The sequence below is a fragment of the Zingiber officinale genome, chromosome 1A, assembly GCF_018446385.1.
Source record: "Zingiber officinale cultivar Zhangliang chromosome 1A, Zo_v1.1, whole genome shotgun sequence".
Taxonomy (NCBI): Eukaryota; Viridiplantae; Streptophyta; class Magnoliopsida; order Zingiberales; family Zingiberaceae; genus Zingiber; species Zingiber officinale.
Window position 1 is genome coordinate 187,196,521 of NC_055987.1, and position 72,089 is coordinate 187,268,609.

Below are 72,089 nucleotides of genomic sequence, written 5' to 3' on the forward strand. Positions count from 1 at the left end.
TCTTGAAGCTTCCCAAGCCACCTTCAAGGAGTACCAGGAGACTGAGCCGAACCGGTTCATCGTGCTGAGGCAAAACTACATTCGCTCAGACGAGTTCGCTGAGAAGGTTTGCAACCGGATGGCCGAGGCCTTTGAACTGGCCATCACTGCCACGTAGGATTACTTGAAAGCCAAGGGTCTCCTTCTAACTTCAGCGGAAATTCCCGCACGGGAACATGCGGCGCTTCTTGCATCCATTCCCAAGCATATCTTTAATTATTTTGAGTGAATGTGTTTTCAGGAGTGCTTCCGATCGGCGTGTCTTTCACGTGGCATCTGTAACCTTTAAACGCTAATTTTAAATGAATGTCTACTCTTGGTGCAGTATCTCTTATCTAGCGTTCTCTTTTACTATGCCGACCGGTTACTAGACTTTTTTCTCGCAGGGAATTTCTTAAATTCCTTGCTTTGCCGATCGATCACACGCCCATCCATCTTGCCTAGGATTTCTATGAGCTTTTCGCTATAAGTGCTTTTCTTTGTTTCGCCGATCGATCGCACTGTGGATATCTATGTGTTTGTGTTTTCCTTTACCGCGCTCGACGGTTTTCAAGCCGGAGGGTTTATAGTCGCCGGTCCGACTCTAGAATTTAACGTCGTCGCTCGACGGTCTTCAAGCCGGGGGGTTTATAGTCGCCGGTCCGACTCTAGAGTTTAACGTTGCCGCTCGACGGTCTTCAAGCCGGGGGGTTATAGTCGCCTGTCCGACTCTAGAGTTTAACGTCGCACTCGACGGTCTTCAAACCGGGGGGTTTATAGTCGCCGGTCCGACTCTAGAGTTTAATGTCGCCGTTCGACGGTCTTCAAGTCGGGGGGTTTATAGTCGCCGGTCCGACTCTAGAGTTTAACGTCGCCGCTCGACGGTCTTCAATAATGAGCTTATAGCTCGGATAATATACTCCCGGCCGAACGGCGTGGGGTCTTCGTCATCGAGCATTTGGCTTAGATAATATACTCCCGGCCGAACGGCGCGGGGTCTTCGTCATCGAGTATTTGGCTCAGATAATATACTCCCGGCCAAACGGCGCGGGGTCTTCGTCATCGAGCATTTGGCTCGGATAATATACTCCGGGCTGAATGGCGCGGGGTCTTCGCCATCGAGCATTTGGCTCGGATAATATACTCCCGGCCGAACGGCGCAGGGTCTTCGTCATCGAGCATTTGGCTCGGATAATATACTCCCGGCCGAACGGCGCGGGGTCTTTGTCATCGAGCATTTCCCTTTATACAACCATTTGATGGCGCACAATACTCATGCCTTTGTTTTGTTCTGATAGCTTTGATTCCTGCAACCAAATGATACATTCGCATGGAACATTCATGAAATACATTACATCGGCGCACCTTTCATCCGACCCGATAGGGCTGGAGGTGGTTTGCGCTCCATGGTCTCCCTAGCCGTCGTCTATCTTCATCCTCCAAGTAGTAGGCTCCCGATCGGAGCTTCTCGACAACTTTGAAGGGTCTTGCCCAAGGAGCCTCCAGCTTGCCTACGTCCCCGACCGACTTTACTTTCTTCCAGACTAAGTCGCCCACCTGGAATGCTCGAGGAATCACGCGGCGGTTGTAGTTCTGCTTCATTCTTTGTCTATAGGCCATCAGCCGAACGGACGCTTTGGCTCACTCCTCGACGATCAGGTCCAATTCTAGCTGCCTCCCTCGGAATTCGCCTCGTCGTAGTTCTGGATCCGGACGGACTCTACGCCGACTTCAACTGGGACGACCGCCTCGCCTCCATACACCAAGTGGAACGGGGTTACTCCCGTTCCCTCCTTAGGGGTCGTGCGGATGGCCCATAAGACTCCAGGCAGCTCATGGGTCGACCAGGCGAAGACGTCGCAGTTTTGCCGCAAGCATTTGATCAACCTCTCCTTCTGCTTCTCCTCCAGATCGGATGCAATGAAAGTGGTGGCCTCCAGTCGGAAAGGGTCAATCTGCACCTCCTCCTTTTCTTCATAAATTAAAGAAGGTGGCTTTTCAGTAATAGCATGTACTTCGACCTGCGACACTTTCCGAGTAGACTTGGCTTCGGCTCGGACCATCTCCACGTAGCATCTTCGAGCAGCCAGCTGGTCTCCCCGCACCTCCCCTACTTGGTCTTCCATCGGGAATTTGATTTTCTGGCAGAAGGTAGAGACGATCGCCCGGAACTCGTTGAGAGCCGGTCGTCCCAGGATGACGTTGTAGGCAGAAGGAGCATCAACCACGATGAAGGTGGCGGTCCTCGTCCTTCTGAGCGGCTCCTCGCCCAACGAGATAGCTAGTCGGACTTGGCCAACCAGCAAGAGTTCATTCCTCGTGAATCCGTATAGGGGGGTCGTCATTGGTAGTAGTTCAGCTCGATCAATTTGTAGTTGGTCGAAGGCCTTCTTGAAGATTATGTTGACCGAGCTGCCTGTGTCAATGAAAATGCGGTGAATAGTATAATTGGCTATTACCGCTCGAATGATCAGGGCGTCATCGTGTGAGACTTCAACTCCTTGGAGGTCCCTAGGCTCGAAGCTGATCTCGGGTCCGCTCGCCCTTTCCTGGCTGCAGCCGACCGCGTGGATCCTCAGCTGCCTCGCGTGTGCCTTTCTGGCTCTATTGGAATCTCCGCCGGTCGGGCCACCGACGATGATGTTGATCTCTCCCTGCGATGCGTTGCCCCTGTTTTCCTCCTCCCGAGCGGAAGGTCGAGGTCGTTCATTTGATGCTCGATGGTGGGCTCCGTGCTGCTGACGATGGTGTCGCTCGGGGGATCGCCTTTCTATCCTTTGCACGGGGCTCCGTTGCCGATGTTGCCGGTCTGGTGAAGGCGATCGGTGACGGTAACTCCTTAGTGCGGGATGAGCGATGGGGGGGAGGCTCAGACAGTCGCGGGTATTGTGAGTGACCGACTAATGGAGTGAACAAAACATTGAAGTCCATACCTTCCCCTTGGGCTTGGGCTGATCAGCCGCGACTTGCTGGACGGCGTGCGGTCGAGTGTGCTGATGAGGACGGGCGGCTTCGGCTCGAGGTCCTATGGGTGGCTGGTGACTGATGGGCTGCTTCCGCTCGGCTTGAGCTGGCTGGTCGCTCTGGGCTTCTTTTCTTCTCGCCGCCTGGGCCTCCTCCACATTGATGTATTCATTGGCTTTATGCAGCATGTGGTCGTAGTCCCAAGGCGGCTTCCGGACGAGCGATCGAAAGAAGTCACCGTCCACGAGCCCTTGCGTGAACGCGTTCACCATTGTGTCCGAGGTGATCGTTGGAATGTCCATGGCCACCTGGTTGAAGCGCTGAATGTACGCTCGAAGCGGCTCCCTCGTGCCTTGCTTGATGGCAAACAAGCTGACGCTTGTCTTCTGGTGGCGCCTACTGCTAGCAAAATGATGGAGGAACGCCATTCAGAATTCCTTGAAACTTGTGATGGAGTCGTCCGACAGTCTTCGAAACCACCGGTGCGCCGATCCCGAAAGCGTTGTGAGGAACACTCGGCATTTCACACCATCTGTGTACTGATGCAGAGTGGCAGTACTGTCGAATTTACCCAGGTGGTCGTCTGGGTCGGTTGTCCCGTTGTACTCCCCGATCGCAGGGGGCACATAATGTCTCGGCAGTGGATCGCGAAGAATGGCATCTGAGAACTGCCGGTTAGTCCGCTCGGGCGATACATCTGATCGGGGCGCCTTTCCTTTTCTGACGTCCCGGATGGGTGCCTCGTCCGATGAGGATCCCTTGTCTTGATTGGCTTGCGCCACCTCCGAGGGCGTCTAGAACAGAGCCCGATGAAAAGGTATTGGGGCGGGCGGCACCCCCATCTGAGTGTCGGCTAACCCCTTGTTTGCCCCCATATTGAGAGCTGCTCCTGCCGATCTTCGGGTGGCGCTCAGCCCCCCGAAGCTGATGTTACTTGCTGTACTGCCCGCTCGGCCTGAGCTTTCTACTGCTGCTCCACAATTTTCGCTGCTCGTGCTTGGACGAGTGCTTCGAGCTCTTCAGGAGAGTGCGTTATCAAAAGTTGACGTCTAGCTTCTTCCATCTCCTCGACTCGGATTCAGGTGCGTTCCCACAGACGGCGCCAATTTGATCCTGTCCGAGCGCTGAGTCAACTGACGCTGAGGACGTGGCACGCTCCGCTGTCTCCGACTGGTGGTGTAGCCCTCCGACGAACCTGCAAGTAAGCCGAGCCGGGAGAGGTTTCCCGGCGACGGCCCTCCGACGCTCAAGTCAGGCAACGAGAGAGGCAGAGTAACGAGGCTACAGTAGAGATATGCACATACCTTCGTCGACGTCTGGGGGTCCTTATATAGGGGCCCGGGGAAACGGGGACACGCTTCCCGATGCGTACACGCTTCCCCAAACTTACCTTAACGAGTCTGTGTCAGAAAAGTACCTCTGGCGCCATTCCGCAATCATCCGAGCATATCCCGAATGTGACGGTGGAAGCTTCCACCGTATGATCCTGTGTACGGCTTGGCCGCCAACTCTGTTGTTTGTCGGCGGCAGGTGTCTCGAGGATGATGTTATCCCCTGTCTCCTTTATCCTCTTGCGTCCCTTGTCTGTTCCAGGGCCGAGTGGGTAGGCTGCTCGGCAGGCATATTACTCTTGTCGCCGGTTATAGTCATCGATCCGACCGGGATACCTCCCGCCCGTATGCTCGGATGATATTGCGCTACCTCTGTTGCCTGGTGCTCGGCCGAACGGACATTCCGTTCGGCCTTGAAACCTTTTTGCCTTGAGCATCGAAAACCCGACCCTTAGTCGGGTTGTCTTTCATTCGATTCGGGGGATACACGGCCGGTCGGCATGCGATGCCCGACTCAGTGGGCCTGCTTCCTCCGGTCGGCCTATCTCCGTGTCGACTCTCCGGACCTTTGACATCCACGCCTCGTTGACCTTCCATCAATGAGGGTCCCCCATTTTTATCACCAGATCATATAATATCTATTTAGTGTATTAGGGAAAAATTACTAATAAAAAAAGCTAATAAAAAAAAGACCAACTGGACGAATATAATATATATTCTCGTTGGGATAATTATACGTTATTCATGGCAAATTGCTAATAAAAAAAAGACCAACCGGACGGCTCCATAGTCAATACCTCAGTCGCGTTTCAAAACGAATCTCCTCCACGCACCGACCTTCCCTTCATTCTCCACTCTACGAGCTCCTGTGACGATGGATCTGGGGGAGTCGATCGCTCGCCAAACCTCCTTCGCCATCCGCCTCTCGATGCACGTCGGCGCGGCCGTCGCCTCCGACTGCAACCTCGTCTCCTCCCCGCTTTCCGTCCATCTCGTCCTCGCCCTCGCTGCCGCCGGCTCCAAGGGCCGTACGCTCGACGAAATCCTCTCCTTACTCGGCCTCAGCTCTGGAAAACTAGCCGATCTCAACTCCCTCTCCTCGCAGATCGTCTCCCTCGTCCTTGCTGACGGGTCGCCGAGCGGTGGGCCGAGGGTTTCGTTCGCCAATGGAGTCTTCGTTGACTCCTCGGTGACGCTGAAGCCGTCCTTTAACGATATCGTCGCCAATACGTTTAAGGCGGAGGTCAAAGCAGTAGATTTCCGAACCAAGGTGACGTTTTCGATTCTTATTTACATCGTTTTATCACAGGAAAGTTTTTTTGAGAAGCTGGCATATATCATCAGTTCACGATATGTATTTCTTCTCCAAAATATTGGTCATTAGCTGGTTCTTAGAAATGGAATAGTGCTATGCATCATTTATTCACCCAACTCAATTCGGTACGGATTGGTTGCACTAGATTCCTAACTTGCAGATTCACACACACACACCTTCATTCTCTTCTTTCTATAGTGGATCACACACAAAACATTATTCACCTTTTGTTTAGGACTTAGCACAATCTACTTCTCTACCGTCTTACCTTGGTAGCTGTCATTGTAGCCTTATTCAAGATCAAGGCACCTCTCCACTTCACAGATTTGGGAGCCTGATGTATTAGGGATCACATATTTAGATCTGGTAAAAATTTATTTTTTTAATAAAATAATAAATAGCATACTTGTCCATAAAAAAATTTTCAACATTTTATACTTCTATCTTGTTTTGCCTAAAAACAAAGAGAAGATAACGTCTCACTTTAAAAAAAAAAAACTTTAATAATATAATTTTAAATCCAACAATATTATAATAATTTCAAATATTTTTATTTATAATTTTGATCCAAATTAACTTGAAATATCGGTCAACCCTTTAATTTGGTCAAACTTTTAATAAAATGTTAAATTGATAAATTTGATTAGTAATAATATTATTAAAATAAATAAATATAAATATATAAAATTTATTTAGGAATTTTTAAAATTTAATAAATTTTATAAAATATTTTTAGGTCAAATTTCATTAGACTTTATTAAATAATCTATTAATTAAGTTGAGAATTAATTTGATTTTTTAATATATATATTATATTAAAACATACTGTCTCAAGTTTCTCTTCCCTCTACGCACATCGCCGTCATCCAAATCGACTTGGATTTCAACCTGCTCGCAAGTAGTCGGCGAAAGCATCACCGGTCGCCTCAAATAATTTTTCTATTTGTTTTCCTCTTTTTCGGCGCACCGCAGGCTTCACCGGATGACACTCATTGTTTCCCATCATGAGCAACCGGAGAAAAAATCTTCACCTACAGCCCGCCACCATGAGTCACCGCTGGAGAAAAGATTGCAAGCGGCTGCTGTTTCGTTCCAGCTGTTCCTATCCATTCTTTTGCCGTTATAACTTCGGAGAACGACATTTTAGAGGACTCTCAGTTTCGCATGAAATGCATGCTGAGAGGTTGATGCAGGCCGTCGAGAGGTTGAATAAGGATAGGGTCTTTAAGATCAAAAAAATAATTAAAATCGAGGAGCGGGAAGAGAAAAGACTTATTTGTAAAAAATTAAAGCGATTTGAAGTCTACAGAAATCTCAAGGATGAGGAGAAAACTTTTTATTTTATTTTTAAAATTGTACCAAGTGTTTTGGAGAGCTCTTATTAGTTAAAATTTATATCCAAAGTTTTCTAAAAGAATCCATGAAAATCTATTGAAACTTTAGATACCAAAAGATTTTCATAGAGTATTAAAAGTCAAGTTTGAATACCATATGACTTTTTAAAACTTTATAAAAAACTAATTTGGATACCACTAGATTTCTATAAAGTTTATAAAAATTTAAATTTGAGAACAAAACAAAGAATGCAAATAGCATGTAAAAGGTAACAAAACGAATGAAAGAAAGAGGTAGCCGCAAACGGAGGCTAGCAAAATTGTATTGCAAAACTTAGGTTTACAAAGAGAAAGAAAATATAAATAGACAATAAAAAATAATAATAAAAGACTAATCTACCCTTATATAATAATAAATATTATATACTAACATCTCCCCTCAAACTCACGATGCATTAGAAAGCATTGAGAGTTTGTTAACCAAAAATTGAAACCGTGCAATGGAATGCGCCTTGGTGAGCAAGTCTGCAATTTGCATGGAAGATGAGACAAATGGCAAAGTGTTGGTGCCATTCTGATAGTGATGGCGAGTGAAATGACAATCAATTTCAATATGCTTGGTGCTCTCATGAAAGATAGAATTGCGAGTAATTTGAATGGCACTAGAGTTGTCACAATGCACAGGTGTATGGTTCAAGAGAAAAACGCCCATATCAGCAAGTAGCCAATGTAACCAAACAATTTCAATAGTAGTAAAAGCCATAGCATGATATTTTGCTTCGGTAGAAGAACTAGAGACAACATCTTTCTTTTTACTCTTCCAAGAGATAAGAGAATCTCCCAAGAAAACACAGTATCCTGTGGTAGACTTACGATATGTAGAATCATCACCCCAATCTGCATCTGAATAGGCCCGCAACTCTAGGGTAGAAGTAGAAGGATAAAGAAGACTCTGAAACTGGGTACCTCGAAGATATCGAAGGATGCGAAGCACAGCTCCCCAATGTACTGAAGTGGGAGAAGCAACAAACTGGCTGACAATATGTACAACATAAGCAATGTCATGTCTAGTAATGGTGAGATATACTAGACTGCCAACTAGAGTGCGATATAAAGATGGATCTGGCTAGGGAACACCGTCATTAGAAGAGTACCAAGCATTAACCTCAAGCGGAGTATCAACAGTGCGAGTGTCGGATAGATAAGCTTGCTCTAGAATGTCACCAATATATTTGGATTGTGAGAGAAGATAGCTACGAGGAGAATAAGCTACTTCAAGTCCCAAAAAATAACGCATAGGACCCAAATCTTTCATATCAAACTCACGAGCCAAATACAATTTCAACTCTTATATTCCACTTAAATCAACCCCTGTAATAATCATGTCATCAACCTAAAGAGAGAGTAATATGCGACCTGACAATGTACAACGAACAAATAGAGCAGAGTCATGCTGGCTAGGAAGAAATCTAAGAGAACCAAAACCAAGCTCGAGGAGCTTGTTTAAGGCCATAAAGAGCTTTCTTTAGTCTGCAAACTTCACCAGGGTTATGAGTGACACCTGGTGGAGGCACCATATAGACTTCTTCTTGAAGATTTCCATTTAAAAAAGTATTTTTAACATCCATCTGAAAAATAGACTATTGACGAACGGATGCAACTGCAATGAGAGTACGGATAGTAACAAGCTTGAAAACTGGGGCAAAGGTTTCCTCATAATCCATGTCATTCTGTTGGGAAAATCCTTTAGCAACTAAACGAGCTTTATACCGCTAAACTGACCCATCAGATTTAGTTTTGATTTTATACACCCATCGAGAACCAATCGCACGCTTCCCCAAAGGAAGAGGAACAAGATCCCAAGTACCTGTTTGATACAAAGAAAAAAGTTCTTCCGGCATAGCCTACTGCTGCCAAAGAGGATCAAGAACAACCTCTCTATAAGAGGAGGGCTTAGACAATTGGTGAATAGAAGCTAAAAAAAATAAGAAAAAGAACCAGAATAAGTAGAATATACAAAATCAGGTAATTGAGTAGACTTACGAGATCGTTGAGGGTAACGAGGAGGATCCGCTATCACAGGAGCATCATGAGAAGCAGTAGGAGCAGAGGGATCATCGGGGAGCTGAAGACCAGAATCTGTATGAGTGTCAATCCTGCAAGTAGCATCATTAGAAGAGGAGGTGCTAGGGTGGTATAATTGTGGGGAAACATGAGATGACATATCATCAGAGTCAGTGGAAAAAGGATCAATACAAGTGAGATCAGATTTTTGAAGATTAGGAGTCTCAAAGGGAATGGAATAGAATGGGACGTGTTCAAGAAAAATAACATGACGTGAGATATAGAGTTTTTGACTAACTGGATCATAACATCTATATCCCTTTTGACCCTCTCCGTAGCCAAGAAAAACACAAAGAGAGGATCGAGAACTAAGCTTAGTACGTTCAACATGAGGACGAAGGACAAAACATGTGGATCCAAAAACTCTTAAGATAGAATAATCAGGAACAGAACCATATAATTTTTCAAAATGAGACAAACCGGATGTAATAGATGATGGAATTCTATTGATAGAATGGACTGCAGTAAGAATAGCTTCGCCCCAGAACTCACTAGGAACATATGCAGATAATAGGAGAGAACGTGCAGTTTCGACAATGTCTATGTTTTCTTTCAGCAACACCGTTTTGTTCAGGAGTGTCAGTACAAGAACTTTGACGAAGTGTACCATCTAAGACAAGTAGTTTAGAAAAAATATTGGATGTATATTCACCACCCAAATCACATCGAAAGCATTTAATAACAGCATTATGTTGAGTTTTTACCATGGTACAAAACATTTGATAGATACCAAGGAAATTAGAACGATGTTTCATAAGATAAACCCAAGTGTAATGAGTACAATTATCAATAAAGGAAACATAGTAACGGGATCCACCAGGTGTACGAATAGGAGCTGGACCCCACACATCAGAATGAACTAACTCAAATGGTGCAACAGAAATAGAGACACTTCTATAGAAAGGTAGAGTAGAGAATTTTGTCAATTTGCAACCACAACAATCTGAAATATCATGAGTTTGCAATTTTCCTAAATCTCCTTTAGAAGCTAAGTATTTTAAACGAAAAAAAGAAACATGTCCAAGACGAGAATGCCACAAATAAAAATCAGAAGAAGTAGAGCTTAATCGAAAGGATGACAAATCAACACTAGAAGCTGCAACATCTGGAACTTTCAGCTCTTCTAATACATATAGTCCCCCCTGCCTACGATCTATCCCAATCAACTTTTAGGATCGCGGATCCTGCACATAACAAGAAGATGAAATAAAATAAACCAAGAAACCAGAATCACATAATTGATCAACCGAGACAAGATTCAAAGTAAGAGTAGGAATATGATATACATTAGACAGAGATAAGTTAGACGTACAAATAGAGCCAACACCAGCTAATGACATCGGAGAACCATCAGCAGTCATGACCGACACAGAAGGTGATGAATTTATAGATATAAAAGAATTGACATTAGGTGACATATGATGCTAGGCTCCAGAGTCAAGGATCCAAATAGAGGAATGTATACTTGAGGTACCACTAGAGAGCAAACCTATGTGAGAAGAGGCAGACATGGCATGTGGTTGAGATGCAAGGAACTTTTGAAACTGTTCGATAGGAACAACGATTCTGCCATTGGATGATTGAGTCACTCCAGAGTCTGTAAGAAGAACTGCTGCTACCATGTTGGGTGCTCCAAGTTAAAGGAATCGTTGTTGTGATTGACTATCGGATTTCTATGGAGATACAGAATTAATAGTCACGTTTTTTGGTCGTTAGGTAGACTTAAAGAACTCAAAATCCGATCTCCACCGTTCAAATGTAGCTCTAGATGTGATGAACATTTTCTCAAAGTTTCAAGGCGATCCAATGGTTGAAACTCAAGAAAATACAATTCTTCTACAACCGTCTCATAGAATTCTGAAAATAAAATTATTTCACGATTCACCAAAAGAAGAGATAAGGAATGGATTGGCTCTGATACCATGAGAACAAAACAAAGAATGTAAATAACATGTAAAAGGTAACAAAACAAATGAAAGAAAGAGGTAGCCGCAAACGGAGGCTAGCAAAATTGTATTGCAAAACTTAGGTTTACAAAGGGAAAGAAAATATAAATAGACAATAAAAAAATAATAATAAAAGACTAATCTACCCTCATATAATAATAAATATTATATACTAATAAGATTGAATACACCTAGATTTTTAAAATCTACAAAAGTCATTTAAAGTAATTAAAAATTCAACATTAAATACACTCCCTTAGTTTTGTGACCTTTTTATGGTAGGCGTCACTATGACTTATTTTGCACAAAAAAAAAAAATCTTTATTAAGCATTTTTTTACACACAAAAAGTTATTATGATGGATTCCGAGATCATCAATTGCTAAGAGTTAAAGAAGTCATTATTCTGAGCCACCGACGACCATTTTCCAGCATGAGCAGTAGGTGGACCAGTGGTTAATGTCGCTGTCAATGTCTTGGAACAGTGTATGAATGCGACCATAGACAAGAAATGATCTCTATGTATGGTTTTAAAAATTTCATGGGTTGACATATTTATTTCCTTTATGGGAAGTGTTATAGTATAATGTCCAATTACCACGGATTTAGATTTGTTTTGGAAGGCTATCATGACATGCAATACTTATCGTTATCTTTTTTTGAACATTTTGCCAATATACTAACATTCTTGACCTTTAATTATAAAGGCTGATGTGGTAGCAGATGAAATTAACGCCTGGGTTGAAAATGTTACTTCAAACTTGATCAAAGAGCTCCTTCCTCCCGGATCTGTCGACAGTGACACTAGATTGGTCCTGGGGAATGCACTCTACTTCAAAGGATCCTGGACTGAAAAGTTTGATGCATCTAAGACATTAAACTCTGAATTCTACCTGCTGAATGGAACATCTGTCGAAGTGGCTTTCATGACTAGTAGGAAAAAACAGTTTCTGGCCTCATACGATGGATTCAAGGTTCTCAGGCTTCCCTATAAGCAAGGTGAAGATAAAAGGTCATTCTCTATGTATATCTTTTTGCCAGACGCCAAAGATGGTCTATGGAGTTTGGAGGAGAAGTTAAACAGTGAATCTGAGCTCTTAACACGTTTTCTTCCTATGCGAAAGGTTGAAGTGAACAAATTCAAGCTGCCCAAATTCAAGATATCATTTGGTTTTGAAGCGTCTGCAGTGTTGAAAAGCTTGGGTCTGTTATCACCTTTCAGTGTAGATGCAGATTTGTCAGAAATGGTGGATTCGCCTATTGGACACAACCTCTATGTATCATCAATTTTCCACAAATCCTTCATTGAAGTCAATGAAGAAGGAACAGAAGCAGCTGCTGCTTCTGCTGCAGGATTGATGTTGTGTTCAATGCCATTACGCATGGATCCACTGGACTTTGAAGCTGATCACCCATTTATGTTTCTGATCAGAGAAGACATGACAGGAGTACTGCTGTTCACTGGGCATGTTCTTAATCCATCAATTGAGTAAGCTATAAATATGGTATCGATCTCCTTGGATCTTCCAAGATTTTGTTTCTGTTGAAATGTACTGAGTTTCATGCAAGAACGTTTGCTGGTTGATGCTACGAGTTCTCTGTCTTCTATGACAAGACAGGTGTTATAATATTTAAATAATGATACATTCTTATCTGTTTTGCCATTTTTTTACTGCAGCCAGTTTAAAATAATAAAATTATATATAAACTTTTATCATCTATGTAACCATGTTTTTTGTCACTCTGTATTATTTCAAACATCCAAGATAGATTTAATCTCTAGTGGGCTAGCACGTGATTAACAACGCATAATAATTATGCTATTAAGAATTAAATCTTAATTAAGTGATTAATACATTAAACTTGAAATAATTTATATTATTAGATATGGATTTAATGTGCTGGTTAATTCGTTTCATTAATAATAATGGACTGTAATGGATTATGATTTATTATGTGGATGGTTTTTAAAGGATGGATCAAATTTATAAGGGAACAAGCTCATTGATTTGAGCATCTTGAATATTTGATTCAATTGGGAAGGATCTTCCTCCTCTCTTTCCTATCGAAAAGGATTATGGATTATCACCCACTCTTATAGAAGATCATTTCACGTTTACATGAACTCTAACAACAAATAATATCAATGACTCTCACGATAGATTCATGTTAGCCCATTATTAACCTTTGTTTTAATTTTCAATATTGCCTTAAAGATAGATGATAACTAGATCTTGTAATTGATACATCCATTGTTTTCTATGTGTTGCTATTGCTTTCAATTGGTATTTTCTATGTATTGCTATTGCTTTAAATTGGTATCAGAACTTAGGATGAGCTTATTGTCATTCTTTAAGGTGTAAGAATTATTTTTGATGATTTGATATGTATACATCAATTTCACATTTGATTCCATTTGGATGAGTAAAATTGATGCATATTCGTCTAATATAGAATGGATAGGTTAGGATTCAACCCGTGAATAAAGTTTTTCGCATTGTTCGTGAAGAACGAGATTGGCAATGCGATTTTAGGATTTGTTTTGTAGCTTAAAATCATATTCAAAAAATCAAGTTTTCTAATATGAATCGATTGATGAAGGTCATTAATCAATTAATAAGCGCTCAATCGATTGATCAAGGTCACCAATCAATTGATAAGCGTAAATTTGGGCACAAAAGCTCCCAAGTCGATTTGGTAGATCAATTGGTGTTTGCCAATCGATTGTCGTAAGGACCAATCCATTGGAATGCCCAGGAACACTAATAGAAAGGGTTGGAATTGATTCGGCGATTGATTGGTGTTCACTAATCGATTGCCATGAGGACCAATCAATTGCTAAACCTGGGTTGTGTATCGAAACGTTTGAAATTGATTGGGCAGATTGATTGGTTAACACCAATCGATTGCCATGAGGATTCAATTGATTGGAGAACCCTGGGTCAAGGAATCATTTGGGTTGATCGCTTGGTTAGCATCAATCGATTACCATAAGTACCAATCGATTGTTATTCACTAGGTTATCCACATAAGCTTCCAATTCGATTGGTAGAATCAATTGGTAGTCACCAATCAATTGGGGTAAATAAACTCACGAACAAAAGCCTTCTGAGTCGATTGCCATTGGTGGGCAATTGATTGAGTAGTATATCAATTGATTGATAACTGATTACTTGTGTTTTCAACCATTTTTGTTCTGAATTCTTTTTCACAATTGCTACTTAGTCAAGCCAATACTGTCACAAGAGCGAGAACTATTGGGGATACTAGGGGTATTTGCGTAAATGATAAAGATGGTTGACTCAAAGGAAAGTCATTCTTTATGCTAGATTTATGTTTAAGAAGCTCACAAGTCTAGTTTGGCTTCTAAGTCATGCGCATCGTGTGTCCGCCCAAAAGAAGATGCACTGTGTAACCAATTAGAATTATTGTGAGTGAAACTCGAAAACATAAATTAACTAAGCTGATACATAATGTTAATCATGTGCATGGTGTGTCAGACCCAAAAGAAGGCTCGTGTGGAAGATAAAGAAAGTTATGAGTTGTTTGGAGAGTATCACTAGCAAATTATAATTTAGTCTAAAGACTTAATGTAATTTTGCACTAGTTATCCCAATTAATGTCTATAAAGTTACATTCATGTTTGTTGCATTTTGTTACTACACAACTATAAAGATACATACTTTGTATTGAAATTTTAACTTATGTTCTTTGTTTTTGTTTATGTAGTGTTCTCAAAGTCTACTAATTTAAACAATATTTCCGTGTGCATAAACTTTAGACAATGAAAAGAATATATACTAGTGATGTGGATATGGTTTAGGGCGGGGGAGGAATTAGGGGAAAAGGGAGGGGCAATTTGGGAAAAGGGGGGGCTTCGTGGAATTGCTTCCGTCGCCACTACTAGGAAGAAGGAGGGTCTTCTTCTTCCCTCCCATGCTCCTCGCCGTCGTTGGCCGCCACCTCTTCTCCTCTCCCTCCCCTCCTCACGATGCCATCACTGGACCGACTCGCCGCCGCTCCTCTCCCTCTTCCTCCTTCTCCTCGCGACACCGGCCACATCCTTCCTCTTCCTTCTCCTCGTTGACGCCTCCTTCTCCCTTCTCAGCCCCATCGCCGGAGCCGCCTTCTTCCTTCAATTCACAGCCAACAAAAGAAGGAAGGCCTTCTTATTTGAAGGGGTTGCTGCCTTTGGGTGGAGAAAGGGCTTTAGGAGGGTTCTTCCGCTGTCGGGAAAACCCACATGACACTGCATCGGCACCGTCTCAACCTCACTCACAGCGTCATCCTTGCTGCCTCCTACTTCTTCCCTCTCCCTTGGCACACCAGCGCCCACAATCGTCGGTCGCCGCCTTTTGGACCGCCGAATAGCCGAGCGCTGTCTCACTAGAGATCTCCTCCAGGACGCTACAGCGCTACCTCTCTTATTACCTCATCATAGGCCACCTCTGAACCGTCTGCATTGTTTGGTGTCTTCGATGTGGGTCGGGCCTCCGGGCCCTTGCCGCCAGTAGACTTTGATCTGATCGTGCTCCATCTTTGCTACGTTCCGGCCTTCAAGCCGAGGCTACATTCCGATCCTCGCATCTTTGTCTTATTTAAGTGTGTCCATTGTATCTCGGTCTGTGTGCCGATTTCATATCCCGACCTGCATGCCAAAGTCATATCTCGTCCTACGTGTCGAAGTCATATCCCGTTCTGTGTGCTAAAGTTATATCCCGGCATGCATGCCAAGGTCGCATCTAGTTTCATGCCATTGTGTCCTGCTCCGATTCGTCAGATCCATCTCTTCATGCGGCTCGAAGTCACCTGCTCTTCCGGGTCATGACCACTCGAGCAGCGTCCCATCCGAGGGCGCTCCCCTGGGCCAGCGTACGTTCTCCGTTCATATTCTATACGCATTTCATTATTTTATGTCTTAGTCGGTTACTTATATATTCATTGGATCTGCCTCGAGTCTCGGGGTACCAGGGACCGGGGAGACCCGGTCGTTGGCTGCAGGTCGCGTTGATCAGAGGACTTCTGAAGACTTGGTCAATATAGAAGTTATCTCAGCATATCCCCCCCTCCGGGACATCGCTACTCGGTCAACATTCCATCCACCTCACCCGGCGGTCCCTCTAACTCAGATTCCAGACATAATCAATTTGACGCCGTCTGTGGAGAAATCTTCTCCACCTGTTCTAGAACGTGATGATGGACGACGTTGGAAGGTTCTCTGCCAATATCAAAGTCTTGGAGGATTCTGACGAACGTATTATCTTCTACCCTCACTCCACGGGTATTCAGGAGTCGAGGAATTGAGTTGGAGCTTCAGCTGGCCGACAGGTTAGTTTTTCCATTACATTTTTTTCCCTGACTCCACGGGTATTCGGGAGTCAAGGGAATGAGACCAACCCTCAACCGGTTGGCATGTCTCCTCGATTAAGTATGCTATGAGCTCTGCTTTCTTTTTACGGTTATAGGATCTACTATACCTCCCTGATAAGAGTAAGATCCTAATTCCTTGATCAAAGACTAGGGCATTCAATTTTTGATCTAACACTAGGGGCCCAGCTCTCCGATCAGACATTAGGGGCACAACTCCCCGCTTATACACTAGGGACACAGCTTCCCAATCAGTGACTTCACGGGTATTTTGGAGTTGAGGGACCGAGATAAATCCTCAGTCGGTCGGCACCACTTCGTGATCAGGTATGATAAAGGCTCTCCTCCCTCATATTGTTACGGGCTCTGCCTCTATGAATTTTAGGGCTTCACCTCTCCCATTCGGGGTCGAGCTAGCGCCACTGGTCTCGGACCAGAATATCACCACTGGTCTCGGATCGGAGTATCGTTAACGATCTCTCGGTCGAGCTTCCAAACTAATTCTCAGTCGGGCTTTCAGATCAATTCCTGGTCAGATCTCTAGATCAAGTCCTGGTTAGACCTCCAGATCAAGTCCTGGTCAGACCTCCAGATCAATTCCTGGTCAAGTCTCCAGATCAAGTCCTGGTCAGACCTCCAGATCAAGTAATGGTCAGGCCTCCAGATCAATTCTTGGTCAAGTCTCCAGATCAAGTATTGGTCAGGCCTCCAAATCACCTCTCGGTCGGGATTCCAGACTCTCGACCCAGTGCGAGTTATAAGCTAGCGTGCTCTCGTGACCAACGACCTCCTAGTCAGGCTCCAAACTCTCGCCCCAGTGCAAGTTATAAGTGAGCATACTCTCACGCTTCCAAACTCTCACCCCAGTGTGAGTTATAAGCGAGCATGCTCTCGCGACCAACGACCTCTCGGTCGGGATCCAGACTCTCGCCTTAGTGCGAGTTATAAGCGAGCATGCTCTCGCGACCAACGACCTCCCGGCCGGGCTCCATACTCTCGCCCTAGTGCGGGTTATAAGTGAGTATGCTCTCACACTTCCAAACTCTCGCCCTAGTGCGAGTTATAAGCGAGCATGCTCTCGCGACCAACGACCTCTCGGTCGGGCTCTAGACTCTCACCTCAGTGCAAGTTATAAGTGAGCATGCTCTCACGCTTCCAGACTCTCGCTCCAGTGCGAGTTATAAGTGAGCATACTCTCACGCTTCCAGACTCTCGCCCCAGTGCGATTTATAAGCGAGCATGCTCTCGCGACCAATGACCTCTCGGTCGGGCTCCAGACTCTCGTCCTAGTGCGAGTTATAAGCGAGCATGCTCTCGCGACCAACGACCTCCCGGTCGGGCTCCAGAGTCTCGCCCAGTGCGAGTTATAAGTGAGCATGCTCTCACGCTTCCAGACTCATGCTTCCAGACTCTCGCCCCAGTGCGAGTTATAAGCGAGCATGCTCTCACGACCAACGACCTCCTGGTCGGGCTCCAGACTCTTACCCTAGTGCGAGTTATAAGTGAGCATGCTCTCACGCTTCCAGACTCTCGCCCCAATGTGAGTTATAAGTGAGTATGCTCTCGCGACCAACAACCTCCCGATTAGGTTCCAGACTCTCGCCCCAGTGTGAGTTATAAGTGAGCACGCTCTCACGCTTCCAAACTCCTGCTCTCATGCCTCCAGACTCTCGCCCAGTGCGAATTATAAGTGAGCATGCACTCACACCTCCAGACTCTCGCCCCAGCGCGAGTTATAAGTGAGCATGCTCTCACGCCCAACGACGTCTCGGTCGGGTCCCAAACTCTCGCCTCAACGCGAGTTATAAGTGAGCTTGCTCTCACGCCTAACGACCTCTCAGTCGGGTCCCAGACTCTCGCCTCAGCACGAGTTATAAGTGAGCCTGCTCTCACGCCCAACGACCTCTCGGTCGGGTCCCAGACTCTCGCATCAGCACGAGTTATAAGTGAGCTTGCTCTCACGCTTCCAGACTCTCGCCTCAGTACGAGTTATAAGTGAGCATGCTCTCACACCTCCAGACTCTCACCCCAGGGCAAGTTATAAGTGAGCTTGCTCTCACGCCCAACGACCTCTCGGTCGGGATTCCAGACTCTCGCCCCCGTGCGAATTATAAGTGAGCATGCTCTCATGCCTCCAGACTCTCGCCTCAGCACGAGTTATAAGTAAGCATGCTCTCACGCCCAATGACCTCTCGGTCGGTGCTCACCGCTCACTAGCAGCTCTGCCTAGCACTCATCATACTCGCTTTACTCGCCGCTCTACCCGACACTCATCGTTAGCTTTTTGCTCACCACTGTTGCTCAGCCCGACACTCATCACACTTCACTCGCCACTCTGCCAGGCACTCATCGTTCGCGACTCACTTGCCGCTTTGTCCGACACTCCCCATTTGCGCCTCAATCGCCGCTTTGCCCGGCACTCACCGTTCTTGCCTCACTTATCACTTTGCCAGGAACTTGTCCTTCGCATCTCACTCATCGCTTTGCCCTGCATTTGCTGATCGGTCAATACCCGCTTTCCTCGCTTGGCATTCGCATAATCGCCTGATCGTTCTGCTCCCGTTCACGCTCTATCCACAGGCTCTACTCATGTTCGCACCCGATCCATAGGCTCTGCTCTCGGTCACTTACAGTCATAGGGATTTGCGCCCGACTCGGCTCACAGAGCCTTTGCTCTCATTCGCGCTCGATCCACGAGCTTTGCTCCCATTCTCATTTGGTCTCATAGGCTCCATGTCTATTCAGCGCACAGGCTTCGCGCCACTTGACATTCTTTCGAACACCCGGTCGGCCTTCTCTTAGTTGACCAATCAGTCTCACTTGGCCATCTGCTCGATTGTTCGCTTTGTACCGATTGGCATTTTTTCGGTCATGCCCTCGAAACCCCTCACTTGTCGTCGTTCCACCAGCTCAGGTTTCTCCCTATTGCCCAGGCGTCATTGTTCAATTGCTCGGTCACGATTTATTATTTCTCGGTCGGCAATTTCTCGATCGCGCTCATAGCTTTGCTCGTTCATCATTCTCTCTATTGCCCGGTCATGATTTACAGTCGCTCAATCAGAACCTTTTTCCTCGATCGTGCTCACGACTTTGCTTTCCCATCATTCTCTCTATTGCCCGGTCGTGATTTAATGATGCTCGGACGATGTTTTCTCTATCGCGCGCTTGACACTGCTCACCCATCATATTTAAACCCGCTCGATAGTCGCCCTATCGCCCGGTCGACACTTGTTTTTTACTTCTCTCTTGGCATTTACATAATCACCCGCTCACTCTGCTCAGCATCGCCCGATCATCTTCTCGATATCACTCAGTTTCCCTCGGCATTCGGTCGATCGCTTACTTGGGATGCATTTTATATGTTTCTCAGCTCGACATTCCGTACGTCATTTACCTTGACACACTTTTATTCGATCGAGCACTCCTTAAGCATTCGCTCAGTCGCCTGCTCGGCTTTCCATCCCCTGTTCAGTTCGGCATCGCCACAGCTACTCGTTTGACATTATATGACAGGCCTGCGATATGACTCTACATTAAGTAGCGATTATGTTTTTTATTTGGCTGGGTCTAGTCAGTCGGACTTTAGCCTGCTTCGACTAAATTTGAAGGGGAGACTTGTGATGTGGATATGGTTTAGGGCAGGGGAGGAATTAGGGGAAAAGGGAGGGGTAATTTGGGAAAGTCACGAGGTAGGGCTTTAAGGGGACAAGAGCACTGTTCACCGCTGGGGTCTTCGTGGAATTGCTTCCGTCACCACTAACAGGAAGAAGGAGGCTCTTCTTCTTCCCTCCCATGCTCCTCGCCAACGTCGGCCACCACCTCTTCTCCTCTCCCTCTCCTCCTCGCGACGCCATCACTGGACCAACTCGTCGCCGCTCCTCTCCCTCTTCCTCCTCCTCGCGACACCGGCCATAGCCTTCCTCGTCCTTCTCCTCGTCGACACCTCCTTCTCCCCTCTCAGCCCCATCACTCGGAGTCGCCTTCTTCCTTCAATTCACAACCAACAGAAGAAGGAAGGTCTTCTTCTTTGAAGGGGCAGCTGCCTTTGGGAGGAGAAAGGGCTTTGGGAGGGTTCTTCCGCTGTCGGGAAAACCCACATGACACTGCATCGGTAATGTCTCGGCCTCACTCACAGCGTCATCCTTGTCGCCTCCTACTTCTTACCTCTCGCTTGGCACACCGGCGCCCACAGCCGTCATCCGACACCCTTCAAACCGTCGAATAGCCAAGCGCTATCTCACCAGAGGTCTCCTCCAGTACGCCGCAGCGTTGCCTCTCTTATTGCCTCGTCGTAGGCCACCTCCGGACCGTCCGCATTGTTGGGTGTCTTCGATGTGGGTTGGGCCTCCTGGCCCTCGCCACCAGTAGACTCTGATCTGATCATGCTCCGTCTTTGCTATGTTCCGGCCTTCGAGCCGAGGCTACATTCCGATCCTCGCATTGTTGTCTTATTTGAGTGTGTCCATTGTATCTCGGCATGCGTGATGATTCCATATCCCGGTCTACGTGTCGAAGTCATATCTCGGTTTACGTGCTAAAGTTATATCCCGGTCTACGTGCCGAGGCCGCATATGATTTCGTGCCATCGCATCCTGCTCCGCTTTGTCAGATCCATCTCTTCATGCGGCTTGAAGTCACTTGCTCTTCTGGGTCATGATCACTCGAGCAGCGTCCCATCCAAGGGCGCCACCCTGGGCCAGGGTACGTTCTCTATTCATATTCTATACGCATTTCATTATTTTATGTCTTAGTCGGTTACTTATATATTCGTTAGATCTGCCTCGAACCTCAGGGTACCAGGAACCGAGGGACCCGGTCGTTGGCTGCAGGTCGCGTTGACCAGAGGACTTCTGAAGACTTTGTGAACATAGAAGTCATCTCAGCATATCCCCTCCTCCGGGACATTGCGGCTCAGTCAACATTCCATCCACCTCACTCGGCGGTCCCTCTGACTCAGATTCTGGACAGGATCAAATAATATTATTGAGTTGTATTGATTTAGACTTTGCATTTAGGCATGATCGCCCTGCACCTTTATTTAGTGATTCCACTGCGAATCAGGTGATTTATAATAAGTGGGAGTGATCAAATCATATGAGTCTTATGACCATAAAGATATCTATTCCGAAATCAATTAGTGATTCAATACATTTATAATACATTTATTAGTGATCCAACACAATGGAAAAATATAAATACAAATTTAATACATTTATTAGTTGAAACTGATCCAATTAGAGAAATCAATATTTCTTTTCCAAATGATGAAAATTCTAGACATTTTTTTATGATTCATTACATTAAAAAATTGCCAAATGGCCTGGAGAAAAACATGATAGAAAATGGTTAATGTATTCAAAAGAATTAGATAAATAATTTATTTTTATTGTAAATTATTTAGTCAAAAATCAATTGTAATTCAATTAGCAAATGAAGGATGTCGAGATTAGAAAAATCTTAGTGTTAAATTTAAAAGTCACGAAACAAGCCGTGAACATATTATAAATATGAATATTTGGTTTGATATTGAAATGAGATTGCTTAAAAATAAAACCATTGATCAAAATTTACAAGAAAAAATAAATAAGGAAAAAGAACATTGGAAGAATATATTAATAAGAATTATTGATATAGTTAAAAACCTTGCAAAAAATAATTTGGCATTTCGTGGTACAAATGAGAAAATTCATCAAGATAATAATGAAAATTTTTTAGGTTTAATTGAAATGACTGCATAATTTGATTTTATAATACAAGAACACCTTAATCATATTCAAAATAGTAAAATTCATAATCATTATCTTGATCATCATATACAAAATGAGTTAATAAATATATTAGGAAAAGAAGACAACAATATTATAATTAAAAAATAAAAAGAAGCAAAATACTTTTTATACTTGATTGTACTCCCGATATAAGTCATCAAGAATAAATTTCTCTTATATTAAGATATGTAGATATTTTAACAAGTCCAATCAAAATAGAACAATATTTTATAGAATTTTTAAAAGTAGATGATACATCAAGGTCTTTTTGATATGCTTATTAATATAATAAAAAAATTAAACTGGATGTAAATGATATAAGAGGATAAGGATATGATAATGAGGCTCATATTAAAGGTAAACAACAAGGTGTACAAAAGATGTGATATGACTAATTCTTGTCCTAATGCTATAACATTTTTTGGTGTGATACAATATATTTACTCATTATTTTCTTCTTTACAAAAAGATCAAAAATTTTACAAGACCATATTTATAATTTAACTCTTAAACTATTATCACAAACACGTTGGGAAAGTTATCTTAAAAGTGTTAAAGCAATAAAATATCAAGCTCCACAGATAAGAGAAGCTTTATATAAACTTGCAGAAACTAGTGATGATCCTAAAACAAAAAGTAAAGCAATTTCTTTAGCAACATATGATTTTAAAAATTTTGAATTTTTATTAGGTATGATTATTTGATATGATATATTATTTACAATATAAAAATATGAACATTGCTATTGCATTAGATTAGTTAAAAGGTCTTGTTTCTTTTTTTTAATAATTATAGAGAAAATAAATTCATATAACCAAATTAAATGAATATATAACCAAATTTTTGTGAAAAACATGTAATTAGAAGAAATAAATGATTTGATGAAAATAAAAAAAATGAGGTGAAACTTTCACCTGAAGAATCTTTTAAAATTAATTACTTTACGTATATTATTGACCATGTTATTTTTCACTTCAAAATAGATTTGAATAATTTAAAATATATGAAGATGATTTTAATTTTTTATATGACATAGAAAAGTTTTTTATTATTGAGTGATGATGAGTTTTAAAAAATAAAATGGTTAAATCTTGAAAACTTTTTAACACGTGACATGTTATCTGATATTGATGGTTTAGATTTATTTTTAGAATTATAAGTTTTAATAGAGATAATAAATCCATAATTAAAAATCGTACTTGATGTATTGAACCTTATAAAAAAATTAAATTCTTTTCCTAATGCATGGATAGCTTATCGAATATTATTAACTATACCTGTTAGTATCGCTTCAACAGAAAAAAGTTTTTCAAAATTAAAATTAATAAAGTCTTATATACGTTCAACAATGTCTCAAGAAAGATTAAATAATCTAATAATTTTAACAATTGGGGAAAAAATTATTATCAAAATTTGAATATAAAAATTTAATTAATAATTTTACATCTTAAAAGCAAGAAAACTAAATTTTATATAAAAAAAATCTTTTTTAAATTAATATTTTATTTTAAAAAAAAATAAACCCGCCTTTGTTGGTCCCAAGTTTGAATGAAAAGGGGCACGGGAAAATTTTATTTTAAAAAACAATTATAAAGACATGATTTTTGGAAATTTTATTTTTAAAAAAATTATTAAAGTATTTTTTTTTTGCCTAGGGTCTTATGGAACCTTAAGACGACCTTGTGTCAAAACCTTAATTAAGGAATTAGCAGACCAATTCTCCACAAACGAAAAAGTCGAGACTACTACAATTCTTACAAAATTAATGTTCCTACGATACAATGGGAAGGGTAACATTAGGAAGTATATCATAGAGATGCCAACTTTAGTTACAAGACTTAAAAGACTAAAGTTAGAAATGTCTGAAAACATTCTTATGAACCTCATTATAATCTCTCTGCATACATAGTTCATTGTCTTAAGATAAGTTAAGACACTCAAAAGGAGATGTGAACATTGAATGCACTCATAGCTCAGTGTGTATAGGAAGAAAAGAGATTGAGACATGACACATCTCATAGTGCTCACTTTGTATTCTCATCTTCAGAAGAAAAAAAATTAGTAATGATAATAGTAAAGGTAAACAACTTGCAGTGACTGGAGTTTCAAGGCATAAGGTGCAAAAACAATAAGATTCAAATCCAATTTGTTTCTTTTATAAAATGAAAGGTCATCTGAAGAAGGATTGTCCAAGATACATCAATTGACGTGTTAAAAAAGGTATACTTCTCAACTTTGTCAGTTGATAAGTTAACCTATCTACTGTATCTAATAACACTTGATGAATAGATACTGGTGTAAACCTTACATAATTATAACTATATAGCGTTATCTCAAGAGTCGAATGTCAATTGATGCTAATGATTCATCTACACGAGAACTGATAAGAAGGTGAACGTAAAGGCGATAGGAACCTTTAGAGCTTTTTTTAAAAATTAATATATTTTTAAATTTAGAAAATACATTTGTAGAGTCGTCATTTAAATAGAACTTAATTTCTATTTCATATTGGGATAAATTCAAATACACTTGTTCATTTGAAAAGGAAAAATTTAGTATTTTTGAAAATTATATTTTGTGTGGTATTGATTCCTTGATCGATAAACTATACAAGTTAATCACTGAAATCCATAAGAATAATATTGTAATACATAGTATAGTATAGGAATGAAGCGTGGTTTAACGAGTGAAATTCATCCATATTAGTAGGGGTGAGCAAAAATTCGGAAAAACCAAATTAACCGAACCGAACCAACCGAATTTAGAAATTCGGTTCGGTTAATTAGGTTTTCGGTTTTTTTTTTTAAATTCGGTTCGGTTTTAGATTAATTCGGTTCGGTTTTGGTTTTGAATTTTGTAATTCGGTTAAACCGAATAAACCGAATAAGAATATTATTTTAATTAATTTTTATTTTAAAATATAATTAATTAAATAAAATCTTTATTTTTAAAGGTAAAACCGAATAGAGTTTTAAAATTCGGTTAATTCGGTCAATTCGGTCGAAAACCGAATTAATCGATATTTTATCGGTTCGGTCGGTTCGGTTTCATAGGGAAATTCGGTCGGTTCGGTTGGTTGAAAAGAAATTTGGTTTATTCGGTTTTCGATTTATTCGGTTCGATCGGTTCGGTTTTGACCGAATGCTCACCCCTACATATTAGGACGTAAATATTTATGACACATCTCTAAATAATATATATAAAGATTAATGTTATTAGAAATTCTTGATTCCTGATATTCATATTTTATAATATAAATTTAGTGTATTAGGGAACAATTACTAATAAAAGTAATAAAGTGTCCGGACGTAATAATGATATCTGAGAGCTAATATGTATAGATACGTATAAATCGTTTCCTAAGCCTTCTTAGAGCATTCACACCAGTTTTTCTATCCAAAATACATAATTTAGGGTAAAAAAGTTACTTTATTAAATTTATATATCTATTTTTCAATACATCATATATCAGCTTCTCTATTTCTTCTCCCTCCTCTATAATGTTTAGGGAATGGAATCCATTCCCTAAATTTAGAGAAGTACTATTCATATATGCATAATTTAGAAAATGGATATGATAGCTGATGTAAAAAATATTTAGCTACCCTATCCAAAATTTAAGGTAAAATTTTTTAATAGGTTATCTGATGTGAATTGTGGCAAAAGACTAAAACGCTCGCCCTCAGCGCCCCAGCCAATCCGTCTCTCGGTCAACACAGAGGAGGTAAATCACGGGCGGTTACTAGTCTTTGGAATAATGACTAGCACATAAGGGGAATATTTACTTCGACTTTAACGAGATTCGAACCCCAGATTTTATTGACGCAACACCTCATATGCTAATGATTAGACGTATTCGAGGAGACAAATAGTTATATGATGTGGATGCTCTTAAAAGCTAAGGATCAAATATATTTTATTAATTGTTTTAGATGACTATTGGGATAATTATACCTTATTCATGGCAAATTGTAATCCACGGAGCGTTTCTAGAAGAAGCTAATAAAAAAAGGACCAACTCGACGGCTCCATAGTCAATACCTCAATCACGTTTCAAAACGCGTCTTCTCCACGCACCGACCCTCCCTTCATTCTCCACTCTACGAGCTCCTGTGACGATGGATCTGGGGGAGTCGATCGCTCGCCAAACCTCCTTCGCCATCCGCCTCTCGATGCGCGTCGGCGCGGCCGTCGCCTCCGACTGCAACCTCGTCTCCTCCCCACTTTCCGTCCATCTCGTCCTCGCCCTCGTTGCCGCCGGCTCCAAGGGCCGTACGCTCGACGAAATCCTCTCCTTACTCGGCCTCAGCTCTGGAAAACTAACCGATCTCAACTCCCTCTCCTCGCAGATCGTCTCCCTCGTCCTTGCTGACGGGTCGCCGAGCGGTGGGCCGAGGGTTTCGTTCGCCAATGGAGTCTTCGTTGACTCCTCGGTGACGCTGAAGCCGTCCTTTAACGATATCGTCGCCAATACGTTTAAGGCGGAGGTCAAAGCAGTAGATTTCCGAACCAAGGTGACGTTTTCGATTCCTATTTACATCGTTTTATCACAGGAAAGTTTTTTTGAGAAGCTGGCATATATCATCAGTTCACGATATGTATTTCTTCTCCAAAATATTGGTCATTAGCTGGTTCTTAGAAATGGAATAGTGCTATGCATCATTTATTCACCCAACTCAATTCGGTACGGATTGGTTGCACTAGATTTCTAACTTGCAGATTCTGTTATCCAAATTGACCGGATCAAATTACCAAATCAAATCATATTAATATTTAGATTATTCTAATAATTCTGTTATAATTATTCTCAGAATTATTCTAATAATTCTGTTATAATTATTCTCAGAATTATTCTTAGAATAATTCTGTTATTTATTAATTAGTTATTTGACCAAGTACATTTGAACATTATATATTGTATTGATCTTAGAGCAAATATCAATGAACAATAGATTTTATTATTCTCGTTTTATTCCTTCCTCTCTCTCTATTCTTCTTCTTACATGGTATCAGAGCCATCTCTCTTTTTTATCTTCCCTCAACTTCTTGAGGCGGAGATCGTATAAACGGCGAATTTTTAAATTTTTCCCTCAAGCCTCTTATTTTCTCCTACGTGTTTTAATTTTCTTATTCTTCTCTATTTTTCAGAACAAACGAAAAATACTTATTTTCTTCCGCTGCCAACCCCTTTGCTTCTCTTTCCTCTTCCTTAATCTCTTTTTTTTTCCACTACCATCGGACAAGTTATTTTTTACTTTAGATGTCAAATACTCGACGACATCAAAGAGGACAAAAGCAAAGTCCAGACCGATGTCAAATTTGTCACATCGTTGGTCATACTGGAAATATATGCCCTAAAAGACTTGATTGGTCTAGGGTAAAATGTCAAATTTGTCTTGGAATTGGACATTTTGGTATTCAATGTCCTAGTCCATTTGATTCAAATTTCATTGGTGGTCCTACAGCCTCAAGACAACCATCTATTTCACAAGTATATCCTAAAGTTTTTTCGTCTGTGCCTACTTGTGGTAAAAACCCAGAGTTCTCATCTACTGATTGATATATTGACACTGGAGCAACTCATCATGTCACATCAGATTATAATATCCTTACAGACGTAATGTCATATTATGGCTCAGATACGGTGCAAGTAGGCGATGGTTCAGGTTTGCAAATTGCTAATCTTGGAAACACATATGTTCATTTATCTAATCGAACTTTTCACATGCGCAATGTCTTTCATGTTCCATCTATCACTAAAAATTTACTTTCTACACGCCAGTTTTGTCTTGATAACAATGTCATTTTTGAATTTCATCATAATCATTATCGTATAAAGGATAGAGGAACAAATGCTATTGTGTTTTATGAGAGAATCAAAAATGGCCTCTATTGTCTTCAGAGTTCTTCAATCAAAGCTTTTGTTGGTGAACGCACAAATAAACCAGCTTGGCATGCTCGACTTGGTCATCCTTCCCTTCATATTGTTCAGTCAATCATCAATAGGTATGGTTTACCTACTTCTATTACCTCCTCTCCATCTTATTCATGTAGGGCCTGCATGGAATCTAAAAGTCATAAGCTACCTTTCTCTTTATCTGATCATGTTTCTAATTTTCCACTTGAAATAATCCATTCTGATGTTTGGGGCCCTGCACCTATTTTGTCTAATCAAGGTTTCCAATATTATGTTACATTCATTGATCATTTTAGTAAATATACTTGGCTTTATCCTATGAGAAGGAAATCTGATTTATTTGATATATTTTGTAATTTTCAAATTCAAGTTGAACGATCTTTTAATCGTAAAATACTCTCTTTTCATTCTGATTGGGGAGGCGAATATCAAGCTCTCCATCGGCATTTTGTCTCTTGTGGAATTGTTCATCGAGTTTCTTGTCCTCACACTCCAGAACAAAATGGCTCTGCTGAGAGAAAACATAGACATATAATTGAAACTGCCTTAGCTCTTCTTCATCATGCATCAGTTCCGCGCAAATTTTGGGATGAAGCTGTTAGCATAGCAGTATATCTCATAAATCGACTTCCTACACCATTGCTCAATCATAAATGTCCTTTTGAAAAACTTTATAATCAAACCCATGATTACACTTTCCTTCAAATTTTTGGTTGCGCATGTTATCCATGGTTACGCCCCTATTCTAAACACAAACTTGACTCTCGTTCACTACAATGTGTTTTTCTTGGTTATAGCAATTTGCACCATGGTTATCGTTGCTTGCATATACCAACAGGACGAATTTATATTTCACGACATGTTACTTTTGATGAGTCTTTATTCCCTTTTTCGGTAGCTTCTTCAATCTCTCATCCAGATACAAGTGGCACCTTCTTAATGCCACCTAATATTATCAGAAGTGATGGAATTCTAGGTCTTGCTCCGGAGCTCTCTAATAACTCTCCTATACCATCAGAATCACCTCCGGTTGCTGCTCCAATCTTAGAAGTCTCGCCGATCGAAGATAATATGCTCTCTGGTTCCTCGGATAATGCAAGTCCGTCATCTACATCACCATGTCAGTCTACTTCCTCGTCGTCATCAACAAGTGATTCAGATGATAATGCTCCTCGTCGCATGCTTCCCATTAGTGATATTTATGAGCGTTGCCCACCAAATGCAACTCGATATCCCCTTCCACGAGCTCTAGTGGTTTCTTCCAAATCTATTGAACCAACCTGTTTTACACAAGCAAACAAGGATCCAAACTGGCGTAGTGCAATGGCTCAGAATTTGATGCACTTCTTCGCAATGGAACATGGACTCTAGTTCCGCACTCCTCAATGAATGTTGTGGGCTCTAAATGGGTATTCCGTCTTAAGCATCGAGCTGATGGTTCTCTTGAAAGATACAAAGCTCGACTTGTAGCTAAAGGATTTAGTCAACAGCCAGGTATTGACTTTAATGACACTTTCAGCCCAGTTATCAAAATTACATCTGTCAGACTATTATTATCAATAGCTGTTAGTTCTAAGTGGCTTGTACGACAATTGGATATTTCAAATGCATTTCTCCATGGTCATCTTGAGGAAACTATATTTATGGAGCAACCACCTGGTTTCATTCATCCACAAATTCCATCTCATGTTTGCCAACTCAAGAAATCCTTATATGGTCTTCGACAAGCTCCTCGTGCATGGTTTCATCGACTATCTAAATGGTTACAAGCTCAAGGATTTTCTGGATCAAAGACTGACTCGTCTCTATTTCACAAATATAATGATGAAAATATGATATTTTTTCTTATTTATGTGGATGACATTCTGATAACCGGCAATGATCACAAGGGTATCACGACTTTATTAAGTCTTCTCAATCAAGAATTTCCTACTAGAGATTTGGGTATTGCTCGTTTTTTTCTTGGTATTGAGCTTATTCCACATGAGGATGGCTATCTTCTCTCTCAGAGCAAATACATTACTGGACTTCTTCAAAAAGCCAAAATGGATGGAGCACGTCCGGTCTCTACACCAATTGCTATAAACAACTCTCCAACTTCATCCTCTCCTGCTCTATCTGATCCACAAATTTATCGAAGTATTGTTGGGACCTTACAATATGTCACTATCACACGCCCTGATATTACTTTTGCGGTAAATCGTACTTGTCAATTCATGCATGCTCCAACTGAACAAAATTGGGATAATGTAAAAAGAATACTTCGCTATCTCAAAGGTACTATTCTACATGGTCTTCTTTTATATCGCCAATCGCCTCGAGATTTACATGCATATAGTGATGCGGATTGGGCAAGTTCTCCTGAAGATAGACGCTCTACTAGTGGATATGCAATATTTCTTGGACGAAATCTTATCTCATGGAATTCGAAAAAGCAACCTACGGTATCTCGTTCAAGCACTGAGGCAGAATATAAAGCTATAGCAAATACAACGTCAGAAATTATTTGGCTTCAATCACTTCTCTCCGAACTTCATCTTGCATCAAATATTGCACCAAAAATTTGGTGCGATAATATTGGAGCAACATATCTCACAGCAAATCCAGTCTTTCATGCTCGTACAAAACATGTGGAAATTGATTTTCATTTTGTTCGTGAACGTGTGGCAACTCAGCAATTATCCATCTCTTATATTTCTGTTGAAGATCAAATCGCTGATATCTTTAATTTACCAAGCCACTATCCGGACAACGCTTCAACAAGTTAGCAAGCAAACTCAACGTCAGAGATCTCCCGTTGAGTTTGTTGGGTAAAAGAGATATAACAGAATTATCCAAATTGACCGGATCAAATTACCAAATCAAATCATATTAATATTTGGATTATTCTAATAATTCTGTTATAATTATTCTCAGAATTATTCTAATAATTCTGTTATAATTATTCTCAGAATTATTCTTAGAATAATTCTGTTATTTATTAATTAGTTATTTGACCAAGTACTTTTGAACATTATATATTGTATTGATCTTAGAGCAAATATCAATGAACAATAGATTTTATTATTCTCGTTTTATTCCTTCCTCTCTCTCTATTTTTCTTCTTACACATTCTCTTCTTTCTATAGTGGATCACACACAAAACATTATTCACCTTTTGTTTAGGACTTAGCACAATCTACTTCTCTACCGTCTTACCTTGGTAGCTGTCATTGTAGCCTTATTCAAGATCAAGGCACCTCTCCACTTCACAGATTTGGGAGCCTGATGTATTAGGGATCACATATTTAGATCTGGTAAAAATTTATTTTTTTAATAAAATAATAAATAACATACTTGTCCATAAAAAAAATTTTCAAGTTTTTATACTTCTATCTTGTTTTGGCTAAAAATAAAGAGAAGATAACGTCTCACTTTTAAAAAAAAAAAACTTTAATAATATAATTTTAAATCCAACAATATTATAATAATTTCAAATATTTTTATTTATAATTTTGATCCAAATTAACTTGAAATATTGGTCAACCCTTTAATTTGGTCAAACTTTTAATAAAATGTTAAATTGATAAATTTGATTAGTAATAATATTATTAAAATAAATAAATATAAATATATAAAATTTATTTAGGAATTTTTAAAATTTAATAAATTTTATAAAATATTTTTAGGTCAAATTTCATTAGACTTTATTAAATAATCTATTAATTAAGTTGAGAATTAATTTGATTTATTAATATATATATATTATATTAAAACATACTGTCTCAAGTTTCTCTTCCCTCTACGCAACTCTGCTGTACGGCTCGACCACCAACTCTGCTGTTTGTCGGCGGCAGGTGTCTCGAGGATGATGTTATCCCCTGTCTCCTTTATCCTCTTGCGTCCCTTGTCTGTTCCAGGGCCGAGTGGGTAGGCCGCTCGGCAGGCATATTACTCTTGTCGCCGGTTATAGTCATCGATCCGACCGGGATACCTCCCGGCCGTATGCTCGGATGATATTGCCCTACCTCTGTTGCCTGGTGCTCGGCCGAACGGACATTCCGTTCGGCCTTGAAACCTTTTTGCCTTGAGCATCGAAAACCCGACCCTTAGTCGGGTTGTCTTTCATTCGATTCGGGGGATACACGGCCGGTCGGCATGCGATGCCCGACTCAGTGGGCCTGCTTCCTCCGGTCGGCCTATCTCCGTGTCGACTCTCCGGACCTTTGACATCCACGCCTCGTTGACCTTCCATCAATGAGGGTCCCCCATTTTTATCACCAGATCATATAATATCTATTTAGTGTATTAGGGAAAAATTACTAATAAAAAAAGCTAATAAAAAAAAGACCAACTGGACGAATATAATATATATTCTCGTTGGGATAATTATACGTTATTCATGGCAAATTGCTAATAAAAAAAAGACCAACCGGACGGCTCCATAGTCAATACCTCAGTCGCGTTTCAAAACGAATCTCCTCCACGCACCGACCTTCCCTTCATTCTCCACTCTACGAGCTCCTGTGACGATGGATCTGGGGGAGTCGATCGCTCGCCAAACCTCCTTCGCCATCCGCCTCTCGATGCACGTCGGCGCGGCCGTCGCCTCCGACTGCAACCTCGTCTCCTCCCCGCTTTCCGTCCATCTCGTCCTCGCCCTCGCTGCCGCCGGCTCCAAGGGCCGTACGCTCGACGAAATCCTCTCCTTACTCGGCCTCAGCTCTGGAAAACTAGCCGATCTCAACTCCCTCTCCTCGCAGATCGTCTCCCTCGTCCTTGCTGACGGGTCGCCGAGCGGTGGGCCGAGGGTTTCGTTCGCCAATGGAGTCTTCGTTGACTCGTCGGTGACGCTGAAGCCGTCCTTTAACGATATCGTCGCCAATACGTTTAAGGCGGAGGTCAAAGCAGTAGATTTCCGAACCAAGGTGACGTTTTCGATTCTTATTTACATCGTTTTATCACAGGAAAGTTTTTTTGAGAAGCTGGCATATATCATCAGTTCACGATATGTATTTCTTCTCCAAAATATTGGTCATTAGCTGGTTCTTAGAAATGGAATAGTGCTATGCATCATTTATTCACCCAACTCAATTCGGTACGGATTGGTTGCACTAGATTCCTAACTTGCAGATTCACACACACACACCTTCATTCTCTTCTTTCTATAGTGGATCACACACAAAACATTATTCACCTTTTGTTTAGGACTTAGCACAATCTACTTCTCTACCGTCTTACCTTGGTAGCTGTCATTGTAGCCTTATTCAAGATCAAGGCACCTCTCCACTTCACAGATTTGGGAGCCTGATGTATTAGGGATCGCATATTTAGATCTGGTAGCATTTAAGACATTCTACAAAAGATACAAATGAAATGCTTCTAACTTAGTTTTGTGACCTTTTATTTTTTTGGTAGGTGTCACTATAACTTATTTTACACAAAAAATCTTTATTAAGCATTTTTTTATGCACAAAAAGTGATTATGATGAATTCCGAGATCATCAATTGCTAAGAGTTAAAGAAGTCATTATTCTGAGCCACCAACGACAATTTTCCAGCATGAGCAGTAGCTAACGGCGCTGTCAATGTATTGGTTTTAGAAAACTTCATGGTTTTACATATTTATTGCCTTTATGGGAAGTGTTATAGTATAATGTCCAATTAACACGGATTTAGATTTGTTTTGGAAGGCAATCATGACATTCAATACTTATCGTTATCTTTTTTTGAACATTTTGCCAATATACTAACATTCTTGACCTTTAATTATAAAGGCTGATGTGGTAGCAGATGAAATTAACGCCTGGGTTGAAAATGTTACTTCAAACTTGATCAAAGAGCTCCTTCCTCCCGGATCTGTCGACAGTGACACTAGATTGGTCCTGGGGAATGCACTCTACTTCAAAGGATCCTGGACTGAAAAGTTTGATACATCTAAGACATTAAACTCTGAATTCTACCTGCTGAATGGAACATCTGTCGAAGTGGCTTTCATGACTAGTAGGAAAAAACAGTTTCTGGCCTCATACGAAGGATTCAAGGTTCTCAGGCTTCCCTATAAGCAAGGTGAAGATAAAAGGTCATTCTCTATGTATATCTTTTTGCCAGACGCCAAAGATGGTCTATGGAGTTTGGAGGAGAAGTTAAACAGCGAATCTGAGCTCTTAACACGTTTTCTTCCGATGCAAAAGGTTGAAGTGAACAAATTCAAGCTGCCCAAATTCAAGATATCATTTGGTTTTGAAGCGTCTGCAGTGTTGAAAAGCTTGGGTCTTTTATCACCTTTTAGTGGAGATGCAGATTTGTCAGAAATGGTGGATTCGCCTATTGGACACAGCCTCTATGTATCATCAATTTTCCACAAATCCTTCATTGAAGTCAATGAAGAAGGAACAGAAGCAGCAGCTGCATCTGCTGCAGTTGTGCAGCTGAGGTCAATGCCATTACGCATGGACTTTGATGCTGATCACCCATTTATGTTTCTGATCAGAGAAGACATGACAGGAGTACTGCTGTTCACTGGGCATGTTCTTAATCCATCAATTGAGTAAGCTATAAATATGCTATCAATCTCCTTGGAACTTGCAAGATTTTGTTTCTGGTGAAATGTACTGAGTTTCATGCATGAACGTTTACTGGTTGATGTGTCTTCTATGACAAGACAGGTGTTATAATATTTAAATAATGATATAATCTTATTTGTTCTGCCATTTTTTTACTGCAGCCAGTTTAAAACCATAAAATTATATATGAACTTTTATCATCTATGTGACTATTTTTTTTGTCACTATTAATGCAAACATGTAAGGTAGATTTAATCTCTAGTGGTCTACCACGTGATTAACAACGCATAATAATTATGCCATTAAGGATTAAATTTTAATTAAGTGATTAATACATTAAACATGAAGCAATTTATATTATTAGATATGAATTTAATATGTAGATTAATTCGTTTCATTAATAATAATGGACTGTAATGAATTATGATTTATTATGTGGATGGTTCTTAAAGGATGGACAAAAATATACAAGGGAATAAGCATATTGATTTGAGCATCTTGAATATTTGATTCAATTGAGATGGATCTTCCTCCTCTCTTTTCTATCGAAAACGATTACGGATTGTCGCCCACTCTTATAGAAGATCATTTCATGTTTACATGAATTCTAACAACAAATAATATCAATGATTCTCGGGATGGATTCAGGTTAGCCCATTATTAGCCTTTGTTTTGATTTTCAATATTGCCTTAAAGGTAGATGATAACTAGATCTTGTAATTGATACATAGATTGTTTTCTATGTGTTCCTATTGCTTTCAATTGGTATTTTCTATGTATTGCTATTGCTTTCAATTGGTATTAGAGATGAGCTTATTGTCATTCTTTAAGGTGTAAGAATTATTTTTGACGATTTGACATATATACATCGATTTCGCATTTAATTCTATTTGGATGAGTGAAATTGATGCATATTCGTCGAATATTGAAGGGATAGATTAGGATTTAACCTGCGAATCAAGTTTTTTCACATTATTCGCGAAGAACATGATTAGCAATGCGATTTTAGGGTTTTTCTGGCTTAAAATCATTTTCAGAAAATCAAATTTTCTAATATCAATCGATTGATGAAGGTCACCAATCAATTGATAAGTGCAAATTTAGGCATAGAATACTCCCAAGTCGATTTGGTAGATCGATTGGTGTTTGCCAATCGATTGTCATAAGGACCAATCGATTGGAATGCCCAGAATCACAGATAAAAAGGGTTGGAATTGATTGGGCGATTGATTAGTGTTCACTAATTGATTGCCATGAGGACCAATCAATTGATAAACCTGGGTTGTGTATAGAAAGGTTTAAAACTGATTGAGCAAATCGATTGGTTAACACCAATCAATTTCCATTAGAATTATTCTATCGATTGGAGAACCCTGGGTCGAATACGGAAGTAAAGGAATCAATTGGGTTGATCAATTGGTTAACATCATCGATTACCAAAAGTACCAATCGATTGTTATTCTCTAGGTTGTCCATATAAGGTTTCCAAATCAATTGGTGGAATCGATTGGTATTCACCAATCAATTGGGGTAAATGAACTCGCGAACAAAAGCCTCCTGAGTTGGTCAGGGAACTCAAAGTTGTGTACCAATCGATTGCCATTGGTGGGCCATTGATTGAGTAGTGTGTCAATCGATTGATAACTGATTACTTGAATTTAACCATTTTTTTTTCTTGAATTCTTCTTCACACTTGATACTTAGTCGAGCTAATGTAAGTATCCTGTGGTAATTTTGATGTTATCAATCAAGTCAAGTTAGGTCATGTTGTGGTTTGATGTCTTGTGTCTAAGTGTGCAAAAACTTAAGAGCATATGAAGTTGAGCGAAAGACGCAGCTAGTGAGAAGGATGACATAGGAGAGAGTCGACGACCTCGGTGCATCCGAGGGACAAGCTGTTGCAGAAGAGTACGCTGATGGACGAGAAGGAGGCGCGCAACATTTCCGAGGGACTAGAAGCCGGAGCAGAAGGTTACTCGAGAAGGTCGGAAAATGGGTTCGAGTGAACCCTATTCTGGATGGTCGAAATCACCTAAACGAGCAAAGCCGAAGCGAAAGCCCCGGACTAAAAGTAAGCATTGAGTTGACTCTGGTCCGAGCGCTTGGACTCCAGGTGCCAAGACTTGGTCTAAGTGCCCGGAACCTCAGGGCAGGCAGGGCACCTTAGGCTTGCTCCCTGGTCGAGGGCTGGTTCAGCCCAGTCCGGGCACCCGTACTCGGTCCAGCACCCAGACCAAAAATCTTATCAAAGCGCCAGCTATTGAGATCTCTTGCGACGTGGATAAAGTTTTATCCACGCTCAGAGGCCCGGAACCCTTCTAGGAGCCCGAATCAGGGCGATAAATACAACTTTGATCTCAGTAGTTAAACACGACACTTGTAAACAATTTTCTTTCTGTTTAGCTTTGTAATCTAGTGCTTTAACTGTTGTAAGAGGCTTCTCCGCCAAAAGGAGATTTGATAGTGAGCTTTCAATGTCTTGGATTAGCAATCCCCTAATTACAAACCAAATAAATCCCTGTCTTTTTCTTTTTGTTAATATTGTTAATTTTTGTTATACAAGTGTTTATTTTAATCATGCTATAAGATCGAAAAAAAGTATTTCTTGTTTTTATCCTGCAGGGCAATTCACCCCCTCTTGCCTACTGCAAGGTACCAACATGTGATATCAGAGCCCAACCGTTTCAGAAGAACAAACCATCGGCTGAAGCACAAAAGACGATGGATAGACCGAGTATATACCAGCGTAAGTTGGAGGGGGTGTTTGTGATTTAGAAAATGAAGATGGAAATATTTTTCAAAACCGACTTTGAATTATTATTAATAATGAAATATGATTTTGTAGCATCGAAGTATCGGCAAGGGAAAGATAAAGAAAAATATCAATGGACGAAAAAGGAGCAAACCGACTTCGTAGCAAACAACAAGGTAGAATTCCATCCGCTGAGCGTTTTATTGCCACAAGAAGTCAACCGGATCGAAGCCTATGAGTCAACCGAGGAGCTCTGGGAGAAATTCCTGGAACTACATGAAGGAACCTCGGAGGTAAAACTCGCGAGACGGGATCTACTCCAGAACCAGATCAGCAACCTCCGATTAGAAGAAGGTGAAATCGTCACACACCTCCACTCAAGGATCAAAGAACTCATCATCGGACTCACGAATCTCGGAGAAAATATAACCAACCAAGATTCACTAAGGTACGTGCTTAACGCATTTCCTAGACCTTCTGAATGGTCAACCCTAGTAGATGCATATTTTATCTCTAAGGACTTAGAGGTAATAATTTAGAGGAATTGTTTTCGACATTTTAAATTCACGAATCTAGATATGCAGATCTAAAAACAAAGACGAAGCAGAACATTGCCCTAAAGGTAAAAATGGATGAACCAAAATCCGAAACTTCTCTCGATGATGGCAAAACGACATTCATGGTAAGGAAGTTCAAAAGTTTCTTTTAAAACTAATTAGTTTAATCAAGTGCAGGGTAAAGGAAGGAAAAGAAAGGAAAAGAAAGGTAAGATGCTCATGCTACCACTGCAATGAAGAAAGACACGTCCAAGACAACTGCCCAAAATTAAAGAACAATAAACCGATCCAGACAAAGCATAGAAACCTAAAGGCGACGTGGGATGAAACATCGTCAGAGTCGGAGATCGAAGCACACGCGGGACTTGCGCTGATGGCATGTCACTAAGAAGAAGAAGACGAAGCAAACTTATCTGTAATGAGCATCGAGAGCATCGATGAAGGGGGAGCAACGTCAGAATGAAGCAGGACTATAGGGGAGCATTAGATTAAGGGGTCAACGAGGTAAATCAGGTACGGTCTCTGCCTCTTAGACAAGTTGCACAAGTTTATAAAAATCATGTCCAAAACTTCCTGTCAATTAGAAAATGATAATAAAAAATTATTAAAATAAAATAATGAGTTAAAAGAAATCTTAGCAACATCTTGTCGATTGGAAGATTTCGACAAACTAAAAATAGAAAATAAAAATTTAAAAGAACATATATAAAATTTAAAAAATTTTGCATGTTCAAATGTTATTCTTTCAAATTTTAGAAATTTGCAATGACTCAATTGACATCTTAGATATCATAAGGGTCAAATCAAAAATTTATTATCAAAATATATTCTGAAAAATTTCTGATTAATCTAATAGATAGAAACCTATATTAGGTTCCAAAATTATGCTTAGATTAAATTTTTATGCATGCCTTATTTTTAAATTGAATTATAGTTTTTTTAAAATTGTCTATTGTTTTCAAATAAATTGCTTTGCATGATTTCTGTTAGAAATTAATTAGAATTATCTAAATAAATTGTTTTACATAATTTTTTTGTTAGAAATTAATTTCTTCTTTATTTTTTCTGAGAAAAAGAATTTCATCACTTATCTGTAGAAAAAATTTTAAAATTTTCTGTCTGTTAAATTATTTTTTATAAATTTTTTAATAAAAATTATATATTTTTTTAATTTAAAAATAATTTGTAGATTAATTTTTGTAAACTTTATTTTTCTATGAAAATTTATCATGTTCCCTATTCAAGAAAATATTTTCAAAATTTTTTTACCATTATTGAATTTTATATGAATTATTTATCCAAGTTCTACCTTTTAATATTAAAAAAAAATTTAAGTTATTTTTTGAAAATTTATTTATTTTTTTGCAAAATTACTTGCTATAATACATACTTAGAAAATTTTTCAGGTTTTTTCGAGCTTAAAAACAATTTTTAAGAAAAATTTTATGAAAAAATATCTTTTTGAAATAATTTATTACTGCTCAAATTATTTTCAGATTCTTTTCAAATTTTTATTACTGCTTTGGATATGTCTGATAAACTGTTATAAAAAAAAAATTCAATATTTTTTCTAATTAAAAATAATTTTAATAATTATTTCTCTAAAAATGCATTATTTGGTCAATTTTATTTAGCTATTCAATTTTGCCTTAGAGACCATTTTAGATTTATTTCTAAGTCATTTTAATATTATCCGTATTTTTAATGTGATCAAATGGGGAGAATAAGAGATTAAGTGTAGGGGGAGGGTACATTTTTTTTATCATATACTTATTATTTGTACTGTTATACTTGTTATTTTTACTATTATTTGTTTTTTGTTTATCCTAACTTGACTTGATTTACTCACATAAAAAATGAGAGATTGTACCCCCGTTATAGTTTTTGTTAAGATCGTTAGTGGCCGACTAGAAGAGGGGTTGAATAGCCCTGCAAAAATATAAAACAAAATACCCTTCTCGGCTTTAAAAGAACACTTGCATAAATAAAAGAAATAAACTGAAAGATAGAAGCACCGATGTTTTACTTGATTACAACCGAGAAGGTTGTTAATCCAAGGAAGTTGAAGCGCAATAAAGATCTCTTTCAGATGAAGAAGCCTCTTACAACATTCAAACATAGAAAATGAGAAACTAAACTAGAAAGGAAAGCACACAAGTGTTGTATATCAAAGTTGCTTGTTGTCATTGAGCTACTGGACCAAGGCTGTATTTATAGCCTTGGTCAGGGTGCCTGGAAGCATTCCAGGCGCCTAGAAGCATTCCAGTTGCCTAGAGTGGGATAGAAATCTATGCCCGACGTAACGGTCAACGTCCACATCGATGGCGATAAGGTTTGGGTTCCGAGCGCCTGGAAGGGTTCCGGGTGCCCGGACCCTCAAAGTCAACCCCGTTGACTTTTTTGGTCTGGGCCCTCTACGCCGGTGCTACTCACCTCGGTCCGAGTCTTTCGCTCTGGCCTCGCTTGCTTGGGTGATTTTGGCCAACCGAAATAAGGCTCACCCCGAACCCAATTTCGGTCTTCTCCTTGAGCAGGCTTCCGCTCTGGCTTCTCGTCCCTCGAATGTCGTGCATGTTCTTCTCATCCACCGATGTACTCTTCCACAGCCCTTCCGTCCCTCGGATGCACCGAGCCTGTCGGCTCCCTTCTTGTACCATCTTTCTCGCTAGTTGTGTCTTCCGTTCGACTTCCTGTGCTCCTAAGCTCCTGCACACTTAGACACAGGGATCAAAAACCAACAGAACCTAACTTAACTTGTTTGATCAGATCAAAACAACCTTGGGGTTCCAACAATTTTGATGTGATCAACCAAATCAAGTAAGGTCATGTTGTGGTTTGATGACTTGTGTTTATGTGTGTAGGAACTTAGGAGCATAGGAAGTCGAGCGATAGATGCAGTTAGCGAGAAGGATGGCACAAGAGAGAGTCGACGGACTTGGTGCGTCCAAGGGATGAGGCGCTGCGGAAGAGTACGCTGGCGGATGAGAAGGAGGCGCGAAGCGTTTCTGAGGGACGAAAAATCGGAGTGGAAGGTTGCTCGAGAATGCCGAAAAATGATTTGGGTGAGCCCTATTCTAGATGACCGAAATCATCCAAGTGAGAGGAGCCGAAGCAGAAGACCCAAACTAAAAGTCAACACGGAGTTGACTATGGTCCAAGCGCTCGGAAACCCGGGGCAGGTAGGGCACCCTAGGCTCGCGCTCTAGTCAAGGGCTGGTTCAGCCCGGTCCAAGCGCCCAAACCAGAAATCTTATCGAAATGCCAGCTGTTGCGATCCGTTGCGACGTGGATAAAGTTTTATACATGCCGAGGGGCCCAGGACCCTTCAAAGCTCTTAGATCAAGGCTATAAATACAGCCTTGATCTTAGTAGCTAAACACAACACTTGTAAACAATCTTCCTTTTGTTTAGCTTTGTAATCTAGTGTTTTAATTACCGTAAGAGGCTTCTCCGCCAGAAAGAGATTTGATAGTGAGGTTTCAACGTCTTGGATTAGTAATTCCCTGATTACAAACTAAGTAAACTTTGTATCTTTTTCTTTTTTGTTAATTAGCTTCTTAATTTTTTTATACAATTGTTTATTTTAATCAAGCTACAAGATTGAGAAAGGCATTTCTTGTTTTTATTATGCAAGGCAATTCACCCCCTCTTGTTGGCCGCAAGGGACTAACAGCTAATAATATCGCTGAGAACTATTAGGGATACTAGGGGTATTTGTGTAGATAATATATATCTATGCTAAAGATGGTTGACCCAAAGGAAAGTCATTTTTTATGCCAGATTTATATTTAAGGAAGCTCACAAGTCTAGTTTTGCTTCTAAGTCATGCGCATAGTGTGTTGGCCCAAGAGAAGATGCACCGTGTAACCGATTATAAGTGTTGTGAGTGATACTCGAAAACATAAATTAACTAAGTTAATACATAATGTTAATCATGCGCATGGTGTGTCAGACCCAAAGGAAGATGCGTTGTGTGGCAGATGAAAAAAGTTATGAGTTGTTTGGAGAGTACTGCTAGCAAATTATAATTTAGTCTAAAGACTTAATGTAATTTTGCACTAGGTATCCCAATTAATGCCCATAAAATTGCATTCATGTTTGTTGCATTTTGTTACTACACAACTATAACGGTACATACTTTGTTTAGAAAATTTAACTTAGGCTCTTTGCTTTTGTTTATATAGTGTTCTCAAAGTCTGCTAATCTAAACAATGTTCTTGTGGTATACACTTTAGACAATGGAAACAATATATAACAGTATTATTAAGCTGTATTGATTTAGACTTTACATTTAAGCATGATCGTCCTGCACCTTTATTTAGTGATTCCACTATAGATCAAAAGGTGATTTATGATAAGTGGAAGCGATCGAATCATATGAGTCTTCTGATCATGAAGATGTACATTCCAAAATTAGTTAGTGATTCAATAACTAAGAATGAAGATGCCAAAACCTTAATTAAGGAAAGCAGACCGATTCTCTTCAAATGAAAAGATCGAGACTACTACATTCTTACAAAATTAGTGTTCCTATGATACAATGGGAAAGGTAACATGAGGAAGTATATCATAAAGATGTCAAACTTAGTTACAAGACTTAAGACACTAAAGTTAGAAATGTCTAAAAGTATTCTTATGAATCTCATCATAATCTCTCTGCCTACATAGTTCATTGTCTTTAAGATAAGTCACAACATTCAAAAGGAGAAGTGAACATTGAATGCATTCATAGTTCAGTGTGTATAGGAAGAAGAGAGATTGAGGTATGACACATCTCATAGTACTAGCTCACTTTGTATTCTCATCTTAAGAAAAAAAATTGGAAATGATAATAGTAAGGGTAAACAACTTACGGTGACTAGTGCAGTGTTAGGACCTTCGGACGCGGCTAGAAAGGGGGGGTGTGAATAGTCGACCCTAAATTCACGTTTATTCCTACAATTTTAGTTAGTGCAGCGGAAATAAAAGATAGAAACGAAACGAGAGAATATCAAACCTCAAACGCGACGATATAACGAGGTTCAGAGATGATACTCCTACTCCTCGGCGTGTCCGTAAGGTGGACGAATCCTATCAATCCATCGGTGGATGAGACCCCAGAAAATCGGCTAATGAAAACTCCTTCTGGGTGGAGAAACCTCGCCATAATTTCTCTTGCAACAGCAAGATCAGAGTACAAGAAATACAGCAAGAAGCCAAGAACAATATGAATGTAAAAACACTAGTTTGCTTGTCTTCTCGTCGACTGTTGATGAAGCAGCAACTTAACGGATGCCAACCACAGCAGCAACTGTTCAGTTGGAGACCCAGCCGAGGGAAGCTCACACGAAGCTTCAGCAGTGGAGAGCTCAACAAAGCTCAGATCGTAGAAGCAAGAACAAGTCCAAAGAATAATCTACTGTAGAGGCCTTCAACCTCGATTTATAACCTGAACCTGCAAAGAAACCTGAACCTGCGAAGAAAGAAGACACAGAAATCTAGCCGTTGTGACTCAACGGCTAGGCCTGGACCGATCAGGCTCCACCCTGATCGGTCCAGGGCGGATCTGATCGATCAGGGGACCGATCAGGCCCTAGGCTGATCGGTCCCCAGACCGATCCCAATCTCTGTGCAACTCTCACAGCGATGTGGTTGCCGAGCCCTGATCGGTCTGTGGACCGATCAGGCCATAGGTGGATCGGTCCACAGACCGAAGCCCCAATTGATCCCCCTATTGTTCTCTTCTTACTGATCGGTCACCAGACCGATCAGATAACCCACAAAGAGCTACTGTGTGGTTACTGATCGGTCACGAGACCGATCAGATAACTAAGGTATCACTGGATCGGTCGACAGACCGATCCAGACAGCCAAAGTATCACTGGATCGGTCAACAGACCGATCCAATGCCTCTGTTGGTTTTAGAGCTTCCCAGCCCTAAACCCTAACATCTTCCTGGTCCAGAGAACGAGCTACCGAGCCCTCTCTGACCTAGTCCGGAGAACGAGCTACCGAGCCCTCTCCGACTTCCACGTCCGGTCCAGAGAACGAGCTACCGAGCCCTCTCTGACCTAGTCCAGAGAACGAGCTACCGAGCCCTCTCCAACTTCGTCCAGTCCAGAGACCGAGCTACCGAGCCCTCTCTGACCTAGTCCGGAGAACGAGCTACCGAGCCCTCTCCGACTCCATCCAGTCCAGAGAACGAGCTACCGAGCCCTCTCTGACCTAGTCCGGAGAACGAGCTACCGAGCCCTCTCCGACTTTATCCAGTCCAGAGAACGAGCTATCGAGCCCTCTCTGACCTAGTCCGGAGAACGAGCTACCGAGCCCTTTCCGACTCTATCCAGTCCAGAAAACGAGCTACCGAGCCCTCTCCGACCTCCCATGCCAAGCCTCCATACTTGGACTTTTCCCCGTGCCCAGCTCCCTGCTTGGACTTTTCCGTGCCAAGTCTCCATACTTGGACTTTTCCCGTGCCAAGCTCCCTGCTTGGACTTTTCCGTGCCAAGTCTCCATACTTGGACTTTTCCCGAATCAGGTCAACTCAAGTCGGGTCAACCAGGTCAACCTTGACCTAAGGTTGCACCCACAATCCCCCAAGTTCCTATTCTTGTCAAACATCAAAATATAACTTCTCTATTCTTGTCAAACATCAAAATATACCTCGAGTCGGGTCACCCAGGTCAACCTTGACCTAAGGTTGCACCAACAATCTCCCCCTTTTTGATGTTTGACAAAAACCATAATCAAGTTAGGTTAACCCGATAACCTAACTTAGGTTTTCCAATAGTTCTCCAATGTTCTTCCTTGAACATTCTATGAACATTCTCCCCAAACTCCAATGTTCTTCCTTGAACATTCTCTGGACATTCTCCTCCTTTTGGACACACATCAAAAAGGAGTGAATCAAGGTCAAGAGTTTCTTCCTAATGAAAGTCTCATACCTTTCATTGAAACCCTTAATTTCCCCCTTGATACTAAAGTCAACAATCAACTTAGTGATAATCCCATATCACTCATCCTCAGAAATCTTGACGAGTAAAAACTCCCCCTTGACCAATAGGTAAAACTCCCCCTAAAGGTCAACTCCTCCTTGACCATTGCACCAACAATGTCTTGGAGAGTTTCAACCCTTTAGAAATCTAAAACACCAACTTCCACAGCTGAAATTTCAGACAACAGTCGAAAATCAGCATTTTGGCACGCTCTGATCGGTCACCAGACCGATCAGGACTTCACTGGATCGGTCACCAGACCGATCCACACTGCCCTGGATCGGTCCAGTGACCGATCCAGACTTCCCTGGACCGATCAGGATCTTCTCCGATCGGTCCACAACTCTCTGATAAGGATTTCTGATTTTTCTCCCGAAATTCAGAAACCCCTAAAAAATTACAGAAAATTCCAAAAATTGTAAAATTTTGAGGATACATTCCTCATAACATATATTATCATGGAAAAATAGTTTTCTATGAAAATAACTCCCATTTTTTAATCTTGATATAAAGTTTGAAATACTTTGAAATAGCTCAAGGTTAATCCATCTTTGTATCAACTTGCTCAATGATGAATGCTATCACTAGAAAAGCTTCATCAAGGTTTTTCAAATCAATTTTGAAATGATCTTAAACCATTCAACTTAGGATCACAATCTTAGGACTAAATGTACATGCCTTGTACACAAGTTTTCCCTATGATCCTCAAATTCGAATTAGGCTCATCTAGGTACAAGAACTATGCACCTTGATCCTAACTCATAATCCTAATATCTCACACACATCTAAGGTGTATCAAACACATCCAAGTCAATTTTGATGTGAGATATGAGTTTAGGTCATCTTAAGCTAAGTTCTCATGCATTTTCTAAACAACAATTTGATCTCCATATCAAATTGTGTTTCTATCCTTAAATCACATTAATTGATCATAAATGCAAGAGATGATGACATGACATAAAATAATATCATAAGTGGAAGCATGTGCCAATGTCATGATGTCATGGCATAAAGTATGAAACTTAAATAAGGCATGACATATAACTAACCTAAGCATTATCATGACATTTCAAATGATAATAAATATGATGTTATGACATGGCATATGACAAACAATGTATGGCAAATAACATATAAAGGTATAGAAAATACCTAATTCTAGCCTTAGTTGCCATTTTTGATAATTTTGATCATTTTACCATAAATTCTATATTCCTAAGTGTAATAGACCTAAAATCATATACTAAAGATTTTTAGATCACTATGTGCCAATTAGATTGACCTTAAAAAACTCCTCAAATGTGGTTTGCACATCCTAATCACCTTAGGAATAATTTTTAATTTCATTTTCAAGGCTTGATTACACCTTGAAAATTCCTAAAATGTCACCTTTTGCCATGAGTAGGTTAAATACCTATCCAATTAAGGTTGGCACACTCTAAACCATCTAGCGTGAAGGAATCACACTCCTAGGAACCCAATACCTATTTGAGCTCATTGGGTTCACTAAATATTCACTAGGGATGACTTCCCTAGCAACCCTCCTAATGACCCTCCTAGGCTTTAAAGCCTTGGTCATTTGGGACTCATCAAGATCAACTCTAGGGGTGACTCCCCTTGTGACCTTGGTGATGGTCTTCTTAGCCCTAGGTCTTGTTCCATAATCGAATGGAACATTATGATAAGCGGGCTTGACCACTTGAGACTTAGGTTTGTGACCCAAACCTCTCATGTCCTTGGGCTTTGATTTTTGACCCTTAGACCCTAGAGTTGACTTCTCCAAATTCTTAAGAGCCTTTCTAAAGTGTCAAGGCTTGACCTCAAGACTTGATTTTCCTTCTTTAATACCTCAAGATTTAATTTTCCATTTTTCTTTGAGGTATTCCTAGGCATATGTCTAGTTGTTTTGGGATTCCTATCTAGGTTTTCCTTAACCTTAGATGAGTTAACTCTAGGGTTGGCATTTCTAGCATTGTCCTTATCTAGGCTAACATGTTTGGCACCTAAGCACATGTATCGGTTTCTATGGTTATCATGCTTATCATTATTGACAATTGCAATAAAACTACTAGCATGTGTCTTATTAGAATTGCAAGAATGTGCCTTAAAGGATACCTTAGGGTTTGCCTTAGCTCCCCCTATAGATGTGCTTGGTCTCTTGTCCTTGTGAGGTTGCCTCCCCCTTGGACATTGACTCCTATAATGTCCCCTTTGCTTGCATTGGAAGCACACCACGTGCTCCTTGCCCTTGCGTATCGGGACTCCGGCTTCCTTGACTTTTGGTGCCGGTGGAGTCTTCCTAATCCTCTTTGGACATTTACTTTTGTAATGCCCATATTCCCTACACTCAAAGCACATTATATGTAATTTACTTGAAATTAAGTTGCTTGAGTTACCTAGGGTTGAGGATGGATATAAGCTCTCTCCTTCATCCCTTCCGGAGGTAGAGGCTTCTTCTTCTTGCTCCAGTCTTGAAGAAGAACTCTCCTCCTCTTCTTCCTTAGATGTTGAGTAGCCCTCAACTTCTAATTCCATACCTCCATGATGTGAGCTACTTGGCTCACTTGACTTCTCTTCATGACTTGAATTGGAGCTTTCCTCATGGAACTTAGCCAAGTTGTTCCACAACTCCTTGGCATTGTTGTATCTACCTATCTTACACAAGATATCATTAGGTAATGAAAATTCAAAGATTTTCGTTACCTCGTCGTTGATTATGGATTGGTGGATTTGTTCCTTCGTCCACTTCTTCTTCTCGAGAGGTTCTCCTTCTTTATCCACCGGAGGAATAAAACCTACTTGTACACAATTCCAATTTACTAGGTTAGTCATAAGAAAATACTTCATTCTTACCTTCCAATACGCGAAGTCGCCGCGATCGTAGAAGGGTGGAATCATGACGTCTTCTCCAAGTTGATCCATTCTCTAGCTCGTGCTCCCCCGGGTGTTAATCCGACGAAGAGCGACCTCGCTCTGATACCACTTGTTAGGACCTTCGGACGCGGCTAGAGAGGGGGGGTGTGAATAGCCGACCCCAAATTCACGCTTCTTCCTACAATTTTAGTTAGCGCAGCGGAAATAAAAGATAGAAACGAAACGGGAAAATATCAAACATCAAACGCGACGATATAACGAGGTTCGGAGATGATACTCCTACTCCTCGGTGTGTCCGTAAGGTGGACGAATCATATCAATCCGTCGGTGGATGAGACCCCGGAAAATCGGCTAATGAAAACTCCTTCTGGGGTGGAGAAACCTCGCCACAATTTCTCTTGCAACAGCAAGATCAGAGTACAAGAAATACAGCAAGAAACCAAGAACAATATGAATGTAAAAACACTAGTTTGCTTGCCTTCTCGTCGACTGTTGATGAAGCAGCAACTTCACGGATGCCAACCACAGCAGCAACTGTTCAGTTGGAGACCCAGCCGAGGGAAGCTCACACGAAACTTCAGCAGTGGAGAGCTCAACAAAGCTCAGATCGCAGAAGCAAGAACAAGTCCAAAGAATAATCTACTGTAGAGGCCTTCAACCTCGATTTATAACCTGAACCTGCGAAGAAACCTGAACCTGCGAAGAAAGAAGACACAGAAATCTAGCCGTTGTGACTCAACGGCTAGGCCTGGACCGATCAGGCTCCACCTTGATCGGTCCAGGGCGGATCTGATCGGTCAGGGGACCGATCAGGCCCTAGGCTGATCGGTCCCCAGACCGATCCCAATCTCTGTGCAACTCTCACAGCGATGTGGTTGCCGAGCCCTGATCGGTCTGTGGACCGATCAGCCTATAGGTGGATCAGTCCACAGACCGATCCCCCTATTGATCCTCCTATTGTTCGGTGATTACTGATCGGTCACCAGACCGATCAGATAACCCACAGAGAGCTACCACATGACCGATCAGATAACTAAGGTATCACTGGATCGGTCGATAGACCGATCCAGACAGCCAAAGTATCACTGGATCGGTCAACAGACCGATCCAATGCCTCTGTTGGTTTTAGAGCTTCCCAGCCCTAAACCCTAACATCTTCCTGGTCCAGAGAACGAGCTACCGAGCCCTCTCTGACCTAGTCCGGAGAACGAGCTACCGAGCCCTCTCCGACTTCCACGTCCGGTCCAGAGAACGAGCTACCGAGCCCTCTCTGACCTAGTCCAGAGAACGAGCTACTGAGCCCTCTCCAACTTCGTCCGGTCCAGAGACCGAGTTACCGAGCCCTCTCTGACGTAGTCCGGAGAACGAGCTACCGAGCCCTCTATGACCTAGTCCGGAGAACGAGCTACCGAGCCCTCTCCGACTCTATGCAGTCCAGAGAACGAGCTATCGAGCCCTCTCTGACCTAGTCCGGAGAACGAGCTACCGAGCCCTTTCCGACTCTATCCAGTCCAGAGAACGAGCTACCGAGCCCTCTCCGACCTCCCATGCCAAGCCTCCATACTTGGACTTTTCCCCGTGCCAAGCTCCCTGCTTGGACTTTTCCGTGCCAAGTCTCCATACTTGGACTTTTCCCGAATCAGGTCAACTCAAGTCGGGTCAACCAGGTCAACCTTGACCTAAGGTTGCACCCACAATCCCCCAAGTTCCTATTCTTGTCAAACATCAAAATATAACTTCTCTATTCTTGTCAAACATCAAAATATACCTCGAGTCAGGTCAACTCGAGTCGGGTCACCCAGGTCAACCTTGACCTAAGGTTGCACCAACATGCAGGACATAAGGTGCAAAAGCAATAAAATTCAAACTCAATTTGTTTATTTTATAAAATGAAAGGTTATCTAAAGAAGGATTGCCCCAGATACCTTAATTGACGTGTTAAAAAAGGTATACTTCTCAACTTTGTTAGTTCAGAAGTCAACTTAACTATTGTATCTAATAACACTTGATGGATAGATGCTGGTACAACTATTCACATAAGTATAACTATACAAGTTATCTCAGAAGGCAAATGCTAATTGATGCTAATGATTCATCTACACGGGAACTGACAAGAAGGCGAACGTAAAGACGATAGGAGCTTTTAGAGTTTGTTTAAAAATTAATGTATTTTTAAATTTAAAAAATATATTGATAGTGCCATTATTTAAATGAAATTTAATTTCTATTTCATATTGGGATAAATTGAATATACTATTCATTTGGAAAGGAAAAATTTAGTATTTTTTTTAATTCTATTTTATATGATGCTAGTTCCTTGATCAATAAATTATACAGATTAGTCACTGGAACTCATACGAATGATTTGATCGTGAAATTTCATCCATAAATATTTACGATATGTTTTTGGGATTTCCCAATTCTCTTGCTATTCTATATTTTGAAATATACATTTATCCTCGCCCTCGTTGCAGCCGGCTCCAAGGGTCGAACACTCGATGAAATCCTTTCCTTATTCGGCCTCAGCTCTGGAAAACTAGCCGATCTCAACTCCCTCTCCTCGCAGATCGTCTCCCTTGTCCTTGCTGACGGGTCGCCGAGCGCTGGGCCGAGGATTTCGTTCGCCAATGGACAGTGTCAGCTTAAGTCATAGGCCTTTAAGGTCTATGCCTGGGACCCCAATAAAATTGGGGGCGCCCATTAGTATTAAATTTTCTTAAATATATTTAATAATTAAAATTTAATTTTGTCAAATGATAAAACCGTTACTTTTGAAATGTAACCCTTTGATTTCCACAAGTCAAAGTCAGTTATCAATTCCAATGGAAACTTTAATTAATGATATCTTAATTATAATTATTATATTCATATACAATTCTATTAAAGCTATCAACCTTCCACATCCGAATTTCATTTTCTTTTCTTCACATAATCACATTCTTCTCATATTCTCACTACCGATTCTCTCAAATTTCATTCTTTGAATTTTTTCTCCCTCGTCGCCGCATCAGTGATTCTCTCAACTCTCAATCTCAGAAGACGTCCTTCGTCTTCCTCGATCATCTGGTAATAATTTTTTCGATTTTTTCTTCTTTATCGAAATATTCTTTATTGTTTTGTATAAATAATAAATTATAGATAGAATGAATCCAAATATCGTTAGAAAAATAGATCATTAGCAATTGACCAATTGTATGAAATTTTTTTCTCCATATTTTATTTTTCGATGCAAGCAAATTACTAGCATTACTATTTACTAACCTGATTTATGCAATTAAAAAATAATAAAATATGATTCATAAATTTTTAATATTTTTTAACTGCAATAATTGATTTATTATATACTTGTTAGACTGTTAGTTGTTAAGTACAGTTTATTATATACTATTTAAATTGATTAATGCAAATTAAATTTAATATTTTTATTTTCTTATTATATTTGTGCAGGAAATAGTCGAAGTTTGAAATATCATTAAATTAAAACTACACTGCGGAAATCAGGTTTTATTGTTAATTTAATTTTATGTAATTTTATTTTGATAAAATAGTAGAGACTTATATTTTCTTTGTTATTATTATTTTAATATAAATATGTCTATAAAAAAATATGATTCTGGATATATGAAATGTATGAAAAAAAGAAAAATAAAAGAATTTATCCAATCTCAAAAAGGTGCACTTGATAGATTTATTATTAATAATCAAAATCAAAATTCAGAAAATAATACAATTGAAAATTTAAATGAAAAATTAATTGAATTTTCACCGGAGGATAATACTTTAGGACAAACAGAAATCTATCAATAACTTTCTAATGATCATAAATCGAATTCATCAAATATTAATATTAATGAAGAAAATAATTATAATTCAGGAGAAGAAAAAGATGACTTAATAGACCATGAAGATAATTTTTTAAATAATATTGATGAAACTATTATTCAAAATATATATGATCTAACACAATGGAAAAATATAAATACCAATTTAATAGATTTATTAGTTGAAAAAGGTCGAATTAGAGAAATCAATATTTCTTTTCCAAATGATGAAAATTCTAGACATTTTTCTATAATTCATTATATTCGAAAATTGCCAAATGGAGAAAAATATGATAGAAAATGGTTAATATATTCAAAAGAATTAGATAAAGTATTTTGTTTTTGTTGTAAATTATTTAGTCAAAATTCAATTACAATTCAATTAGCAAATGAAGGATGTCGAGATTGGAAAAATCTTAGTGTCAAACTTAAAAGTCATGAAACAAGCAGTGAACATATTATAAATATGAATATTTGGTTTGATATTGAAATGAGATTGGTTAAAAATAAAACAATTGATCAAAATTTAAAAGAAAAAATAAATAAGGAAAAAGAACATTGGAATAATGTATTTATAAGAATTATTGCTATAGTTAAAAATCTTGCAAAAAATAATTTGGCATTTCGTGGTACAAATGAGAAAATTTATCAAGATAACAAAGGAAATTTTTTAGGTTTAATTGAAATGATTGCAGAATTTGATCCTATAATGCAAGAACACCTTAAACGTATTCAAAATGGTAAAATTCATAATCATTATCTGGGGCATAATATACAAAATGAGTTAATAAATATATTAGGAAAAGAAGTAAACAATATTATAATTAAAAAAATAAAAGAAGTAAAATATTTTTCAGTTATACTTGATTGTACTCTCGATGTAAGTCATCAAGAACAAATGTCTCTTATATTAAGATGTGTAGATATTTCAACAAGTTCAATCAAAATAGAAGAATATTTTATAGAATTTTTAAAAGTAGATGATACATTAGGAAAAGGTCTTTTTGATACTCTTATTAATATAATAAAGAAAATTGAACTAGATGTAAATGACATAAGAGGACAAGGATATGATAATGGAGCTAATATGAAAGGTAAACAACAAGGCGTACAAAAGAGATTGTTAGATATAAATTCTAGAGCTTTTTATACACCATGTGGTTGTCATAGTCTTAATTTAGTACTATGTGATATGACTAATTCTTGTCCTAGTGCTATAACATTTTTTGGTGTGATACAACGTATTTACTCATTATTTTCTTCTTCTACAAAAAGATTGAAAATTTTACAAGACCATGTTTCTAATTTAACTCTTAAACCATTATCACAAACACGTTGGGAAAGTCATCTTGAAAGTGTTAAAGCAATAAAATATCAAGCTCCACAGATAAGAGAAGCTTTATATAAACTTGCAGAAACTAGTGATGATCCTAAAACAAAAAGTGAAGCAAATTCTTTAGCAACATATGAGTTTGAAAATTTTGAATTTTTATTAGGTATGGTTATTTGGTATGATATATTATTTGCAGTTAATACTGTCAGTAAATCTTTACAGTATAAAGATATAAATATTGCTATTGCATTAGATCAGTTAAAAGGTCTTTTTCTTTTTTTAATGATTATAGAAAAAATGGATTCATATCTACTGTGATTTCTGCAAAAGAGATTGCAAATGAAATGAATATAGAACTAAAATTTCGTGAAAAATGTGTAATTAGAAGAAATAAACGATTTGATGAGAATAAAATTAATGAGGTGAAACTTTCACAAATCTTTTAAAATTAATTATTTTAATTATATTATTGACCATGCTATTTCTTCACTTGAAAGTATATTTGAATAATTTAAAATATATGAAGATAATTTTAATTTTTTATATGACATAGAAAATTTAAAATTGCTTGATGATAATTTTTTAAAAATAAAATGTTTAAATATTGAAATTTTTTAACACATGACATGTTATCTGATATTGATGGTTTAGATTTATTTTTAGAATTAAAAGTTTTAAAAAAAAATAATAAATCGAGAATTAAAAACCGCACTTGAGGTATTGAACCTTATAAAAAAATTAAATTCTTTTCCTAAGGCATGGATAGCTTATAGAATATTATTAACTATACCGATTAGTGTAGCTTCGGCAGAAAGAAGTTTTTCAAAATTAAAATTAATAAAATCTTATTTACGTTCAACAATGTCTCAAGAAAGATTAAATAATCTAGCAATTTTATCAATTGAAAAAAATTTATTATCAAAATTTGAATATAAAATTTTAATTAATAATTTTGCATCTTAAAAAGCTAGAAAACTAAATTTTATATAAAAAATTACTTTTAAATTAATACTTATTTTTTAAAAAAAAAATTAAATCCGCCAGTCCCAAGTCCGAATGAAAAAGAGTGAGGGGAAAATTTTTTTTCAAAAAAAAAATTATTAAAGACCTAATTTTTTTGGCCTAGGGCCTCATGAAACCTTAAGACGGCCCTGCCAATGGAGTTTTCGTTGATTCCTCGGTGACGCTGAAGCCATCCTTTAACGATATCGTCACCAATATGTTTAAGGAGGAGGTCAAAGCCGTAGATTTTCGAACAAAGGTGACGTTTTCTATTCCTATTTACATCGTTTTATCACAGGAAAGTTTTTTGAGAAGGGCATATATCATCAGTTCATAATATGTATTTCTTTTCCAAAATATCGATCATTAGGTGGTTCTTAGAAATGGAATAGTGCTATTTATCATTTATTATTCACCCAACTCAATTCGGTACGGTTTGGTTGCGCTAGATTCATAACTTGCAGATTCATGAGTCCCACTTTCATTCTCTTCTTTTTATAGTGGATCTTATCATTCTGATACTTGTGCCAATGAGTTGAGGCTGGTCCCAGTCCCATATATTTGTCATATTTCAAGACCTAACTTGTACTATGTTGAATTCTGAAAAAAATGGTGATAGCTTTATGTATTTCAATATTTGCATATATTGTCCTCTAAAGAGAATTGTTAATTTGTTTATGAATAAAATTTGATGTTTCTGATGCAGAAGCATAAAATTTGATGTTAATAGTATAACACTGTGAATGGTCTTTTATGATCTTATTAGCTTCCTATGTGTCATAGCAAGTTAACTCAAAATATTAAAAGAATAAGGTGTTTGATCTTGTTCTATTCTCATGTTTCACTGTTTTTCTTTTTCGAAAGGTTTAAATCCTTATTCAGAGAAAAATTATATAAAATAGTATTGGTGAAGAATAAAGATTTGGTTCGGCTGCCTTGATTAACCTTCTTTCAACATGGATGCTCATGCTTATGAGCTTACCCCCCACAAAACATTATTCATCTTCTTTTGTTTAGAACTTAGCACAATGTACTTCTCTGCAGTCTTACCTAGGTAGCTGTCATTGTAGCCTTATTCAAGATCAAGGCACCTCTCCACTTCACAGGTTTGGGAGCCTGATGTGTTAGGGATCACATATTTAGATCTGGTAGCATTTAAGACATTCTACAAAAGATACAAATGAAATGCTTCTAACTTAGTTTTGTGACCTTTTATTTTTTTGGTAGGTGTCACTATAACTTATTTTACAAAAAAAAAATCTTTATTAATCATTTTTTTATGCACAAAAAGTTATTATGATGAATTTCGAGATCATCAATTGCTAAGAGTTAAAGAAGTCATTATTCTGAGCCACCAACGACAATTTTCCAGAATGAGCAGTGGCTAATGGCGCTGTCAATGTCTTGGAACAGTTGAATGGGACCGTAGAAAAGAAATGATCTCAATGTATTGGTTTTAGAAAACATTATGGTTTTACATATGGGAAGTGTTATATAGTATAATGTCCAATTACCACGGATTTAGATTTGTTTTGGAAGGCTATCATGATATTCAATACTTATCGTTGTCTTTTTTTGAACATTTTGCCAATATACTAACATTCTTGACCTTTAATTATAAAGGCTGATGTGGTAGCAGATGAAATTAATGCCTGGGTTGAAAATGTTACTTCAAACTTGATCAAAGAGCTCCTTCCTCCCGGATCTGTCGACAGTGACACTAGATTGGTCCTGGGGAATGCACTCTACTTCAAAGGATCCTGGACTGAAAAGTTTGATGCATCTAAGACATTAAACTCTGAATTTTACCTGCTGAATGGAACATCTGTCGAAGTGGCTTTCATGACTAGTAGGAAAAAACAGTTTCTGGCCTCATACGATGGATTCAAGGTTCTTAGGCTTCCCTATAAGCAAGGTGAAGATAAAAGGTCATTCTCTATGTATATCTTTTTGCCAGACGCCAAAGATGGTCTATGGAGTTTGGAGGAGAAGTTAAACAGCGAATCTGAGCTCTTAACACGTTTTCTTCCTATGCAAAAGGTTGAAGTGAACTCTAATACTTAAGCCTGGAGGTTTAGAGTTCGAATCCTGGGGGAGGTAAAAATCCACTGCCAGAGGTAGAAAGTCCTAGTGAGTAACGGCACGGCCAAAGGGTCGTCGGTCGATGACATGAGAGGTCGCCAAATGGGCCGACGACATAAGGGCCGCCAGTTGGGCCGCCACAAGGGCCGCCCAAGAGGCCAAAGGGCTAGGTCGTTACAATAAAAAGGCGCCTTTTATTGTAATGACCCGACCCATTTGGCGGCCCATTTGGCGACCCTCGGGTCGTCGACCGTCGATCGTCGGCCGTGTCGTTACTCACTAGGACTTTCCACCCCTGGCCAGTGGATTTTTTACCTCCCACAGGATTCGAACTCTAGACCTCCAGGCTTAAGTACTAGAGTTTATGAATCCTGGTAACCAAGTGAGATGATCTCACTTGGTTACCAGGATTTATAAACTCTAATACTTAAGCCTGGAGGTTTAGAGTTCGAATCCAGGCGGAGGCAAAAAATCCACTGGCCAGGGGTGGAAAGTCCTAGTGAGTAATGACATGGCCAAAGGTCGTCGGTCGACGACATGAGAGGTCGCCAAATGGGCCGACGACATAAGGGCCGCCAGTTGGGCCGCCACAAGAGTCGCCCAACAGGCCAAAGGGCCGGGTCGTTACAGATACATACTTTGTTTAGAAATTTTAACTTATGTTCTTTGTTTTTGTTTATGTAGTGTTCTAAAAGTTTACTAATTTAAACAATATTCCCGTATTAATTGGCATAAACTTTAGACAATGAAAAGAATATATAATAGTATTATTAAGTTGTATTGATTTAGACTTTCCATTTAGGCATGATCGCCCTGCACCTTTATTTAGTGATTCCACTGCGGATCAAAAGGTGATTTATAATAAGTGGGAGAGATCAAATCGTATGAGTATTATGATCATGAAGATGTCCATTCCGGAATCAGTTAGTGATTCAATAACTAAGAATGAAGATATCAAAACAGACCCGGTTTAAGTAGGGTTGTAAATGAATCAAGCGTTCGTGAACAAGTTTGGTGTTTGGCTTGGTAAGAGCTTGTTTATGTTCAATATACATAAGATTAATTATACAAACAAATTTGAACAGCTCGTTAAGCTAAATAAACAAGCTTAAACACATATGTGTTCATCTCGTTAACATTCGTGAACAATGTTCTTGAACAATGTTCATGAACAATATTCACGAACCATATTCATTAATAAAACTCTTTTCAACATGCTAAATAAATAATAAAATAAAATAAATAAATAAATTTAAATTATCAACCTCAATAACCAATCAACAACTAAAAGTTTCAAATAATCAAACAAGCTTGAATTGAGAACTTGATAACATCTAAACGAACCAAGCTTAAACCAAGCTCAAGCCAAACTCGAACCAAGCTCAAGCCAAGCTTCAATTGAGAGCTTGATAACATCTAAACGAACTAAGCTCAAGTCAAGTTTCAAACAAGCTTAAGCTCATAAAAAATAAACCAAGCCAAACTTGAACACTCATTTCAAAAGCTTGATTCATTTTAAGCTCGGCTCGACTCGGCTTGTTTACAACCCTAGGTTTAAGGCATAGGCCATTAAAGGCCTATGCCTAGGCCATTAAGGCCTATGCCTAGGCCAGGCCCAATAAAATTAGGGCCTATTAGTATTAAAAAAATTGTAAATAAATTTAATAATTAAAATTTAAATCCGGACAACTACCACTATTGGATTGTAAGTAAAACTCCACTTTTCCGCGGTCAACAGTCAACCAAAATAGTACTTTAATTAATTATATTTTAATTATAATGATTATATTTTCTTACAATCCTATATAAAATTATCACCAAGGAATTTTATTTTATTTCCTAACATTCTTCTTCTCATATTCTTACTCGTTCTCTTAAATTTCATCTTCTATACCTTATCGGTGATTCTCTCAGTCTTAGAAGACGTCCTTTACCTTCCTCGATCGCTCGGTAATATTTTTTTTCTTTCTCAAAATATTTATTATTGTTCTGTATAAATAATAAATTATGGATGAAATGGACATAAATATCGTTGAAAAAATAGGTTATTAGCAATTGTATGAATTTCTTCCCCATTTTTTTCTTTTTTAGATGCAAGCAAATTACTACCAACACAAACTTGATTTATTCACTTAAAAAAAATCATAAAATATGATTTATAGATTTTTAATGCTCTTTAAGTACACTTATTTAATTTATTATATACTTGTTAAGTATAGTTTATTATAAACTACTTAATTAATCTATTCAAATAAAATTTAATATTTAATATTTTCTTATTATATTTTTACAGGTAATAAATAGTCAAAGTTTGAAATATTATCAAATTAAAATTACATGGTGTAAATCAGGATTTATTGTCGATTTAATTCAAAGTATTTTTTTTATAAAATAGTAGGGACTTATATTTTTTTTTTTATTATTTTAATATAAATATGCCTTTGAAAAAAAATATGATTCTAGATATATAAACCACACAAAGAAATAGAAGAATTTATTCAAAAAGGAGCATTTGATAGATTTATTATTAATAATCAAAATCAAAACTTAGAAAATAATACAATCGAAAATTTGAATGAAAAATTAATTAAATTTTCATAAGAAGATAATACTTTAGGAGAAAAATAAATCTATCAAAAAATGATTAACCAGGTTGGGTAACGTTGAGCCTAGGGTGACCAGTCCAACCCCACGAAAGTTTCTCACCGGCCACCAGGGTAAATCGGAAAGCGATCATAGCGGGTAGCCCAGGAGCCCAGCATCATTTAGTTGCTTGCCCCATTTGGAGGAAAAATAAATCTATCAGGAACTTGCTAATGATCACAAATTGAATTAATCAAATATTAATATTAACGAAGAAAATAATTATAATTTAGAAGAAGAAAAACATGACTTAATAGATCATGAGGATAATTTTTTTAATAAAATTGATGAAATTGTTATTCAAAATATATATGATCTAGCACAATGAAAAAATATAAATACAAATTTAATATATTTATTAGTTGAAAATGGTCCAATTAGAGAAATCAATATTTCTTTTCCAAATGATGAAAATTCTAGACATTTTTCTATGATTCATTACATTCAAAATTTACCAAAGGGAAAAAAAACATGATAGAAAATGATTAATATATTCAAAAGAATTAGATAAAGTATTTATTTTTGTTGTAAAGTATTTAGTCAAAAAATCAATTGTAATTCAATTAGCAAATGAAAGATGTCGAGATTGAAAAAATCTTAGTGTCAAACTTAAAAGTAAATAAGCTGTGAACATATTATAAATATGAATATTTGGTTTGATATTGAAATGAGATTGTTTAAAAATAAAATCATTGATCAAAATTTACAAGAAAAAATAAATAAGGAAAAAGAACATTGAAAGAATATATTAATAAGAATTATTACTATAGTTAAAAACCTTGCAAAAAATAATTTCGCATTTTGTGGTACAAATGAGAAAATTTATCAAGATAATAATGAAAAATTTTTAGGTTTAATTGAAATAATTGCATAATTTGATTCTATAATATAAGAACACCTTAAACGTATTCAAAATGGTAAAATTCATAACATTATCTTGGTCATAATATACAAAATGAGTTAATAAATATATTAGGAAAAGAAGTAAACAATATTATAATTAAAAAATAAAAGAAGTAAAATACTTTTCAGTTATACTGATTGTACTCCCGATATAAGTCATCAAGAATAAATGTCTCTTATATTAAAATATGTAGATATTTCAACAAGTCCAATCAAAATAGAAGAATATTTTATAGAATTTTTAAAAGTAGATGATACAACATGAAAAAGATCTTTTTGATACGCTTATTAATATAATAATAAAAAATTAAACTAGATGTAAATGACATAAGATGACAAGGATATAATAATGGGGCTAATATGAAAGGTAAACAACAAGACGTACAAAAGAAGTGATATGACTAATTCTTGTCCTAGTGTTATAACATTTTTTGGGGTGATACAAGGTATTTACTCATTATTTTCTTCTTTACAAAAAGATCAAAAATTTTACAAGACCATATTTATAATTTAACTCTTAAATCATTATCACAAACACGTTGGGAAAGTCATCTTAAAAGCGTTAAAGCAATAAAATATCAAGCTCCACAGATAAGAAAAGCTTTATATAAACTTACAGAAACTAGTGATGATCCTAAAATAAAAAGTAAAGTAATTTCTTTAGCAACATATGATTTTGAAAATTTTGAATTTTTATTAGGTATGATTATTTGGTATGATATATTATTTACGGTTAATACTGTTAGTAAATTTTTACAATATAAAGATATTGTTGGATCGAAAGCGCTAGGGGGGGCGGTGAATCTCGTGGCTTTCACTTTCGTTTCGGAAGAATCAAAGTAAAATGTAGCGGAAATAATAAACAAACAAACTCCAAGATTTACTTGGTTCGGAGCTTGGGGCGACTCCTACTCTAAGGCTCATACTTGTTGAGCGTTTACTTTGAGCAATCACTATAAGCACGGGAATATTACAGTTTGGAATACAATTAAAGTAGTAATAAAGTATATACCGACAATAGAAAATAATAAGTTCGAAGCTCCTGGTCGTCGGGGTCTTGCTATAGCTTTTCTGGATCGTCTTTTAAGCAGCATAGAGAAGACAAATTATGATTTCATTGTTGTTCCAAGCTGTTGCTCGAAGAAGTGGAGGGCGTCCTCATCCGCACCGAATTCGCAGTGTGGATGAGCTCTGACCACTTCGCAGCTTATCCCTCTGAGGGCGCCTCCAGCCGCATAGAGGGCACCCTCCACCTGCGTCCAGGGCACCCTCTGCTTAGCGTCTAGGGTGCCCTCAAGTTTCATGAGAGCGCCCTCTGCCTTGCTGCACGGAGGTCATTAACCAGTGACCTGAGGCGCCTCCAAGCTCCATGGAGGGCGCCTCAGGATTGTTCATCCGAGGCTTTTGCTGCTTTTTCACCCCTGCAAGATGGGTTAGCTCAAAATACAAAACATATCCTGTAAGACAGAGTTTAGCACAACAAAATAAGTTAAACATAATAATTTGACAGTCACTGGACTGTCCGATTCTGACTTCGAATTTCTAACCAGAAACCCTAGATCGAACCGACGCCTACTGTTCTCTCACTAGAGAATGCCTCCTTACCTACTCCACTCAGGAGAGTTTACCTGTTGCCAGTTGATCTTTCAAACCAACTGAACTTTTGCTTAGCGCCCGAGGCTCCAGGACTTTCCGCTGGACATCTGCTCCATGACTCGCCCAGTCTTTCACCTGGTTTGCGACACCAGGACTTTCCACCTAGAGTCCTCGACTCTAAGACTTTTTGCCCAAGCTCTCGACCCGCTAAGACTTCCCGTCTAGGGTTACCACTATTAGAGTGTATACTAAAAGTCTAGCTTTTGTATAAACATTTATTTAGAAATAAAGAATCACAGTGGTCAAATACCTACATTTATTTGTTAAGTGTAGTTGTTCAATTAATTTATATTGTAGATAACATGGTGTGTGGTGTCACACACAAAAGATCATGTTATCAGTTCTTTATAAATTATAAACAGTTGCTCACGACTAAGATGGAAAGGAACAAACCATTGGAATAATCGTAGTGTAATTATATATTAGTTTATCTTGACTAATAAATTATACTAGTACACTCTAAGTGTATTGAGTAGGACCATTTTAGGTAAGTTCTTTTTATACTGACTTGATAAAAGAACTAGACCTTAGTTATTATGGAAGTGTGTGCTCTTAATCCTAATATAATAACAAACACATATATTTAGTATTTGTTTCTTTGACTTATCAATGGGTGAGATTTAGCTTGATAAATCAATAAGCCCGATAAGTTGGAAAATGATATTACTTATAGTGTGTGTTGTTGATTATAGAAGGAAACTGTGTCCTAGTAATTTAGGTTGAGAATAACCCCAAGAGGAGCTCATAAGGATTGTCATGTTAAACCCTACAGGTGGACTTAGTCCGACATGACGATGAGGTTGAGTGGTACTACTAATGGACTAAAATATTAATTAAGTGAGTTATCAGCAACTCATTTAATTAGTGGTCATTTGACATCTTAAACACAGGGAGACTAACACACTCATAATAAGAAGGAGCCCAAAATGTAATTTGGGATTGGTGCAGTAGTTCAATAATAATTCTTTAGTGGTATGAATTATTATTGATGAAATTAAATTGTGTTGGGGCGAACACGGGAAACTTAATTTCATCGGAAGACCAAAACCAATTCCTCCTCTCGGTCCCTATCGTAGCCTCTTATATATAGAGATTTATACCCACCACATACCCACTTCTTACCCACCTTTATACCCATCCTATTGGGGTCGGCCAAGAAAATAGGATGAGTTGAGTTGGTGTGGTCGGCCCTAGCTTGAACCCAAGCTTGGTGTGGCTGGCCACATCATATTAAAAAAGGATTTTTATTAAAATTATTTCTTATGTGGATATCATGATTTTAAAATAGAGTTTGAAATTTAAATATTTCCTTTTATAGCTTTCTACAAAAGATTAAGAAAAGATTTGAAATCTTTCCTTATTTGTAGATTGAAAGGTAGATTTTAATTTTGAGAAAACTTTCCTTTTTTAACCATGTTCATGATTTAAAAGAGAGTTTAAAAATCAAATATTTCTTTTATAAGTTTCTACAAAAGATTTAGAAAAGATTTGATATCTTTCCTTATTTGTAGATTGAAAGGAGACTTTAATTTTTAGAGATAACTTTCCTTTTTGGAAATCATCCACATATTTAAAAGAAAAATTTTAATTTATAAAAATTCCTTTTTACAAACCACCATGAAGGGAAAAATTATTGTGAATTTTTTTTAAATTTTCGGAAATAAATTAGGAAGTTTTAATTTTTGTGTTAATTAAAACTCTCCTGAGTTTATAGTGGCCGGTCATGATATATGAGAAAAGGAATTTAATTTTAATTAATTAAATTTTCTTTTTCATGGCAAAAGAATTAAAGAAGTTTTTATTTAAAATTCCTTATTTGTCAAGACCAAGGATTATAAAAGAGAGGGTAGAAGTGCCTTCATAGCTAACGACTCTATTCTTTTTCTCTCCCTCTCTTCCTTGGTGTGGCCGGCCATAGAAGTTTTCTCTTCTTCCTTTTCTTTCTTCTTCATTGGCCGAACCTCATCATCTCATGGATCTTGAAGGTGGCCGGATTCTAGCTTGGAGAAGAAGGAGAGAAAGGAAGCATCCCTTGGAGCTTGGTGGTGGCCGAACCTCATCCTTTCATAGAGCTATTGTGGTGGCCGAATCTTTCTTGGAGAAAAAGGTGGCTTAGGTGGATTCTCATCTTGGTAGATCATTGTCCACACAACATCCGAGATAAGAAGAGGAATACGGTAGAAGATCAAGAGGTTATTTTTCTTACAAAGAAAGGTATAACTAGTAATTATTTTCCGCATCATACTAGTTTTCTTTGTATAGTTATTTTTGGAAATACTAAACACAAGAGGCATATGATTCTAGATTTTTCAGATTTGTTTCGAATTTGTGTTTTCTTTGTTTTCAAATTTGTGATTCGATTGTTCTTTTTGTTTAACCTAGAGTTATTTAAGGAAATTAAATATTAGCTTTCCTTAAAAGGCTTTGTCTAGGCGGTGGTGGTTGCTCTCATATCCAAGAAGGTCATGTGCCTCGCCATACAGTCCTGAAAGCCTATTTTAGAAATTAATATTTAATGGAATTAATAACATAGTCGGATTTGAATCAATAGTGTTAAGTTCCGCTTGCGATTCAAATCTAAACCATTAAGAACAGATAAGTTATATTTGGAATCAATGATGTTAAGTTCCGTCTGCGATTCCTAATTTAACTTCTAAAGAACACAATAGGTTATTTAAGGAAAGGTTTGACACTTGTACAAAATTTTTGTACAGTGGAGCCGGTACGATTTTCCTCGGACTAACCAACAACCACCCCTTAGGACCTAAGGTTACCTCCCCCTAGGGTTTCCCTTTGCCTAACCGCAGCTAAGATTTTTCCTCACCTAGGGTTACCACCCCCTAGGGTTTTCCACCTATCTAACCACAGTTAGGACTTTTGCCTAAGTACACTTAGGACTTTCCTACAATCTCATCAAACTTGTTAGATAACAAGACAACCTAACTTTGAACCCTTTGACATAATCAAAATACAGGTTCGACTGTCGGATGCTTTCCGCACCAACAATCTCCCCCTTTTTTATTATGACATTACGGTTCAAAGTTAAGTAAAACATAACAATAATATAAGGAATTTTAAGCATAAGTAGAAATGCAATAAAAATAATTTCTCAAAAAAAATTCCTTATACTCCCCCTTAACTTTTCCTTATACTCCCCCTTACTTAACTTTGACTTTTCTCTCCCTCTTTAACATAAATCAAAAAGAAAATATATAGGGAGAATATTGTTTAATAACTAAAAAAAATTGTGTTTAACCTTAAGCTCCCCCTAAAGGGTAGCTTCCCTAAACATTGTCAAGGACTAGCTTTTTGAAAAAGAATTTTGATAAAACACATAGTTAAGGATTTAGCTTTAAAAAAACTTAGTTGAAAGTCTTTTGTTGAAAAAAAACAGTTTGAATTTAGCTTTAAAATGATTATGTTGAGAAAATACCTTGCTTAGAAAATACTTTAACTAAGTTTAATTTTTAGTTTTGAAAATTACTTAGTTAAATCTTAGTTAAAAACTTAGCTGAAAGGGAGTTTAATAAACATTTAGGTTTGAAAAAGATTTTCTTGCAAAAATATTTAGCTTTTTCAATGAAAACTTAGATAAACTTAAGTTTTGAAATTGTCATTAATTTTTTTTTAAAAAAAATAATGCTAAACTTTGAAATGTTTTGTAAGTACTTAGCTTTCAAAATAAGGATATTTTTATTTTATTTTTTTAAAAAAAAACTTAGTTAGAAGTATTCAAAAAAAAAAAAACTTTGATAAAAGCGTAACTTTACAACTATTTTGATAAATATTTTAGAAAATACTTTTAGAATTATTTTGTACCTTTTTGAAAAGTTTAATTTTGAAAAACAATGTTTTAACAAAAAAAATTAAAGTGTTAAATTTCTTGCACTCTCCCTTAAGTAATATTAAAATAAATCCTTAGGGTCCTAGAGTTCAAGCGTGTAAATTAAAGAAAACATAATAGTTATTTTATATTTTCCTAATTTTTCATCTCACCCATTCTAGGTTATCAAGCATGTTCAACTTATGAGTGAGTGTGAGATGGAGTGAACTTTATTTTAATTTTATCAATAATTTTTTTAAAAAAAAAAGATTTAGAATATAAGTTTAAAATTTTCAATGACTTTGAACTTCAAAATTTTAAAATATGAGTAAACATTAAATTTGTGAAGGTTTTGAAAATATATTAAAAATTAAGTTTGAAACAATAATCTTAATTATGAGTTGAAAAATTGGTTATCATGAAAATTAATTAAGATTTTTGAAAGTCTAAGAATTTAAAATTTTAATTATAATAAACAAATAATTAAGATTTTTGAATCTTTACTATGATTTTGAAAATTAAATTACTTGAAAATAATTAAAATTTTGAAATTCATTATGATAATTATAATGATTTGAAAGTAATTATCATTTTGAAAAATAATTTGTAAATTTTAAGTAAGATTTTGAAATTAATTATGATTTTTAAAATTAATTATAAAATTAAGTAAGATTTTGAAATTAATTATGATTTTTTATAATTAATTATAGAATTAAATAAAAATTTTGAAATTAATTAAAATTAATTATAAGATTTTTTAAAATAATTATGATTTTAAAATTAATTTTAATATCGAAATCAAGATTAAAATTAATTTTTTGAAATTAATTAAGTTCACTTAATTGAATTGATTAACTATTTTAATCCTAGGTCCATCTCATCCTTTTTCTAAATTATCAATCAGGAACCTTAATAATTTTGTGAGATGGTTAACTTTAATCTTCAATTTAAATTCCATCTAAGGATTGATTTATATTTGAGTTAGACTTAAGTTTTAAAATAAGTTAATTAAATATTTATTTCGAAGATCGGCTTCCAGGTTATGGCGAGACACTAAGCCTTCTTGGGTATGGGATCATCCACCACTTCTAGATAAAGCCTTTGAAAGAAATTGAATATTTAATTTCCTTATTTTAGCTCCTAGGTCTAACTAGTCAAGTGTAAATCACGCATAGGTCCTTAACTATCCTAGTCTAAGCATGTATAATAAAAAACAGTAAAAGCAATCATCATACAATTCTATTTTATAATAATAATGGTATTTTTATTGGCTCCCCCTGGATCATAGCCTCGATAACGTCTATCAAGGTAGTGGATTTGATCCTTGGGGACTCAATATAGTCCATGTCCAACTTGATTAACCAAGTTTGACTTGGTGACCCATGCTTGGACTATGTTTCTATTTAATCTATTTATAATTGACAAATACGATTTAAATTTATGTTTATGTTTAAATCCAAGTCCGGATCTATTGTAAATGACTCTTTATTTTCCAATAATCAGATTAAGATTCTTAGAACCCAACGTGAACTGTTCCAACATGTCCTTAAATTCTTTAACTTGAGTTTTCAAATTGGAATTTTCTTCCTCAAGTTGTTGGACTTAAGTTGAACTTCCAATTTGAACTGGCTCAGTCAAAGGACTCGAGTTAGTCGCTTCCTTAAGGGTTGTTACCTCCTTTTGGAGTGACTTGACCCGGACGTTAGATTTAGCCAATTTCTTTAATAAGTAAGAAACTAAATTTTCTAAATTATCTACATTAGTGCTAGAAATTAGAGAGCTTACAGTGGGGTTAGGCCCTTTGGAAACGGATACGGATCCGTGGTTTCGCTCGGACTCGGTTTCTGATTCGCTCTCGGTTTCTGAATCGGACTCGATTTCGGCAACATGTGCTTGTACTGGTAGAGTGAGGAAGCTTGCTTGTTCTTCTTCATCGGATTCGGATTCGTCTGATGACTCGGACCATGTTGCCTTCAACACCTTCTTTCTTTGTTGCCAATACGTTTAAGGCGGAGGTTAAAGCAGTAGATTTCCGAACCAAGGTGACGTTTTCGATTCCTATTTACATCGTTTTATCACAGGAAATTTTTTTTGAGAAGGGCATATATCATCAGTTCACGATATGTATTTCTTCTCCAAAATATCGGTCATTAGGTGGTTCTTAGAAATAGAATAGTGCTATGCATCATCATTATTCACCGAACTCAATTCGATACGGTTTGGTTGCACTAGATTCATAACTCCCACCTTCATTCTCTTCTATTTGTAGTGGATCCCACCACAAACACACACAAACACAACATTATTCTTCTTTTGTTTAGGACTCAGCACAATCTACTTCTCTGCAGTCTTACCTAGGTAGCTGTCATTGTAGCCTTATTCAAGATCAAGGCACCTCTCCACTTCACAGATTTGGGAGCCTGATGTATTAGGGATCACATAGTTAGATCTGGTAGCATTTAAGACATTCTACAAAAGATACAAATGAAATGCGTCTAACTTAGTTTTGTGACCTTTTATTTTTTTTTGGTAGGTGTCACTATAACTTATTTTGCACAAAAAAATCTTTATTAAGCAATTTTTTTTACCACCTCTAATCCGTAAATTGTGGACTAGGGGATGATCCATTGCTCGAGGACCCTTGATTTGGATGAACCCTACCTTTAAATAAGTGGGGTCCATCCAAATCAAAGGTCTAAAAAAATGAACCCTCCTCTATTCCGCAATTTGTGGACTAGAGGATCCGTGCTTTTTTTTTTACACACAAAAAGTGATTATGATGGATTCCGAGATCATAAATTGCTAAGAGTTAAAGAAGTCATTATTCTGAGCCACCGACGACCATTTTCCAGCATCAATGTCTTGGAACAGTTAATGAATGCGACCATAGGAAAGAAATGATCTCTATGTATGGTTTTAAAAACTGACATATTTATTTCTTTTATGGAAAGTGTTATAGTATAATGTCCAATTACCACTGTTTTAGATTTGTTTTGGAAGGCTATCATTGTTGGATATTGGGGCCTTAAATGGACCAAAACGATTTAGAGGAAGGAAGTCATCAATTGTTGAAAGTCGTAATTGACTTCAAAATTGAAATCTACGATTCGCGTAGATAGATTTAGACTATTAATTTGCTCAAAACCGATTAATGGTGAATGAGAAATTAATATTTAAAGTCAACCCAAAATAACATTTGTTATTCATTAATAAAGTGCATAGGAGAATAGTCCCACATCGGAAATTCTCGATGTGTATTCTCTACTTATTAATGAAGATGTGTTAATGGAGTTAACACAAAAAATAAAAGGACAGGTGACCCCTTAGCCCAGGGCGAGCAGGTTCTCGCACCTGTGAGCCCGCCACCCGTCACGTGCGCAATGGGCGCTTTGTAGGCGCACTTTGCACTTCGCATTGATCAACGTTGATCAAATAGATATGATGGATCGCTTGTGATGCGATCTAGAGCGTTGGATCGCAAAGAGTAACGATCTGACGGCCTGGGATGAGGCTTGATCTGAAGCATCGAATCAATGGATCCAGATCCGATGGCTGATGACAATAGGCGGGATCTGAGGGTCGCAACTCCTCAGATCTGATGGATGAGATTGAAGTGGGCTTGGTGAAGGGTTACAACCCTTCAGAATAGATGATCTAGATCGATCCAGCCCAAGGAACACATACACTCACCCAAAGGACACTCAACCTCTTCGTTCAGTATAAATAGAACCCTCCAGATGATGGAATATTCACTCAATCTTCTCTTCTCTTCCTCAAGCATTCATCTCATCTTGTGCATTCAAGAGTCCAAGAAGTCTACTAAAAGGTTCGCTGGTCTCGGGAGTCGGAGTGCTACGATTCCGAGACGTTCGTCGTCGTTGTATCTTGGGAACGAATTGCAACAATCCGTTAAGCACCGTAGCGGAGCAATATCGTTTACGGAGATAGTGTCGAACACTAGCCTCGACGATCAGTTTGCATACTCCAGAAGCTACCCGGAGACAACAGTCGTAAACGATATTTCCTGCAAACTGATATGGCTACCAACGACATTCCGACGGCCGTTCCGATCGTCGTTCCGACCGCCATTCCGACAACCATTCCGCACGGAGAAAAGCCGGAGAAATTCACCGGAACCGACTTCAAAAGATGGCAACAGAAGATGTTGTTTTATCTAACAACGCTAAACCTTGTACAGTTTTTGCACGAAGACACGCCAGCCGCTACGGAAGGAAGTAAGGCTGCTAGCGATGCGTGGTCTCATGGAGATTTTCTGTGCCGCAATTATATACTCAACGCCTTGGACAACACGTTATATAACGTATATTGTTCTCTGGAGACGGCAAAATCTTTGTGGGAATCCCTTGAGAAGAAATACAAGACCGAAAATGCTGGATTGAAGAAATTCATCGTCGGTCGATTTCTGGATTTCAAGATGGTGGACTCAAAAAGCGTCTCATCTCAAGTCCAAAATATGCAATTAATACTGCATGATCTGGACGCCGAAGGCATGAAGCTGAACGAGACATTCGCAGTTGCTGCGGTAATTGAGAAGCTCCCTCCGTCATGGAAGGATTTCAAGAATTACCTAAAGCACAAGCAAAAGGAAATAGGGCTGCAAGACCTGATCCTGAGGCTACGAATAGAAGAGGATAATCGAAAGTTATCCGACTCCAGAGGAACCAAGCGGACTATAGACGAAATGTCCAACCTGGTCGAGCCGAACGCCAAAAAGCCGAAGCAGTTCAAAAGGAAGGCTCAAGCAAAGAAGTTCAAAGGCTCCTGCTACAACTGTGGAAAGGCGGGACACCTATCCAAGGACTGCAAACGCCCAAAGAAGTCAACCAAGGGGCCAAAGGATGTTGCGAATCATGTCGCAACCTCTCTTGAGGACTTGGATCTCACTGCGGTTGTATTTGAAGTCAACTTGGTGGATACCAACCCGAAGCAGTGGTTCATTGATACTGGAGCAACTCGTCATATCTGTTCCGATAAAGCGATGTTCTCCAAGTATACTCCGATAAATGGCAGGAAGCTCTATATGGGTAATTCCACGACGTCGCCAATTATTGGACTCGGAAAAGTTGTTCTGAAGATGACGTCCGGAAAGGAGCTAACACTCATTGATGTACTCCATGTTCCCGACATCAGTAAGAACCTAGTTTCTGGAGCGGCATTGGTCAAGGCCGGATTTAGGCTAGTGTTCCAGTGTACTTACGAAGAATGGTGTCTTCGTAGGAAAGGGGTACCTAGAAAAGGGTCTATTCAAAATGGTTGTAATGCCTGTACTCCGAAATTTTGATGGTAATAAAATAAATGCTTCCAGCTATGTTGTTGAGTGTTTTAATTTATGGCATGATCGACTCGGACATGTGAATAATAATACTCTCAAACGTCTCGTCAAATTAAATTTATTACCAAACGTCAATGTTGACGGAACACTCAAATGTGAAGTGTGCGTGGAAGCGAAAATGACGAAACTACCTTTTCATTCGGTGGAAAGGACGACAACTCCTCTAGAATTAATACATAGTGATCTATGTGACTTGAAATTTGTGCAAACTAGAGGAGGTAAAAAAATATTTTATTACTTTTATCGATAACTGCACAAAGTTCTGTTATGTCTTTCTTTTAAGAAGTAAAGACGAAGCCCTAGAGGCGTTCAGAACCTATAAAACAGAAGTTGAAAACCAACTTGACAAACGAATTAAAATAATTCGAAGCGATAGAGGTGGAGAATATGGTGCACCGTTTGATGAATTTTGTACAGAATCTGGCATTATCCATCAAACAACGGCACCTTACTCACCTCAATCAAACGGTGTTGCCGAACGTAAAAATCGGACACTAAAAGAAATGATGAATGCCTTGTTGATAAATTCAGGCTTACCTCAAAACTTGTGGGGGGAAGCAATATTATCGGCAAATCACATTCTCAACAGAATCCCTCATAAGAAAAATGATAAAACTCCATATGAACTATGGAAAGGCCGCGAGCCATCGTACAAATACCTGAAAGTGTGGGGGTGCTTGGCAAAGGTCGAAGTACCTAAACCAAAGCAAGTAAAGATCGGACCTAAAACGTTCGATGCGATATTTGTCGGATATGCCCATAATAGTAGTGCATATCGTTTCCTAGTTCACAAATCAGATATTCACGATATACATGTGGGAACAACTATAGAATCTCGGAATGCGATATTCTTTGAAAACGTATTCCCAAATAAAAAGGGAAACGTTGAAAGTGATAACAACGGAAGTTCAAACAAAAATGACGTTACCGAACTTAGCTGTTATAAAAGGACTATTGACGATCAAAGTGAAGAGCCACGTCGTAGCAATCGGGCCAGAGTTGAGAAATCGTTCGGGCCAGATTTCATGACTTTCATGTCAGAAATGGAACCAAGAACATTAAGTGAAGCTCTCTCTAGACCCGATGCTCCAATGTGGAAAGAAGCTGTCAATAGTGAAATTGAGTCTATCATGAATAATCATACTTGGGAATTAGTAGACCTTCCTTCTGGTAATAAACCATTAGGTTGTAAGTGGATACTAAAATGTAAGTATAAAGCTGATGGATCAATTGACAAGTATAAGGCCAGACTTGTAGCCAATGGGTACAAGCAAGAGGAAGACCTTAATTACTTCGATACATACTCACCGGTGACAAGGATTACGTCCATACGAGTGCTAATAGCCATTGTAGCACTGTATGACCTTGAAATACATCAAATGGATGTTAAGACTGCATTCTTAAATGGTGAGTTGGAAGAAGAAATTTATATGGAGCAACCCGAAGGGTTCATGGCTCCTGGAAATGAGAAAAAGGTGTGTCGACTTGTTAAGTCGTTGTACGGACTTAAGCAAGCGCCTAAACAATGGCACGAAAAATTTGACAAAGTAATGCTGTCAAACGAATTCAGAATAAATGAATGTGACAAATGCATTTATGTCAAAAACACACCTGAAGGCTATGTAATTGTCTGTCTATACGTAGACGACATGCTAATAATGGGCAGTAATCATGATGTAATCATGACT

General features: G+C 38.4%; 4 protein-coding genes across 4 annotated transcripts; all 4 read left to right on the plus strand.

Annotated features, from left to right (window-relative positions):
• Positions 1 to 4,768: 4,768 nt before the first annotated feature.
• LOC122038729 (serpin-ZXA-like) lies at positions 4,769 to 12,685 on the plus strand. Its single transcript, XM_042598634.1, has 2 exons — positions 4,769 to 5,583; positions 11,739 to 12,685. The coding sequence occupies exons 1-2, from the start codon at positions 5,188 to 5,190 to the stop codon at positions 12,522 to 12,524; spliced, it is 1,182 nt and encodes a 393-aa protein (XP_042454568.1). The 5' UTR covers positions 4,769 to 5,187; the 3' UTR covers positions 12,525 to 12,685.
• Positions 12,686 to 26,193: 13,508 nt separating this feature from the next.
• LOC122038731 (serpin-ZXB-like) lies at positions 26,194 to 26,836 on the plus strand. The gene has a single exon (XM_042598636.1). The coding sequence runs from the start codon at positions 26,285 to 26,287 to the stop codon at positions 26,792 to 26,794; it is 510 nt and encodes a 169-aa protein (XP_042454570.1). The 5' UTR covers positions 26,194 to 26,284; the 3' UTR covers positions 26,795 to 26,836.
• Positions 26,837 to 31,911: 5,075 nt separating this feature from the next.
• Positions 31,912 to 34,775, plus strand: LOC122038730 (serpin-ZXA-like). The gene is made up of 2 exons (XM_042598635.1): positions 31,912 to 32,990; positions 33,840 to 34,775. Exons 1-2 carry the CDS (start codon positions 32,595 to 32,597, stop codon positions 34,614 to 34,616), a joined length of 1,173 nt encoding a protein of 390 aa, XP_042454569.1. The 5' UTR covers positions 31,912 to 32,594; the 3' UTR covers positions 34,617 to 34,775.
• Positions 34,776 to 37,349: 2,574 nt separating this feature from the next.
• Positions 37,350 to 56,005, plus strand: LOC122008227 (serpin-ZXA). Its single transcript, XM_042563876.1, has 3 exons — positions 37,350 to 37,374; positions 37,474 to 37,556; positions 55,565 to 56,005. The coding sequence occupies exons 1-3, from the start codon at positions 37,350 to 37,352 to the stop codon at positions 56,003 to 56,005; spliced, it is 549 nt and encodes a 182-aa protein (XP_042419810.1).
• The last annotated feature ends 16,084 nt before the right edge of the window (positions 56,006 to 72,089 follow it).

Excerpts from the sequence above, each read along its gene's own strand:
- LOC122008227 (XM_042563876.1), top strand. The coding sequence starts at position 37,350 with ATGGATAGACCGAGTATATACCAGC. Across the intron at positions 37,375-37,473 it reads TAGACCGAGTATATACCAGC|CATCGAAGTATCGGCAAGGG; the intron begins GTAAGTTGGAGG and ends ATGATTTTGTAG. Across the intron at positions 37,557-55,564 it reads ACTTCGTAGCAAACAACAAG|GCTGATGTGGTAGCAGATGA; the intron begins GTAGAATTCCAT and ends TTAATTATAAAG.
- LOC122038731 (XM_042598636.1), top strand. The coding sequence starts at position 26,285 with ATGGATCTGGGGGAGTCGATCGCTCGCCAAACCTCCTTCGCCATCCGC.
- LOC122038729 (XM_042598634.1), top strand. The coding sequence starts at position 5,188 with ATGGATCTGGGGGAGTCGATCGCTCGCCAAACCTCCTTCGCCATCCGC. Across the intron at positions 5,584-11,738 it reads CAGTAGATTTCCGAACCAAG|GCTGATGTGGTAGCAGATGA; the intron begins GTGACGTTTTCG and ends TTAATTATAAAG.
- LOC122038730 (XM_042598635.1), top strand. The coding sequence starts at position 32,595 with ATGGATCTGGGGGAGTCGATCGCTCGCCAAACCTCCTTCGCCATCCGC. Across the intron at positions 32,991-33,839 it reads CAGTAGATTTCCGAACCAAG|GCTGATGTGGTAGCAGATGA; the intron begins GTGACGTTTTCG and ends TTAATTATAAAG.